Source organism: Ahaetulla prasina, chromosome 2 (assembly GCF_028640845.1).
Source record: "Ahaetulla prasina isolate Xishuangbanna chromosome 2, ASM2864084v1, whole genome shotgun sequence".
Taxonomy (NCBI): domain Eukaryota; kingdom Metazoa; phylum Chordata; class Lepidosauria; order Squamata; family Colubridae; genus Ahaetulla; species Ahaetulla prasina.
In genome coordinates this window covers 178,938,626-179,010,714 of record NC_080540.1, presented here as the reverse complement: position 1 = coordinate 179,010,714, position 72,089 = coordinate 178,938,626, and the positions used below count along the sequence as shown (strand labels likewise).

At 39.7% G+C, this 72,089-nt stretch overlaps 1 protein-coding gene across 2 annotated transcripts; it reads left to right on the top strand.

The window, feature by feature from the left end:
* Nucleotides 1–45,566: 45,566 nt before the first annotated feature.
* Nucleotides 45,567–70,842, top strand: CDC37 (cell division cycle 37, HSP90 cochaperone). Of its 2 annotated transcripts, XM_058166094.1 has the most exons (6): nt 45,567–45,757; nt 52,266–52,547; nt 67,567–67,672; nt 68,664–68,779; nt 70,239–70,361; nt 70,558–70,842. In XM_058166094.1, the coding sequence occupies exons 1-6, from the start codon at nt 45,656–45,658 to the stop codon at nt 70,825–70,827; spliced, it is 999 nt and encodes a 332-aa protein (XP_058022077.1). In that variant the 5' UTR covers nt 45,567–45,655; the 3' UTR covers nt 70,828–70,842. The 2 variants fall into 2 exon arrangements, with proteins under 2 accessions (XP_058022077.1, XP_058022076.1); XM_058166093.1 differs by lacking the exons at nt 45,567–45,757; nt 52,266–52,547 and adding an exon at nt 62,486–62,798.
* The last annotated feature ends 1,247 nt before the right edge of the window (nt 70,843–72,089 follow it).

The window sequence follows — 72,089 nt, the reverse complement described above, 5'->3', positions numbered from 1 at the left end:
AAAGAGAAAGATTGTATGTGATGGGTCAATGAACACATCAAACACCTCAGCACAATTGAGGCCGGGATGAAGCAAAAATTCATTGTACACTACTTGAATAGTTTGAAAAAATAAGGACAAAGGATTGAGGGCTTAAGCAATAATAGAAAATGACTAGAAGGATAAAGAATGAAGGGGGAGGGGTAGATATAAGGTTATGTGGTTTGTCTGATTTATATCCAACTTTTCTCCAGGAACTTGAGAGATTTACATGGGATCTTGTCCCGAGAATAATCCTTTGAGTAAGTAGATTGACCTGAGAGAAAGCAACGGACTTCAAAATAACCAGAGTATTTTTATGCTGTTTTATTACAGAAAACCAAGCAAAGCTATTTTTATTAGGACTGTGTGACTGACTTGAAGAACTAAAGTTTGCTTTGCTTATAATGCAGTCTACTTTCTTTCCCTAACATAGTTATACTGCAGTTGATGAATACCAAGGACTTGCTTGTGCCCAAGTGGTGGGAAATATGCTGAAATAATAACAAAGATCATAGAAGAACAGATTCTCCATAAGTCTCAGCATTGTAAGAAATGTTACACAGGGCCTATTCAAACTAAATTCAGTGAGGTTTATTCCTATATATAGGTAGTCTTTGACTTACAACCACAATGGTGCCCAACATTTTTGTTGCTAAGCAAAACAGTTGATAAATGAATTTTGACCCATTTTATGACCTTTCTTGCCATAGTTGTTAAGTGAATCACTGCAGTTGTTAAGTTAGTAACACCACTGTTAAGTGAATCTGGCTTTCCCACTGACTTTGCTTAGCAGAAGGTTGCAAAAGGTGATCATGTGACCCCAGGACCTGCAACTATCGTAACTATGAGTCACTCACCAAGCATCTGAATTTTGATCATGTGACCATGGGGATGCTGCAACAGTCATAAGTGTGAAAAATGATCATAAGTCACTTTTTTCAGTGCTGTTGTAACTTTGAACGGTCACTAAATGAACTGTTGTAAGTCGAAGACTAACTGTATGAGGATAGAAGTAAGGATTAAACAGCATTTCCCACTATTGCCCCTTTGCAGCAGTTTTTGAAAAAGAAACATTTGTTTTGACTCCCAGTTCTCTCTTCTGATCATTGGCTCAAATTATACAAACCAACCAATGAAAAGGGCCTCTGGTGGCGCAACAGGCTAATGCAGCCTATTATTAACAGCAACTGCTTGCAAGATTGCAGGTTCAAGTCCCACCAGGCCCAAGGTTGACTCAGCCTTCCATCCTTTATAAGGTAGGTAAAATGAGGACCCAGATTGTTGGGGGGCAATAAGTTGACTTTGTATATAGTATAAAAATGGATGAAGACTATTGCTTGACATAGTGTAAGCCGCCCTGAGTCTTCGGAGAAGGGCGGGATATAAATGCAAAAAAAAAATATGTATTTTTTATTTGTATCTCATTTTGGATGCATCAGAACTTTACCAGAAAGAGCTGTGTCCAATCCTTCTGTTTTTCTCCTAACCATGGCTCAGTAAATTATAAACTCTTTAAATTCCAAACATAAGGAAAACAGCCAACCCTTAACTAAAAGTAATTAGTTCAGGTTGTTCATTTACATGCCCGGGTTACCTTGCCCTTAATTGACAAAAAAATTTAAAAAAAAAAAGTTCCTCAAAACAAGAGGATGACAAAATTAGCCATCAAATGAAGATGTCTGGGAGTTCCTTGCAAGAGGGTATGGAGAAAATTGAAGATCTCTTCCCACTGCTGGGTTAAATTGCTATTTATCCATTTGAATCAGACAAAACTGTACTAGAATAAATTTTGCTGTCTTAATTGCCAATTCCTATCCTCTTCTAGGTTGCTTCTGAATAGTGATGTCCTCATTTGGCATGAGGGGGACGTGTTAAGCACCAGGATTGGCCAAATGATGTGGCTTTCCTGCTCTCCTCTACTTGTGAGCATTTCCATGCTCAACTACTAATCTGTCTAAGATTGCACATGGGTGGGGTGGCAATGGGATTTTATGCACAGTCACTCATGCTCTGGTTACGTCTCGGCTGGATTACTGCAATGCTCTCTACATGGGGCTGCCCTTGAGGTGCACCCGGAGGCTGCAGTTAGTCCAGAATGCAGCTGCGCGAGTAGTAATGGGAGCCACTTGAGGCTCCCACGTAACACCACTGCTCCGTAGTCTGCACTGGCTTCCTGTGGTCTTTCGGGTGCGCTTCAAGATTCTGGTTACCACCTTTAAAGCGCTCCATGGCTTAGGACCCGGGTACTTACGAGACCGCCTGCTGTTACCGTATGCCTCCCACCGACCCGTACGCTCTCACAGAGAGGGTCTCCTCAGGGTGCCGTCCGCCAAACAATGTCGGCTGGCGGCCCCCAGGAGTAGGGCCTTCTCTGTGGGAGCATCGACGCTCTGGAATGAACTCCCCCCTGGCCTACGTCAAGTGCCTGATCTTCGGACCTTCCGTCGTGAGCTAAAAACATATTTATTTACTCAAGCGGGACTGGCATAATAGTTTGATTTTATATTGGGGTTTTATTAATATTTTAAATTTTAAATTCATTTTTAACTATCAGCCGTTTAGTAATTGCTATATTTTAATTTCTTTTAATTGTATATATCTTGTATTTTATTTCTGGCTGTACACCGCCCTGAGTCCTTCGGGAGAAGGGCGGTATAAAAATTTAATAAAATAAAATAAAATAAATAAATAAGGAGGGTCACAGGATTTTGGCGAATGGCCTCATCCTCCTTTCTTGCTTTCTTTGTGTGTCAAAAGCAACAGAGGGCGAGCCTACTTGTCAATTTTGGAAGTGGTCTTGGGGAGAGGGATCCAGTTTTGGTAACTGGCTTGAACGGTGCCATCCTGGTTTACCACCAAGTTGTTCAGTAGGATGATGAAAAGTGCACTGTTTTGAAAGAGCCAGGCTCATGTTAGAGAGTGCTGCTTCCAAACCACACACCACAGGAAGCTTGCTGAGGTCAGGCAGTTGGAAAGAGACAAGTGCCGTATTGGGTTGTTTTGAAAATGCTGTGCTTTCCGGCCGTCAAGTAAAGTGTTTGTCTTTCAAAAACAAGCATCTCACCAGCTATCTCTATAGGAAAGGGGGGAGGGATGCCACTGGAGAAGAATGCCCAAGACTGGGGGGGGGGGGGGAGAACAGAAATGAACAAAAGGTATTGGGCTAATCCTGACATTGTGCAAGTCACATGGCAGAGCTGACAACAGTAGGTGGCAATGAGTATGTTCTAAACCCCTATAGTGCTAATAGCTGTCACTTTAACATTTGTATAGTTGAGGAAGATTTAAAGTTGGGCTGATAGCACTTAGACTTACTGTATACTTTACAGCACTAAGTGGTTTACAAAGTCACCACACTGACCCAACAATCTGGGTCCTCGTTTTCCTGACCTTGGAAGACTGAGTCAGACTTGAATTAGTCAGGATCAAACTGCTGGCAGTCGACAGAGTTAGCCTGCAGTACTGCATTCTAACCATTGCGCCACCATTGCTCTATAACTGCAATATGATGCCCTTATAGAGCCATGGTCAACAAAGATGTTGCCAAGAGATTTTTGTATGATTGTGTGTTTAGAGGCAAATGGTCCAGAATCTAAGGGGGAGACCACATTTGGGTCCTGAGGTTGGGTCTTGCTGCAGATGCTCATACTCCTAATGTATCCATTACCACCACACAGTGTTTGATTCAATCAGTGGTGGATTAAGGCTCACTGGTGCCCTAAGCACAAGATGTTTTAGTTTAGTTTTATCAAAAAAATTTTTACTAATCTTCATTGGGGTTTTTTTTCTTTCTCAACTTTGTGGTGCCCACTTTGGGCCTGGTGCCCTAAGCACGTGCTTAGTCTGTTTAATGGTTAATACACCACCGGATTCAATGTTAAATAGTACAGTAGCTTTGGAGGATGCCCAGTCATGAACATAATTAACACTTTAAACAGTTGCAAACAGTCACTGTGTTTGCACACCTTGCACTCCAAAAACAAATTTTAGGAACCAAATCCAAAGGGCTACACAGCTCCAGCTTCAAGATGGAGTAACAAGATGGAGGGCAGGCCATAATCTCTTGTGCGTCTTCACATCCTCCTCTTCCATTTTCTTTTCCATTATGTGCTTTTAATGTGATTTAGAGTTGGCAGTAGAAATATCCAGAGGAAAGGTATTTGTAGATGTGGAACCAAACAAGAAAAAGATACAGACTGCTTCTTTTTCTTAAGCATTAAGTACCAGGGGGATACTGTATAAGGCTATTCCATTTTCTCTTACGCACAAGGTTTAATGTGGCTTCTGTATCTCTCTCCTTTTCCTCTCTAAAATAGAATGGCCCGTGAATTCAGTTTGCAGTAAAGGATTTGAACCCCATAGAAAGACTGATCACTGTATATGTCTGATGAGTCACAAACAAGACAAAACTGATCATATACTGCCTCCTAGTGCTCAGTTTAACTTAGTCTGATTACTGTACCAATATTCCAAAAAGTTCTTGTGCTTGTACAGTCTAGCACTTTGCAAACTACAATCCTGGAAAAGAGATTCAGAAAATTCCTTCTGTCAATGTAAATCAGCAATCACAAAAACAACACCCACCTGCTTCTTCATTGTCAATCTTATCAAGATCTCTGCCATATCAACTCGTACTATGAGTAACTTCACTTACTCACTACCCAGACTACACTGAGTACGTTGCTACCTTTTAGCTAACCAAAGTGACATACTATGTTCTGTTTAAAAGGCAGCATGGTTTGTAGAACTTTAACCAGGAATAGCTTGGTTTGATTAGATAAGATATGCCTAAAGTTTAGCAATAACCGTTATTATTAAACCACAACCATCATTCCCCTCCTTTATCCATTTCCAATCATTTATGGTGGTCTTTACAGCGAAATGTTAACATCAATGTTTTAAATGGTTTGTTTTTTCTTATTTTTATCTAGTTCTAGTGTCTGTGTTAAATTATTTATAGGGAATTATATGCCAAAACAAATAGACACAGGGACAGTTTTTTCCCTCGTGCCATCACTCTACTGAACACCTAGCTCTGACAGTACTGTCTAATGTCCATGTATACTTACTCATGTTCTAAAGTCTGTAGTATTACTATCTTCTTTATTATACCCTCTTATTGGTATTATGTTTATTATTACTCTGTTGCTTTGGACGTACGCTGGGAGCTTCTGCACCAGAGACAAATTCCTTGTGTGCCTAATCACACTTGGCCAAATATATGTAGTCCTCAACTTAATTGAGCCCAAAATTTCTGTTGTTAAGTGAGACATTTGTTAAGTGGGTTTTGCCCCATTTTTCGACCTTTTCTGCCACAGCTGCTAAGTGAATCGCTGCAGTTGTCAAATTAGTCACACCATTGTTAAGTGAATCTGGCTTCCCCATTGACATGGCTTGTCAGAAGGTCACAAAGGTTGATGCATGACCAAGGGACACTGCAACTGTCATAAATGTGAGTCATCTGCCAAGCATTTGAAATTTGATCACGTGACCATGGGGATGCTGCAATGGTTATAAGTGTGAAAAATGGTCATAAATCTTTTTTTAGTACCGTTGTTAACTTTGACCGGTCACTAAACAAACAGTTGTAAATTGAAGACTACATGTAAAGTCAAGTCTTCTCTTCTCTTCTCGCCTGGTCAATGAATTCATCTTCTCATCTCAGTTCAAATTATCAGGTAGGAGATTATGAAAAAACCAGTTCCATTCAGAATAGGCCATAGAGAAATAAAAGGTCTATCACACTATAAAGTCACACTGTTGACTTACTTTGTCCTTTCATCCTTGCATGCAACAACTGCTGGTTATACAAAAGTGGATTCATAGATTTGGTTTACAGAAAAGATGTGAAGTTGGGATTTACATTTAGTCGGGTGAGATGAAGACATTTAAAATCATTGCACTTAGTGGTAACTGCTCGCTAGTAGCATCCAAAGCTGGCTGTCGGCCCAAGTCAATAGTAAACAGCACTGCATGTTATTGGCAGGAGACTACCAACAACCACAACTTTAGATGTCCTCAGATGATATAGAGAAGACAGTGTTTTTCCTAATGTGCCCCTTACGGTAAAATTTGGAGGAAACCTGCCTGTTAGCTCAGCGGAAGACATGTAATGTCAGCACAGCGGGTTGTATCCTAGGCTTGCTCAAATATCATTTGTTTAGTTAGTGTATTGTATGTGGCTCAGCTGGGCAAGAATCAATCATCTACACACTGTAAGTTCTGAAAGGAAATAGACCAACAGAGAATTTCTTAATGAAATCCACAAGCTTCATTCTCCTGAGGCTCTCATTTAATTTTCTAAAAATAAGAATAGGGAGAATGACACCAATGGCACCTTTGTGCACTGTGTTAACCCACAAGTTGTTTGCTTGGTTTTGATTTAACATAATAAGCCTATAATAAGTGACAAAGGAACAGAAAGGCTAGTTCCTAAACCTTACTATATTTCATCTCCAAAGAAATACTATTGTATGACTTCTGAAAGAATGATTTTATTTATCTGGATTATTGCAATGCTCTCTACATGGGGCTACCTCTGAAGTGCACTCGGAGGCTTCAGTTAGTCCAGAATGCAGCTGCGCGGGTGATTGAGGGAGCTACACGTTGCTCCCGGGTAACACCGCTCCTGCGCAGTCTGCACTGGCTACCTGTGGTCTTTCGGGTGCGCTTCAAGGTGTTGGTTATCACCTTTAAAGCGCTCCATGGCTTAGGGCCCGGGTACTTACGGGACCGCCTGCTGTTACCTTATGCCTCCCACCGACCCGTACACTCACACAGAGAGGGTCTTCTTAGGGTGCCGTCCGCCAAGTCATGTCGGCTGGCGGCCCCCAGGGGAAGGGCCTTCTCTGTTGGAGCACCTACCCTCTGGAACGAACTTCCCCCCTGGTTTGCGTCAATTACCTGACCTTCGGACCTTTCGCCGTGAATTGAAAACGTACCTGTTTATCCAAGCGGGACTGGCTTAATTTTTTAAATTTTTAAATTTTTTTGAATTTTAATAATTTTAACTGGGGTATTTTATTTATGGGTCAAATTTGACGGTTTTAATTTTCGGCCATTTATAGAATAGGTTATTTTAACTGTGGTTTTAATTTGTATATTGTACTGTTTTAATCTGGCTGTACACCGCCCTGAGTCCTTCGGGAGAAGGGCGGTATAAAAATCTAAATAATAAATAAAAATAATAAATAAATATTTACATGATGAATCATTGGATAAACTCGGAGGACTGATTCAGACTTCCAGAGAGTCAGTTGTCCAGCCTGTAATGAACCAAATAATAAGATAATGATCCTATAGGTAAGCATGCATTCATTTCTAAAGGAGATCATTGTCCTCCAAGACACCATTTGAGGGGGACTTCCTTCCTTCTGTCCTTTCTCTCTTTCTTCACTTATTTCTTTTCTTCCTGTTCTTTCCTGGCTTAATAATTTGTAACCTTGCTCTTAGAGGGTTTCATGAAAGATAAGGATGGACACAAGCATCGGTTTCATTGACGTACCAGGGTAAATTGTCATATCAAATTCTTATCTTATTTATGAAGAAATTTGCAACAGCTTGTAATTTATCTTGAGAATTTAGCCAGGACACCATCTGTCCTGGCTAAATGCAATAAATATAGCCATCCACAGCATGGAGAGTCCATGGTAGCTTAGCTATCATACAGTTATTAAAAAAGGAGAAGACAGGTAGGGGGAAATAATCGTAACTGTGATGAGAAATAGTAATTGTCTTTATTTATTACAACCAACCAAAATGAAACAAAATATAGTTTTAAGCTTTTGAGAACAGCTAAGTAGGCTCAAGAAAATTTTTGGTTTCGCACAAGGTAGAAAAATCAATTAAAACATTTTCACCCAAGCTTTTTAATTACTTTAATTATATTCTTTTAAAACAATGTTTTAATGGTTGTTTTCATAATATTTCTGTTGTTTTAATCTTTTTTTTGTAATCCACTCTGAAGTATTATAGGAATGGGTGAGAGGTGCTAGTACTTTAAATATATAGAAATATTATAATATACTGTATACACACAGACATATTTCTGTTGTTTTAATCTCTTTTTGTAATCCACTCTGAAGTATTATAGGAATGGGTGAGAGGTGCTAGTACTTTAAATATATAGAAATATTATAATATACTGTATACACACAGACACACTCAAATGTAATCATTAGAGGTATAATCCAAGCTGCTAACTTTGGATTCTTCCAAAGCTCATATAAAGAAACAATTGCCCTGTTGTCATTCTACGGGGAAGTAAATCCATATTCATAATTAGTCAATGTCCTTACGGGAATTGACTAGCAAAACAAACACAAAAGATCTGCAAACTTTCAATTTCTCCAAAAAAATTTATCTGACAAAAGGTTATACAAAAGAAGACGATAGAGTCAGATTCTGGAAAACCCAAACATTACATCTGATTTTTAATCTATTGAAGTTCTGCAACTGACCTATTAAACTGACTGGTTTTCAATATTTATAAACTGTTCCAGTCATACTGTCAGTCCCAAAGTGGTGGTTGTGAACGGAATAAAGATGCAAAGTTGGACACAATTTGTATCAGACTTTACTGGATCTTGATCTGGTTCTATATAAAGTTGGGAATCACACTCACGCTGTTTAAATTGAGCTGGGCGTTCACAGTCTTCTGCCTGAATGGACATTTGCTTCAGTACAAAGGTTTAACCTCAAACTCTTTAAATCCAGAAATTTGTGGTTTAGGGTGATATTGATCACAATTTTTGTTTGAAGTCAGTCCTCAAGAAGAGCTGCAACATGGTTATCTGAAAATGGACTTTGGGTCAGTCAGCCCAAGTTACTTCCCAGGGTTGTTGCTGTGGAGAAAATAGGAGGCAGAAAGAGTATGTTCACCACCTTGAGTTATTTATAAAAATAGTAACCCATATTTCTTTCACCCCACCCAGCTAGGTTTGTTGACTAGTTGTGGTAGTTTTTCAACTAATATAGCATTGATGGATATTCAACAAATTGGCAAACCGTTCCTTCTGAGTTACATATTCACCCAAAGAGCTGGCAAAAGCCAGACTCCCATTCTGGCAGACTTCCCCAAGCTACCTTTAAATTGATGTAGTTGGGCCTCTTTCCCAATGAGCAGCAAAAGACTATATCTGGCTCCTTATCAATCTTGCAGACATCTAAATATTTATTCTCTGAAAAAAATGTTAAGGACCGTCAGATTACAAAGTACAGCCATCCATTTTCTTGCAGATGACTGAGAAAAAGAGAACATGGCTTCTTTTTCAACAGTCCTTTAACATAATGGCCATTGTCCTTGGGAAAGTCTGACAAATGTACGCATTGCATATAAATTAAGGCTTGTTGTTGCAATTACCTGCTCAGTTCTTTAGCCCACTTGATGTGCATTATTAACTATACTTGTTTTTATCTCTGATTATTTTTGTGTTACACTATTTGAGTTGGATGGCCATTAAAAAAAAATGTATCTGCCTAGGACTTAGTAAAATCTGGGCTCCAAGATCACCGCAGATGGGGACTGCAGCCAAGAAATTAAAAGACACTTGCTCCTGGGGAGGAAAGCTATGGCAAATCTAGACAGCGTACTAAAAAGCAGAGACATCACCCTGCCAACAAAAGTGCGTATAGTCAAGGCTATGGTTTTCCCAGTTGCAATGTATGGCTGTGAAGGCTGGACCGTAAGAAAGGCTGAGCAACAAAGAATCGAGGCCTTTGAACTCTGGTACTGAAGAAGACTCCTGCGAGTCCCTTGGACTGCAAGGCGAACAAACCAGTCAGTCCTAGAGGAGATCAACCCTGACTGCTCTTTAGAAGGCCAGATCCTGAAGATGAAACTGAAATACTTTGGCCACCTAATGAGAAAGAAGGACTCACTGGAGAAGAGCCTAATGCTGGGAAAGATTGAGGGCAAAAGAAGAAGGGGACGACAGAGAACGAGGTGGCTGGATGGAGTCACTGACGCAGTAGGCATGAGTTTAAATGGACTCCAGAGGATGGTAGAGTACAGGAAGGCCTGGAGGAACGTTGTCCATGGGGTCGTGATGGGTTGGACATGACTTTGCAACTAACAATAACAAGGACTTAGTAAATAGGGCCCTGCCATGCACTGTGGGTAGAACCAGGATCTTCGGGGTATATTCCCTAGGTAGGAGGTTCTCTGGGAGAAAAGCCTTGTTTTCCAAAATGATATTACAGTACCTGAGAACATATGTGAGGCCTGCATTGGGGTTTGCAACAGTTCATGTGTGTTTCTGCTGTGAGCAGAAATTTATGGGCTGCAAAAAAAAAGGTATCCAAGACCATTTTCAACATGGGTGTTCAGAGTGCCTTCCCTTATACTACACTGTAATGTATCTTGTTTGTTTGTTCATGCTTAGTAGATTATATTAATGCAACTTTCTTATGTCTGTTTAACATGCAACAGTGATGGGAGCAAAAAGACCAACTATGGATTCCCACCCACAATCCATCGCCATATTGAATTGAACTGACATAAACAGATCAACAATTTTACATCTGTTGTAGCCCACTTCTGATTCTGACCCTGACATAAACCCATCCGGCATTGCACATTTTATACCCAAGATAATAGATGGCCTAATACTGACAATACTTACCATGGGCTAATATAACTACTGTAATGATCTTCATATTACATCTGTCAGGACTGGTTCTTATAGCACTGGCAATTTGCATGGGCTGGTTCAGTCAAGCAAGCCAGTCACTTTCTTTCTTTATAACAAGATAGTGGAAACAGCATGACGCTTATAAGCTCTGCAGTAACTTCTGTGACTGCAATTGCAATAAAAGTGGCTCCTTGTGCACTCTTAGAGTCCTCTGGAGTTCTATTTCGTCCAATTGCTCCCATATTCAAGAAGAATTACAGCAACTCTGGCACCTCACCAAAATTAACAGCATACACTGTTTCATCTCCAGGACATAAAAGGGAAGGAAGGCTACGTCAATGACTTTCAAAGTACACTGTAGGGAACTGAGGGGTTCCTTAGAAGTCTATCAGCATTTCCTCAACATGCAAAGATTACAGTGCCAGACCTGCTTTCCTTAAAGGCCATTTCACCACTATCCAATAACTCTTGTATTACTAGCCTCAGAAAGACAATCAAGCATGTTCAACCAGGCACAGTCATTTTATAGAAATATCCTCAAATTATCTTCAAGTCAAAGATAGAGGAAATGATTTTATGAGTGTATAAAAAATACATACCCCAATGTTCAGTCATTAAGGTAGACTAGCATTGTATCTAATGGAATTTATAGTTAGGCATAAGCCTGGTATTTATCATCTTCATAGTACATACTGAAAACCAAAATGCCTATGTCACAATCAGACTGGCATGGTTAACCCACACTACTTCACAGTTAGACGAAGATGGTCCCATATTCTACAGTCCTCTAGAGAGGACTGCATGCTCGCAAGGAATGCTGGGAGTTGCAATCCATCTACTGTACATTTAGAGGGCAGCAGGTTTGTTGAAGCTGTTGTGAGACTAAAAACATAAACTGTTTGGAAATTAAGTGGATGATCCACCAAATCATATTTTATCACGGGCGAGTGGTAAATATTCATAAGTCATTTGAAGGAAGCTGGGTGTTTTGGAAGGGTGGCTTGTACGGATGGATGCTTCCTTTCTCTTAGCACCTAGGCCCAAGGTGGCTAATATCCTCCGATGATGTAATCTAGTTTGGGTAATGAAATATAAAGCTCCAGAATGGCAGTTCATCTCAACTGTGGAGTACCTGGAACATCTAAACCAGATTCAAGTTCCCTTTTCTCCAAGTTGATAGAATTATTCCATTTCAAGCGGAAAGTGCAAATCTTCTCTCTTTGAGAAATAACCCTCTATATTTAAAAAAAATGCTTGTCAAGCAAAAAAGCAAATTTCTATAAAAAGGGAATTTTGGAGGTTTGGGGACTAGTTTTATTTTAATGGAAGCATGTAATGCCCTTCAGTTCAAAGGGGTTTAACCCATGTTTCTTTCAGACTAAAAATTATTCGCCTGTCCAATTTCTGTGGGAGAGCTCATCAAGGTACATGTAGCAGATCTTGCAACTAGTTGGGACTAGATGCTATCTTCTGAGAGGTCTACAAATTATAATCCATTTAGGCAGGCATGGTTGTCATCCATGCAGGACCTTACAAATCCATTTCCAAAAACTTCCCTCCTTCTCTTCAACTGTGGGGGAAATGATACGCCTCATGACCTGAGCAGGATTTGGAAGTCAGTTTTCCGAAGGCCTCCAACACTCAAACCAGGAACACACACTTTTCTCAATCCAAGCTCAATTTTAATAATTTTTAAAGTGTTCACCGGATCACTTTGCATACTTTTCCTCACTCTCCAGCACTTCTCCCCCACAGACAGAAAAGTCAGAAGCTAGTGGTTGCCTAGCAACACACACCTTTCCAAAATGACATTTAATTCAACCATTGTCCTCCTCAAATCCAGAAAAATTCAGGGATGAGAGATTTGCTTTAGGGACCTCCCGGCAAGGCTGCTGCTCATAAAAAAAACTCCTGGAGATCAAGTTTGACCCCCATCCTGATGGCCATTTGTAAGGCCCTAAAAACCTGGCTTCTTCCCAGATCCGGGGCCCCAAGTGTGTGAAACAACCTGTCTCCTGGTTGTATTAGTGATTGCCAGATTTCTCTCAGCTGGAATGTATTTTCATTGTTATAGTTGTCATTGCAATTTTAAGTATTGTTCACCACTCTGAGTCATTTGCTGAGGATGGGTGGCCAAGTAACTTGACCAAATAAATAGGTGCAAGTCAGGCAGGGAAAACAAGAGACTTCTGCACCTACTGGATTTCCATCAGCCACTTGGTTGTTTAAGATCCAAAAACTTTCCAGTAAACTGATGCCAAGTACCTCTGCCTCTGCATTCTTTACAGATGCATTTTTGCTATGTTATTTGTGGGGAGAAAGGTGTGGGCAGAACCTCCTTATGGATTAGAAACGCAAGGGGACTAAAGTATCAGCAGTCCTGTTTGTTCCCTCCTGAGCCCCATGTTTTCTCTTTCTTCGCTTCATAAAATTGAGCTCAATATTCTAGGGCAATCTTTCTCAAACTCTGCATTTGAGAAATGCAGGTCTTGGCACTTTCTCACTCTCCCCACACCCTTGATCCCTCTTGGATAACGTGAAAGGAGTCATAGGGAAAGCATCTCAATGAATGTAGAAGAAGCCAAAAACAATGTTGATGCTTATAATGAATTAGTTTTTCATACACTTGAATTTTTAAAGGATTTTTTTTTTCTGTGATAACAATGCTCCGGATGTTTGTACCTGCCATGGTTTTTTGAAAGTAATGAAAGCTGTCAGTGATTTGCCAGTGGACCGCAGTCATACAGACAGAAAATAGAGTGACCTTTCTCTGTGACACAGCAACCTGGGTTGGTCTTGCAGACAGTCTATGTCAGATCATTCACCTGTATTTGACAACACATTTCCCTCTGTTTGACAGTAACCAATCATTTTTTGTTGCAATAGTCATTGCAAATCTCTTAACATTCTTCAAAAGATACTAAGAAAGCAGTAATGACCATATAAAGGCTTTGGCAGCTGTGCCCTTTGAAGACTATTCAAAAATGTGATTCTGGAATCCCGATTTGGGAATCCAGCATCAGAAGTAATTTCAGAACACTCCCAATATCTGATCTTGTTCGGCTTGGGAGCAAGAAAGGATAAAAAGAAGGACCTATTCTACCCTGTGATTGAAGAAGAAGAAGAAGAAAAACTATCAGAGACCATTTCAGCCACTTGCTGTCACCCTGCCAATTGGAAATGCATTCTCATCATCATTATTATTGATCAGAGAAACAAATTAGGACACTGTGTAGTTGTTCAGCTGATGACCCCCTTAAAAAAACTTAACTTTATTGAAGTTTAATTATTGTACTCTGTGTTTTATTTGTCTTCCTTGGATGCTATATGTAGAAAAAAGTAAGACCATACAATAAAAGTTACATAGGATCAGAACAATGCTTTATGTTTCCTTTCTTCCAAACCATGCAGACCTGACCCCCGCAGAACTAAAAAATTGATTAATTTATTGCCTTGGAGAAATTCAGGCTCTGTAGAACCTTGCAGGTTCTATAACAAATCTTTCTGTAAGCAATTTCAGACAGGAACTTCTTTATCAAATTATATAAATTTGCAGATTGTCCATGTACAGTATAAATATTAAATCTATTTATAGTAGTTAGTAATTTCACTAGAAATTTATTTCAATTGCATGCGGCATTAAAAGCTACACTCCTGTTTACCTAAAAGAGAGACATCTTTGTTGTGGAATTCCCTTTTCATCAATAGAGCTAGACCTGCATTTTATGCAAATGTCAACAAAGAGAGGGAAGCAGGAAATACAATGGAATAGGAAAAGTAAATAAAACACCAAATAAAATGCTGCCATATACAGTAGATAAGTAATTTTCATGTTTGCATGACATGACTGGTTAAGACGTTTCCCTTCCACTTCCTAAATTTCTTTTCACATAAAGGAAATAAAAATATAAAACAAAAATAAAGAAAAATGTTCACATAAAGAAAATCATTCATAAGTGCACCAGCGTGCCTACCATCCCTGTCCTAATGTTTTCTTTTATTCGTATCCTTTTCATGTATTTATAATTATGTTTACACTTGTATCTGTCATAAATACATGCCTGACAAAATAAATAAATAAAATAAATAAACTTTGCGCACCAGTAGCACATGCTTAAGGGTGTTCCAATTGGTTGCTAAATTTACAGTTCTCTCAGCTGAGATAGATAAATAAATAATTACACCAAGTAAGTAAGTAAAATATCTGGGGTGGAAAGATCAGGTCAGCATGACTCTGTAATGGGTCACTGCCGCCCCCTTTCAGTCTATGCTTCTAATTGGCTAGACTGGTATTCTCAGGGTTGTCATTACTTCCAGTTTCTGCTCTTTGTCCTCACAATTTCTCTTTATCTCCTCGGACAATGGAGTAAACACCATACTAGACTACATATCACCTAGGAAATTGCATGACTTTTCATTCTTTTACTCAGAAGACAGGTAAATCAGATAGTCATGTTTTCTATCAAAATGTAATTTTCTAATACAAGTTGTTTTTTTTAAAGACCAGCTTCCTTTATGAATTGCTTTATTATTTTAGTTTTCTACTCACAATATATATCCACAATGTTTTTTCCACCCAGAGATATGGTAAAACCAAAACAGTCAGAAAAATGGACTGCCTAGAGAGACCAAATGTTCACTGAGCCACTCTAGGATGTTATCTTAGTTGCAGATGGGGAAAGAGTTACTTGCAGCCCCCCCGCCCCCCCCCCCAAAAAAACTAGTTTGGATGAACTTTATCCTTGGCCCAATTCTAGTCAAGAGTCATGCAAAAAGAGCAATTGTTTCATTGCAGGAAAAAGACTGAGGAGTACGGTAAGCAAAACAGCATGCTTAATAATCTCTCTGACTTTCTTTGAAAAGACATGTCAATCAACAGCAAGAATTTGTTTGGATTCACTTATACAGAGTTCTTTATCATGAACTTGTATCAGTAAGCACAGTATATGTTCTCAAGTGACTGCATCGTTTAAAACACTGTTTCATACTTTATGGATCAACATTAAGGGCTAAAAGTATATAATGGTTCTAGTTAAAAGCAGTTTTCTATCCCACAGCACTATCCAAATGTTTATTTTAACTTCTATCACTGTCAGCCAGCAAGACAATGTAAACTGGAGTACAATGGAGCTGGAAGGGATCAGATTGGGAAAGGCTATCTCTTTGGGAGATGGTTACGAATTTTGCAAATCCTGCTATCACAAAAATTACATGGTATGCTAGGTGATGGAACATACAGAGCTTCTGAAATTAGGCAGTTTATAAAGCTAATAAAGAAATGCATACATGCATAAATACACATGTACAAATAATGAAATTTATTGGCAAGTCTCCAATGAATACAAGCAAAATAGGCCAGCTGAATGTGAACTGATTGCATACAATTGGAACACTATGCTTATGTCAGGCAACTTCATAGAACCACAGCACAAGTGAACACTGGCTGCACTGATGTTGCTGTTTCTATACTACAGTATCAAGAGCCCCTAAAAATTAAAACAGTCTGTATGCATTGTAAATGAACAAACAAAATTTTCTAATATTAATTAGCTAAACATTTGGAGTACTTCATTAGCCATAGAATTATTATTTTTTTGTCTTCTTCCAAACATGGGGGGGGGGGGTAATTTTGCTCCACAGTACAGTTTACACATTTTACTGCAAAAACAGACTTCAAAATAACACATTACCACAAAGGAAACTAAAAGACATCAGGGAATATCCTTGAAAGTGCTCTGATAAATAAATGCAAATGACTCTTATGATTTGGGCCTGTCCTAATCATCACAATACAGATTTATGACAGCCAGGTAGCCTTTCACTCTCTTAATCTACAATGATTTCTACAGATGCATCAGAAATGTCAATTTGCAAATAACACATTTATTTATATCCTATTATTTTTATAAATAACACAAGGCAGCAAGCATACCTAATATTTCTTCCTCCTATTTTCCTCACAACAACAATCTTTTGAGGTCAGTTGGGCTGAAAGAGAGTGACTGGCCCCAGGTCACAAACCCGGCTGTCATAGCTACCATAAGGCCAGACTAGAACTCAGTGTTTCCCAGTTTGTAGCCTGGTGCTTTAATCAAGCCAAAGTGGCTCATTGACAATTGGCAAACTATAGCAATTGCGTAACACATGGTTATGCAATTTGAGATCAGGTGAATTTCTCTTACAATTAGGTTCCAATTCTCTCTTATTAAAGAGCTGCAAATATCTCTGAGTTGTTGTGAAAATATCAGATGAATCTGAGGAACCTATAAAGTATTTTATTTTTATTAATTTATTTATTATTTATTAATAAATACTTATTAATTTATTAATTAATATTTATTTTATTGACAAAATGAAATAAAAAAACACCTCACCACACCTGGCAACTCATCCCCCCAGGATCCATATCTAAATTCCTACTTGACTATAAAGTGCATTGCATAGTTATGGCAGTAGCTACCACACCAGGGGGTCATCAGCACAGACCCTTCACCTTCCACCCTAGACATACATTAAAGGCCATATGTGTGATCTTTTGTCCTTGTAAAGGTTTCCAAAACAAGTTGTTGAGAAGAACATTCAAATTGTTGTGGCCTGATGCTGGCAAAGCTCGCTTTTTCTTTTTTTCTTCTTCTTTTCTTCTCTTTCCTGCCTCTTTCTCTCTCACAAAACACACAAACTCACAGAATTAGCTTGAATTTGTACCACCAAAGCTGAAAGAAAATAATGGAAAGAATGCTGGAACTCGCTTTCCCTTGGCTTGTTGTACAAGATACACTGCTTGGTTTCTACTGTTTGGGATGCAGCACACGCTCTCCTCTTGTATTCTAGGCAAGCAGGGTAGCCCTGCTTTGCCAATGATGTTCCTCTGTTTCCAACAGCGGGTTATCAACTGCTAGGAAGAGAAACAAGTGAATTTTCCCTAATCCTCCCTCCCCAAACACAGCAGCTGCATGGTAAGCAAGACTATTGCTGCTGATAGCCCTGGGCAAGTAAAAAGCATAGCTGGTCCAAGACTCTGAGGTGTCAGAGGTAAAATAAACTACACCACAACATCCCACTCCCAGCCAATCATTAATGAAGAGTATAATCCATCAAAAGTTCATGTGTTTAGAAATAATGCTCTCCAGTCATTTCAGCAGCACTGGCACAGCCTCAGGGGGGAAAAAATCCACAGGATTTTATGAATTAGACGTGACCAGACTTTTACTCTAGTGCTATGAATGTGGTTTCCTAAAGTGCCACCCGGAAGCATACTTTCCTTTGCTCCAGGTTAAGCCTGGATTAAACTTCTCCGGCACTACACAATAGGGAACTTATGCACCTGTCATTCAGGGATGGATGCACAGATGTTCCATTTATATTCCTGCAAATGTTAATGTTCCGCCTAGAGGACGCTCAAACAGCAAAGCACAGATCAGGAAGTGGATCAATCAATCAGCACATAGGATGCACTTCTCCATACAAGGCACAGTTGGGATTTGGGAAGTGTGCGCGCTGGCCCATCTGCAATCTCCTCTTACCCATAACCCCCTTTGCAGCATAGGTATGCAGTGATGTCTATGTGCAGTTGTGGGCAACTTTAAATCAAGCTTTAGACTGCCATTACTATCACCTGACATGACTTCCAGGTTCTCTGAACTATAACCCTCATAAAGCTTTACTACTGGGCCAAACTTCTAGTGAGTTGCCCTGCTGGAAAAAGCATGTTCGAAATTTTATGAGACTGAAGTTCATCAGCCAACCACAACTCTCGGACCAGCAGCATTGTTAACAACAAGTCCAGGAGCATGAAATGGACATAATAAGGGCCCTTGGTACAGACTTCCTTGGGGACAGAGGTAGGCTAACCTGTAATGAATGTCTAGCTGTGATTCAGAACCCTATAAAGCCAGGTTACTTGGGGTTCTTCCAGTTGAAGGATTCTTTAACATATTTTGTACTGAAAGAAAAGGTGAGCGAGAAGCAGGTGGAAAAGCACAAATGAGTTGCAAACATCAAGTGACTTTGTGGCTTGAACCTTTTGAAAAATGCTGTGAGTGAGCTGTATAGTGAGTTGGCATAATAAAAGTCTTGCCTGGAACCCACCCAGGATTCAACACCAATGTGGAGTTGCCTCCGCCTCCTGGCTCAAAGGACACAACTTTCAGCCTTTGGCTGGAAAGGACACAACTAAAGAAAGGGTAGGATACTGTAAAAGAGAAGGAAAGGAACCTCTGAAAGAAGCTTGGTCCTAGTCAAACTGGTAGCCTGAGTAGTCAGAAATAATGGCCATCCATGGAATAATCTGGAGCCAAGAGTTTCTACACTCTTTGCAGACTCATCCATGCAAATACCCTGACAGAGAAATGATGCACATCAACCAGCAGCACTTAAGATTTTTTTTTATTTGCTTCAATAATGTTCTTTTATGCCTTTAAGTCAACCTCATGGACAACTGGCACTAGCTCTAGGCACCATCCCAACACAGCTGGACTTCTCCAAGGCTTACTGGAAACTGGTTTTGAGTCTACCAATTCACACCAGCCCGCATCCCCTTCTGTTATACCCGTAGATGGGCTACTGCACATAGGATGATTCCACAGCAAGGTTGAAGGCAGCCCTGCATACGCAAATCGGTCCAGATTTCTCAATCTATTCTGGGATTCCCATACAAAATCTATCTGAGGAAACTACAAAGTGATGTAAACACGACGGATGGATGGGGTGGGGGCGGGGAGTTGTGTTCTTCCAAATCCATCTGTAAGGTCCCTAAAAGAATCCAAACGAATTCTGGACTAAACCTTTTGAGTTTCACTGCACGGGAGACCAAGCGAACCCAAAAGGCGCGTGGCAGCGCTGAGCAGACCCTCGCGCGGAGAGAAGCCGATACTCCACGAAGAGTCCAGTCAGTTCCGCCCAACTCGGCATCCTTGAGGTAAATCTATTAACATTTGTAACCCATCTCTCGGGGAAAGTCGCCGCAGTGTAGAGGGACGGTCAACGGAACAGCCCTGCACGCGAAAACACGACCAAATAAACACACGCGGAGGGGAGAGGAGGCATCGCCTCTCCTCCGGCACCGAAGCGAGCCCGCAGAGGCCGGAGTCCCTGCAGCAATTTGCCGCCCTGAGTGGATTCAACGCACCCTCCTGAAACCGCCTGCAGAAAAATCAATCTCTTCTCGTCGAGTTGGCATTTTGGCGCAGCAACGGACAGAGTCCGTTGGAGCCTCGAGTGGGTTTCTCGCCTCTTTCCCGCTGCCGGAGTAAAGCGAAGAAGCGTGGACGGGCAAAGCCAGAGCAGGAAAACCAAACCTCCAAGACCGAACGCATCAGAGCAGATGCTCTGCAGCAAGCCCGGATCATCCGACAGAAGGAGGCAGCTGCCTGCGCAGCCCAGAAGGACGGAGAGAAAGAAAGAGGCGGGAGAGGCAGAGGCGCTTCCCGTTGCCTTACCTTGCAGTGGGTCCCTGGAGGCGATCGGCGCAAATAAGGGAGGTGCAGCAGTCGGTCGAGTTCTGTTTTCCGCCCGTCTTGGGTTTCTGCAGGGTGCCAGCAACCTCATCCGTTGGCGAGGCCAATGCCTTTTGTTTTTCTGGCGTGGTGTGGACGCGACTCCAAGTAGCGCGCGAAGGAAAGCTTACCGCCGCCCCCCCCCCACCCGCCCAGCGGGACTAGCAAACTGGGGGAACCCCGCCTCGGCCAGGCGCCTTCTACTTAAAGTCCGTCAGCGGACAGGCTAGCGGGGTGGGGAGCGAAGGAGGCAGTCGGGAAGGCTAATTATGGCAAGTGGGAAGCGGCTCGTGGGCGCGCGTACGTGTGTGTGTGTGTGTGTTCGCTTTCACGAGGCAAGCTGGGGTTCGCGTAAGCAGAGTGTACTGTACATTTGGGCGATGCAGGAGAAGAGAGCTTGGCCTCGCAGCTCCGGCAGGCAGAAAAAAAAATACGAAGGAGTAGACTGGTACAAGTAGTAAGCGTCCGAGTATGAACCTTTAGAAAACCCAGGGCAGTTCAGGATCACGTGAATAAAGCATAAACTGTTTCCCTGTGAGCATGTGCAGAGCTTCTCAACTCTGTCCGGATGGTAGTCGGGTGTCGATTTAACACGAACCAAGCAACCAGAAACTCTTAAGGTCAAATCGCTTTAATGAAAAGTGACTTTCCATTATGAAAGGAGCCAGATGTTGATTTTGGGCTTTTTCCTGACCAAGTACACATCTTCCTTTACTGCTGTTTCAGGAAGCATTGGGTCAAAGGATTTGGATTTGAAAATGCTGCCCACTTAATTCCTAGCACCATTATTCCCTTGGGAGCTAAAAGGCCAATGGAGCTCCTTCTGACAAAACTCATAGGCTGGGGATACAGAAGTTGGCTACGATTAACACAGGCCAATGGCTGGACTGGAAACAATTTTGGTATTTGTTAACTGAGGTGAAAATAAAATCTGTGGCTAACCCAGAGTTCAGGCTATCAAGACTGGCTGGAGGATTTCATCAGCATATTTAAAACTTTTTCTATTTTTTTTATTCCAGGAAAAGAATAAGATTGTTGCACATTTTAAAATAATGTAATGAATACAACATGCCTTAAATAGGTAAGCCGTGTATTTTGAATTCATAGATACATACTTGATGCTTTTAGTAAATGCTTCCAGAATAGGATTTAAGATTATAGCTCTTTGAAGGTGGAGGATGCTTCCCTCTGAAAGTGAAGATTGAGTTAATCCTCTCTTTACCGGATTTTAAAATTTAATATTTTTACATTTTTCTACATGGTTTATTTTTGGAGATGCAAAGAAAGCTGTGAAGACATCATTCTTTAATGCTGTTAGCCAAAGAAAATGTGTCATTAAGCCTGGGATTGATCCTTCCCTATTTGTTATTGCTTAATAAAAACATCATTGTTTATCTCCAAATTGTAAAGGTTTTTTGGGGGGGATGGACTCCTATTAGAATGCATTTTTGCTTTACATGGTCTGAAGTTCAGGGAAGGGGGTGTTTGACTCTTTCAGTCTGTGTCCTGCCAAGGAACATACTGAGGTAAGAGCTCCTCCAATCTTTCTCAGAACTAATGGAAGATAAATAATGCAATAATAGTTTGCTAATGTAACAAAGCTGCCTTAAAAAGATGGTACAGTGGCAAATCCAAAAGCAACAAATATGTCAGATTAAAAGAAGTAGCCAGATGTTTGATCCCTAAGCAGTCATATACTGTGCTCCAGAATTCAGAGCTTGGACAATCTTAAGTTTGAATCAGATCCATATTGGTTATCCATCCAAGGAATATGAAATAGCTACTTTTCTAAAACAATGATATATGCCAAATACCTTATTTTAACATTTTAAAAGATGCTGGACAGGGTGCAATAATTTTAAAACAGGAGTAAACCATGGAATACTATATATAAGTCATAAAAATCAACAATACAATAGAATTTTTATTGGCCAAGTGTGATTGGACACACAAGGAATTTGTCTTGGTGCAATACAATACACCATTCAGTTAAACTAGCCTAAGGGCCAAATGCCAGCTGTAATCATACTGCTTTTGGTAGTAATTGAAATTATTCATGGTTCCAATAGAAAAGAATATCTGTAGTTCATGATTAAATAAGAGTTCTTGGTACTGTCTGAGCTTGGTTGTTGTCTTGCAGTTGTTGCATACTGATGATGTTACCTAGTTGGATAGTGAAATTGCAAGCAAAGACCCAGCCCAGAGAGCACCGGAGCACCAAGCCCAGAGAACACCATATCCAGAACCCATATTTATTTATTCTTTAAAAATTATGAATAAGTTAACTAGTATAGAGGTATAAAAACCAACTAATAAAAATAAATTACAATTGAATATATTCTTGTAACTCATTAAACCAGCCACTTATGGTTTAGCATGATGTGTGAATTAATCTCTTACATTAATTACTGGAACAGGGTCACCTTCCAAAATAAGAAAATTTCTGCAGGCATCGTATGAAAGACAACAGCAGTTGCCATTTAATTATGTTGTGGAAACAACAAATTACAAAATTGTATGATAAAATGGTTGCAAAATTCTAGAGGCAATAATGATGGATCAATGGGAAGACTTATGAAGAAAAAAATCAAATATAGATCAAACTACAAATGAAGGAAAATTGGTACAAAATGTTTTAAAGGTGATATATATAACTCCATCTACGATTATAAAATGGATAAATCATACAATAATTGGAAATGCAGTAACAAAGAAGGAACATTTTATCAGTTGTGGTTAGCATAATATCCCCCAAAGTACTGGAAAGTAATAAACAAAATATCCAAAAAGTTCTGAAAATAATAAAAAGTATTAAGTATAACCTCAGAGAGTGTAAGTGATAAGCATCTTATTTTAAGACATAAGGTGACAGTGGCAAGAATCAATCTGATTCTAATACAATATTGGAAAAGAGAACCCTTACCAATGCAGAACTGGGAGAGTAAAATTTAAAGAATATGTGGTAATGTAGCTCCTGCCCTGTTAAACAGTCTGCCACTGGAGCTAAAAACAGCTCCCACCTTTTTGGCCTTCCAGAAATATATTAAAACCTGGTTTTGCCACTAGAGATGTTTGTACTGTTTGTAAACTGTTCAGAGTCACCCTATTGGTGAGATAGGTGCATATAAATTTAATAAATAAATAATGTGGGGGGACTGATAGTATACATTCACAGCAAAAGACTGAGCAAATTCAAACAGAAATGGTTCCCTTATATATTAAGGAAAGGAAAGGCAACCTAAGACACAGGATATGGTTTTTGAAGAAAAAGATACTCTGTTTTTAGAAATAATAATAATAATCCCCCAACGATGCATTACCTTGATGTGGTTGTGAGGCTTGTGCTCTGGGACTTTAGAATTCAAACATAAGCACCAGGATAGTGGATGTGGCAGTACTGGAAACAGCAGAAGAGAAGACAAAGTACTAGAGAAAATAACAAAATACAAAGACCTGCAAATAGAAATAGAATTACTGTGGCAAGAGAAAATAAAGGTCGTACCAATAGCAATAAGCACCTTCGGGAGAACCCCAAAACAACTGGAGCATACTTGAACACCATTAGCATTGACAAAACCATTGTCAGTCAGTTGCAAAAGGCAGCTTACATTCTGTAACAATACTTTTAATACCATGAAACAACTACATCTACCTGTCCCAAGTCCTTGGGAATGAGTCGACAGTGGACTGTCAAGTCCAGTCTAAACATCTGGCTGATTGTATGAAGAACTATAATAATAATAGTAATTAAAATGATTCAAACAGAAATGAGTACAGTAATACTACTCAAAGTATAGAAAAATATCCAAACAGCAATTAGTAGCTAAGGAAAAAAGGAGGTGGAGGAGAAAAAGAGAAAAAGCTATCCGAATGTATATATGTATGTACAGTGCATGTGTTCGTATAGATACGTACACATATGTACAGTACAGGCACAAACACACATTGTATATCATTACTGACTGGACTGCAAGGAAGAGATCCCTGCAGTTTTCCTGCAAAGATATTTGGAAGTGGTTTGCCCTTGCCTTCTTCTAGGGCTGAGGAGAGAGTGACTGGCCCAAAGTCACCCAGCTGGCTTTATGCCCAAAGCAGGACTAGAACTTGTGGTCTCCCAGACACCTCTCTGTCTCTGATATGTTTTGCTTTTTAAATCTTTTCCTCAAATCCTTCTATCTATGCCTTACATTTTTGCTTGAATGTTTTATTGAACTAATAAAAAAATTAAAGAAAAAAATAATAATTTCAGTCGATTTTTAGATCATTTCCTTTTCAACAATATTTCACAAATGACCATTTTGTTTTTATGTTGTTGGAGATATATTGAACCTACCGTTTATCTGAATATATTGTTCCATTTCAGTAAGAAGCAATTACATGTATAATTCAACTTGAGATTTATTTCAATCACATGAGAAAGCTAACAATATTGTCAAACGATTTATTGTTCAGCATTGGAAACACAAATATATGGCTACAATTATTCAGTGGTTTGCAGAATTGATTAATATAGATCAACTATGGATAATTGTAATGAATCACAACTTCAATTTATCAGTATATACATGCTTGCAAATATATGTTTTATATATTGTTTCCTTTTATACTTTATTTTACAATTGTGTGTATTTTTTTCTCACTTTTTGTATTTGGTTAATTAAAAGACAAGTTCTCAGCCATCTTCAAAGTGTGCCTTAAAACTGATATAGGATATATAATGCAGTTTATCTACCTGATTAATACATTTTTTTAGCTTGCAGGTATATAGACCTAGTTCATTCACAGTATCTATATTTTTGTGAATTAGATGGTAAAATACCAATGATAGTTTAAATCACAAAAGTTCACAGTACATTTTGCACCCCCCAATGTATCGCCATACAGACATTTTATATTTATCAGAATTTTGCTCTTTACAGAACTCAAGAATTTTAACTTTTGCCAAATAAAGTGAAGTTTTGCTGGACAATTATTAGCAATACAGATGAACCAAGAAGGTCATGATTGAAGATAGCAAAGCAAATGAGATAACCTTTAGAAAACTGAGAAGGTATAGTAGATAGGTAGCAATTAAAGCTAAAAAGCAGACCAGGTTTCAGTTGACTAGTTTGCTGTTGTCATAAATCAAACTTAAATAAATAACCTTCCAATGTATAAAAACCAGCCATTTGTAGTAAACATGATTAAACAAAAACAAACATGGTCTTAGACTGATGCATGTAACTGGTCAAAATGCTGTTAGAGGCTAGGCTCCTGCTCAGGGCTTTTTAAAAATCCCTGCTCTTGCTCAAGATACTTGATTCAACTCATTCCTTTTTCCTAATTATTTTCTAATAGTTTGTATTGAACCTTGATTTGGCAAAGGTTCTGATTCTTCTCATTTGAGTACGGATGGTGATATTCTGGCAATATTATAGCAGGAGCCCACTCAGACAATAATTTTATTATTACTATAAACTTAATGCAGAAGTACGCCTACAACACTGAAACAATAAGTCATTGCTCTAAGCTTCAATGTAGCCTAGATTTTTAGAAAAGCATATATGAAACTATGTTATGCTATGTTAAACTATACACCGTCATTTGTAAAGCATAGTTTATACCTCCATGTATTATGCAAATCCAGTTGTTTATATACTGTATTATGCGGTAAAATATACCAGTAATTAAATAAAGTTTTGAACAATATGGGAACTGGGTCACTGCTTGCCCACAGGCTTATAATGTGATGGACATTATTTTTAACAAAACCCATAAGAAGGGTCAGGAAGAAAACAGGAAAATGAGGTAATTGAGTATAAAGTGACAACAATAAATACTGTATGCATTTTCTAGAAGCAGAGCTGAGCCTCAAAGAAAGGTGAACTGCACTACATTTCTACAACAATCTGTTTCAATCCTATAGATCAGCCTTCCGGTCCCCAGTCTCATTCCCTCAGATAATTTTCTCAATACCATATTGAAGTTTTTGGTTCAAGATTCAAAGGTGCCTGAGTGGGGAAAGCTGACACAACCCAGATTGATATGCTTACAGTTTCTTTTTGCAGTGCTGTTGTGGACAAAAGTTAAGAGATTAAGTGGTTTAAAGCCCCAAGCTAGAAAGCAGGAGACCATGTGTTCAAGTCCCACCTTGCTATGAAAGCCAGCTGGGTGACTTGGGCCAATCACACTCCCCCAGCCTAACTCATCTCATAGGGTTGAGAGAAATATGTGAGAAAAATAGAAGGAAGGTGTACTGGATATGTTTGCCACCTGAATAGAATAGAATAGAATAGAATAGAATAGAATAGAATAGAATAGAATAGAATAGAATAGAATAGAATAGATTTTTTATTGGCCAAGTGTGATTGGACACACAAGGAATTTGTCTTGGTGCATATGCTCTCAGTGTACGTAAAAGAAAAGATACATCCATTAAGGTACAACATTTACAACACAAATGATGGTCAATATATCAATATAAATCATAAGGATTGCCAGCAACAAAGTTACAGTCATACAGTCGTAAGTGGAAAGAGATTGGTGATGGGAACGATGAGAAGATTAATAGTAGTGCAGATTTAGTAAATAGTTTGATAGTGCTGAGGGAATTATTTGTTTAGCAGAGTGATGGCCTTCGGGAAAAAACTGTTCTTGTGTCTTGTTGTTCTGGTGTGCAGTGCTCTATAGCGTCGTTTTGAGGGTAGGAGTTGAAACAGTTTATGTCCAGGATGTGAGGGATCTGTAAATATTTTCATGGCCCTCTTCTTGATTCATGCAGTATACAGGTCCTCAATGGAAGGCAGATTGGTAGCAATTATTTTTTCTGCAGTTCTAATTATCCTCTGAAGTCTGTGTCTTTCTTGTTGGGTTGCAGAACCAAACCAGACAGTTATAGAGGTGCAAATGACAGACTCAATAATTCCTCTGTAGAACTGAATCAGCAGCTCCTTGGGCAGTTTGAGCTTACTGAGTTGGTGCAGAAAGAACATTCTTTGTTGTCCTTTTTTGATGATGTTTTTGATGTTAGCTGTCCATTTTAGATCTTGCGATATGATAGAACCTAGAAATTTGAAGGTTTCTACTGTTGATACTGTGTTGTCTAGTATTGTGAGAGGTGGAAGTATGGAAGTATTTCTCCTAAAGTCTACCACCATTTCTACAGTTTTGAGCGTGTTCAGTTCCAAATTGTTTTGGTTGCACCACAAGGCTAGTCATTCGACCTCTCGTCTATATGCGGATTCGCCATTGTCTCGAATGAGACCAATCACTGTTGTGTCATCTGCGAACTTCAGTAGTTTAACAGATGGATCGTTGGAGATGCAGTCATTGATATACAGAGAGAAGAGAAGTGGGGAGAGCACACAGCCTTGGGGGGCTCCTGTGCTAATTGTACAGGTATCTGAAATGATCCTGCTTAGCTTCACCTGCAGCTTCCTGTTTGTTTGTTTATTTATTTATTTATTATTTATTTATTTATTTACATTTATATCCCGCCCTTCTCTGAAGACTCAGGGCGGCTTACAGTGTGTAAGGCAATAGTCTCATTCTATTTGTATATTTACAAAGTCAACTCATTGCCCCCCCCAACAATCTGGGTCCTCATTTTACCTACCTTATAAAGGATGGAAGGCTGAGTCAACCTTGGACCTGGTGGGACTAGAACCTGCAGTAATTGCAGGCAGCTGTGTTTTAATAACAGGCTTCTTACAGCCTGAGCCACACCATGGCCCTTGTTAGGAAGCTTGTGATCCACTTACAAGTCTGTTCAAGTACCTGTAGCTGGTTTAGCTTAGTTAGAAGAATGTCTGGAATGATGGTATTGAATGCTGAACTAAAGTCTACAAAGAGGACCCTTGCATAGGTCTTTGGAGACTCAAGATGTTGTAGGATGAAGTGCAGAGCCATAATAACAGCATCATCTGTTGATCTATTTGCTCGGTATGCAAATTGCAAGGGGTCTAACAGCGGATCCGTGATGGTTTTCAAGTAGGAAAGCACTAGCTTTTCAAAGGTTTTAATGGCTATAGATGTTAAAGCAACTGGTCTGTAGTCATTCAGTTCCTTGATGGTGGGCTTTTTCAGCACTGGAATGATGGTAGAGCGTTTGAAGCAAGAAGGAACCTAGCACATCTCTAGTGATTTATTGAAAATATGGGTGAAGATTGGGGCCAATTGGTCAGCACAGACTTTTAAGCAAGAAGGAGTTATCTTGTCTGGGCCTGGAGCTTTTCCTGGCTTTTGTCTGTGAAATAGGTCCTGCACTTCCTTTTCTGAGATCACTAGGGGTTGTGAACCTAATGAAATGGGGTCAGTTGTAGGAGGTTTGGCTGTTGTTGGTGTGTCTGAGATGGGGGTTGTGGAGATAGGTGGCTGTAGTTTCCTTTCAAACCTGCAGTAAAACTCATTCAGGTCATCTGCCAGATGTTGATTACCTTCAGCCTGGAAGGAGGTTTGCCATAGCCGGTGATATTTTTAAGAGTTTTCCACATGTTTGCTGGTTCATTTGCTGAAAACTGATTCTTTAGCTTTTCAGAGTAGCTTCTTTTTGCTGCTCTGATCTCCCTTGTTAGTGCATTTCTGGCCTGATTGTACAGCATTTTATCACCTTTTCTGTAGGCTTCCTCTTTGGAATGTCGTAGCTGCTTAAGTTTAGGTGTGAACCAAGGTTTGTTGTTACTGTATATTCGCAAGTTCCTTGTAGGTACACATAGGTCTTCACAGAAGCTGACATATGATGTTACAATATCTGTGAGTTCATCCAGGTCTGCAGAGGTATCTTCAAAAATATTCCAATCAGTGCAGTCAAAACATGCCTGTAGCTTTAATTTTGATTCCTCCGTCCAGGTCTTCACTGATTTAATTGTTGGTTTTGTGGTTTTAAGTCTTTGCCTGTAAGCAGGTACAAGGTGAATCATGCAATGATTAGAGTGTCCTACAGCTGCACATGGTAAAGACTGATAAGCATCTTTTAGTGTTGTGTAGCAATGGTCTAGAGTATTCTTGCCTCTGGTGGGACAATTGACATACTGAAAGTATTTTGGTAGCTCTTTCCTTAAGTTTGCTTTGTTTAGATCTCCCAAAACAATGGCCAGTGAATCAGGGTGTTTGGCTTCAGCCTCCATGATTTGGTCAGCTAGAGTTCCTAATGCCTTGTTTACACAGGCTTGTGGTGGGACATAAACAGCAATTAGAAGAAATGAGGAAAATTCACGAGGCGAATAGTATGGTTTGCAGTTGATAATTAAAGTCTCTAAATTGTTGTCACAGAATTTGTAAATTATTTTAAAATCTTGACACCAGTTGCTATTAATATATAGGCATAAGCCTCCTCCTTTCTTTTTACCAGATGTTTCTGGAATCCTGTCTGATTGTTCAATCTGAAACCCTGGAATGTTCAGGCTGCTATCTTCAATTGATTCATTTAACCAGGTTTCAGAGAAGCATAGGACTGCTGAATTGCGAAAATCAGAATAGTATTTGTTTAAGAGGAGTATTTCATCCATCTTATTTGCAAGTGAGCGTATATTTGTTAGGAAAATTGAAGGCAGAGGAGTCAAGTTACTTGTAAAAACAATAAAGAGAAACAAACAAACAAATACTGCTCACAACAGGATGCTTTGCAGGGAAGGAGGAGGAAGGAAAAAAATAAGGAGATGATGGTATGATTTAAAACTTTTGGTGTTTAGCCTCTGCTCTGGACAACCTGTTGTACAAATACAATCCATGTACTCCAAGACAGATATTTCTCTTTTCTGCTTCCAAAGTTTCCCCTGTTGGGAATGAAGAAATATGATGATTAATTTAAAGATATGACACTCTCCCGCCACAAGAACTGTAACCATCTGTGTGAATCACCATGACCATTGGTGTCTTTCTCCATGCTGGTAATTAGCAATTTGTGCAAGGAATCTGACTAGAAACCTGCTTAGTGTCAGAAAGGTGAGAGGATATATTGGTGGGGCCAGGAAAAACCAAACTGTTATAATGTAGTGAATTACAGGTTTTATTAAATTTACTTGGTACAATAAGGTTAAGCAAGCTAAAGCAATTTTTAGACAAAGTATTTAGATCATATTAGGACACTATACAGATAGTTTACATTGCAGAAAAACCTGTGTGAATAAGGAAACTTCCTTGGCTACACCATGCTGTTAGGCAACATATATATACAGAGCAGTTAATTAGATATGTGACTTGAGCTATCTTTAGCAAAGTGGTCCTTTTCCTTGAGTTTAGTTCTATGCATCAAGCACAATGTAGTACTGTTGGGTAAGGCAAAATTAATCATGTGATAATTGGGCATTATTGAAGTGCTGTTTCAGGAGACTTGGATTAAGTGTAGACCCTGGACAATGACTAAAATTACAGAGGATTAAGTTCCAAATGACCATGTAAAGCTAATCCATAATGTAATTTGAATGTTTTTGATACATGCATTCTTTCCAATCACCAGTGCTTATGGCTTTTTTTCACTTAGCCTGGATATACTGCACAAGCCAAAAAGAGGGAATTAAAAAATATCTACCGACTTCTTACATCCTGGACATAAACTGTCTCAACTTCTCCTCTCAGGATGCTGCTATAGGGCATTGCATGCCAAAACAACTAGACACAAAGATAGTTTTTCCCCCATGCCATCACTCTGCTAAACACCTAATTCTTATGCCTAAAGATATTTACCCATGTAATAGAGCTGTATTGTTATTATCCTTTTCATCTTCTCAACATTTTCATCTTTTCAACTACTTTCTCCTATTGGTACTTGATATGGTACTTATATCACATTGTTTGTATCTTATGATTTATGATCTATGGCTTATTATTTTGTTATTTGCATGTACACTGAGAGCTTATGCACTGGAGACAAATTCCTTGTGTGTCCAATCATAGTTGGCCCATAATGAATATTCTATGTTAATATTTTTGACTTAGCTCCCTACCTTATGATGATATCTCTCACCATAGTTGCTGAAAACTAGTAGCATTATTTCTACCATTTTATGTTCTGGGTGTGCAAATAAGAGCCAAAGAACCAAAATCACTTGCCCAAGCTCCTTGTTTAACTAAAATGTGATTCATCCATTTGAAAAAAATTACAATACAGCCCCAAAGTGTAGTTTACAAACTGCATCAACTGACTTCACATAATATATCAAGATGGTATCAAATACAGAACTTTTGGGCGTGAGACAATATGTGAATCTGAACCTCCTTTCATCTGAGTTTACTGATGTGGGTATCTTAGGGAAAATGTTGGTCTTGTATAAAAAAACAGGACTACAATGATATCATCATATTGAATTCAAAAGCAGAATTATGACACACTGCAGTTCAGAATGTGCACTAAGTCCCAGCACCTTGGACAGCACCATGTGAATGTTTGGGAGGGGTTACATAATTTCAACCAATTTGAGTCTAAATCATAAGGTAATACATAAAGGTAAGTCTTCTTACCATGAGAACCCTTTCCTAATTGAAATGGTACAGTAAGAAGTTTAAAGGGACTGTGCTCTGGCATATAGATTCACCTCATAGTCCCAAATTGTATAAATTTTTAGAGTCATCTTCTCAAACCCAATCTTTTACACTTTTTACTGCAGTATTAGATTGGCTGCCTTTTCCTCCTCAACAAATTTGTGCCCTCTTTTTTCAAGCATCTAATTAGTAGGAGGAGGAAAAAAGAAGAAGATTGTAATAATTATGTACAGGGATCTTTTCATGAAAAATGGAAAAAGCTATCTAATAGTTTTGTTTTTTTTAAAAAAATCCTTTTACACATCCCTATTCTTAATTTCAAGTAGCCCTTTCTTGCTATTCTCCACATTTTCCCTTCTTTTAAAAATAAAGACCTGGTTATGAGGTTAAAATGGAGGAATTCACAGGGCATCTTCAGCCCCCGAGTCGACATTTGACAATATCCATTTATAAAGCTAAACCAAGATTCAGAAACCTAAGCTTCTGGGTCACATGTTTAAAGAAGCTATTGAGGAAGTAATTCTCTGTTTCTTCTGGTTCATTCATTTCTTCACATTTGTGTGCATCAGTAGAAAGAAGTCTATTTAGAGTATCTCAAGAGAGATGGTTAAGGTCCAAAGACAAGAAAAGTTTATGAAGGAAAATCTATGTTTTTATAAAACACATGCATGTTTGAGCTTTCTGGCCTTATGTTGAGAGAAAGGGGAAGTCAGGATATATTATTCCTATAGGAAGCATGCCAAAACTAATATATATAGTCCCCAAACCTGACAATTTTAGCTTTTTTTTCTAGAGAATTGTATTTATGTGTGAGAATCATTCAGAAGCTTTGTGATGGAATTGCTTTGGGGACTCACTCAGACAGTATTTTTCTCATTTGCTGCAAGCTAGTTCTTTGAAGATCTGATTTATTTATTTTTTGGTTGGCTTGAACATTTACCAAATTGTCTGTCTGTCTGCTTGTCTGTGGAATAGCTCTCTACATTTACAGTTAAGTAAAGAATTAAGAGTGAACCAAAACAGAAAAAAACTGCACTTGATCCAATTATCACTGGAAGAAAGTCACTATACAGAGAATGAGCTTTTAATAAGATAGGTTATTGCCTCAACTAAAAATCAATTCAATTAAAGGATTACTAAACATAATTACAGATTTTCTGAAGCGTGCAGGAAGCAGAAGGATAGTGAATCTCCAACAAGCTTCCTGTAATTATTCATTTACACCTTTCAGAACTCAGGGACTCTTTCCCTTTGATTATTCATCATGCAGTAACTGTAACATATCTGCCCAGATCTGAGTAATGGTAAAGACCAGTCCCTCCAGACTGAGAGAGTTAAGAATGCAGGATAGAGATATCACAAGGCATTGCTGGAAGCATGGAAAAACTATCTTTTAACTGCCATGAAAACCAGCGATTTAGACTAGAGTAGCTAGATGTAGATAGAGGCATCTACTATAGCAGAGAATGCCATGCTAGACACAAATATTTCACAGTTCAGGCCACCATGATACAATATTCATTTTTTGTCTTCACATGATGCTTCTTTTTTGCATCACCCTGGGATCTCTATTTTTATTTTACTACTAAACCATTGGGTCATTATTTCAAAGATTTCTTTATGTAAATAGAATGACCATGTAGTGGGAAAAAAGCAATGGGAGCAGGAACAACTTCCAACTTTCTGCTGGCTTTCCCATTGACTTTGCTTGTGGAAAACTGGCAGGGAGCATCAGAAATCACTTATTCTCTTTCTTGGCTAATCCAGAGAACTGCCTGCCAATTTGTTGAGGGGAGGGGAAACAAAGGGAGCTGTGGACAGCAAGGAAAATTGTATCCTCACTCCTTATCCTGATGTGTTCCAAAGGACCCCTTCCCTGAAAAGAGAAAGAGGCCTCGCCTATCGACTGCTAGTACCCTACAGCCAACCCTACCACACCAGGCAGCTTAGTCACTCCCTCATCCTTCCCTCCATTATTAAGAGATTTCAGATTTCAGCCTTGGTTCAAAATATCAAATTGCTACTCACTCATAGGACCGTGCTGCCAACCATTTGAGTGCAGGGGCCAGAGGGAGGGAGGAAAGAGGACAGAGGGCTATGGCTGTTTCATCTATCCATGTGCCATGCAACCTACGGGGTTTTTGGCAAATGTAGTCAACAAGTGGAATGTAAGGGTCTGTACAAGAATGAATGTACAAGAGGTCTGTAAGGGCATGCATAAGAGCACAAACGTGCCTACAGTTCCTGTCCTATTGTTTTCCTTTGTTATATCCTATTAATATCGTTATTACATACTCATACTCATATATATGCTTATGTGTTGTATGGTTGTTTCATGCTTATGCTTATATATACTGTGCGACAAAAAATAAATTAAAAAAATAAAAATAAATGGTGCTGAAGTGGCCACAATTTAGCCAAATTTCAATCCCACAGGAGTAATGGATTCTAGATGTTGGACACATTCTGTAAATTAGCTCATTTGAGGTATCTTGGTTCAAGAATTGTTGCCATACAATTCACCATTTCTCCAAATTGAAGACACAAGAGTTTTAGTAATATATATATACTGTATATTATATGACTAGATTCAGCAAGAGCTAAGTCAAAGTTTTAGAAAAGTCACCTTAATGCTATGTATTATGTTAATACATAATACATAAACTTAATGCTATGTATATGGCCATCACTCTGCTAAACAAATAATTCCCTCAACACTGTCAGATTATTTACTGAATCTGCACTACTATTAATCTTCTCATAGTTCCCATCACCAATCTCTTTCCACTTATGACTGTATGACTATAACTTGTTGCTGGCAATCCTTATGATTTATATTGATATATTGACCATCAATTGTTTTGTAAATGTTGTACCTTGATGAACGTATCTTTTCTTTTATGTACACTGAGAGCATATGCACCAAGACAAATTCCTTGTGTGTCCAATCACACTTGGCCAATAAAATTCTATTCTATTCTATTCTATTCTATTCTATTCTATTCTATTCTATTCTATTCTATGTATGAACCTGGCCACTCCCTTTTTCCATTCCCCTTTTACATATTATCTCTCCCTCCACTTTCCCTTTCTTTTTCAAAATAATAACAGCCTTCAAAAACAGTTTAAAAACTGATGACAATGTTCTACTTAGGATCAAGACATAACCAGCTGTGGAGCCTTGTCATATATGCCCCATTGGCATTTCCCCATATGCCCATCAGTACTAATGTTATTTTACAGATGTGCATTGTTTTTCCATGACGCTTCCTTATGGATAGGCACTGAATAAAATTCATGTATTTTCAGCAGAGGATTTTCAAATAATGCCATTTTAGATTGTAGAAATTAAACAAGAATACATCTTTTTTCAATCATCATCCCATTCCTGTTTTGTTTCACATGTGTCTGCAATATTAAATTAAACCATCAAATACAAGATATAACCCTTCTTGCCCCTCTCCAGGATCTTAAATCATCTTGCTATTCCCTTGTTTCAGCATTCAGCTTTTTCTGTGCTAAATAGATTAAATGATTTGTCAAAAGGCCAGTCATGTCCTTAACCGAGATAGAATGGAGATGTTTCTGTACCAGACAGACCTTCTTATCCAGCGTCTCCAGCATCTCAATTAGGAGTCAAACTAAAAAAAGAACCATAAAAAACTGAAGTGGGTCTCACTTCAATTTTCTCCTACCCTGTTTCCTTTGGCCAGATTGGGAAAAAATACCTTATGAAAGAGTTCAGCATACAGTGAAGAAATTTGGTTAAGAAAATTGTCTATTGTTATATGAAATGTGGCTGCCAAATGTCTGACAAATATAGCGTAACATTTATTTATGCCAAGCATTTTTAACTAATCTGGTCTTGACAACTTGATTCTGCATATTCTGAGTTAGCCTCCTTAATTCAAAGGTTTTGGGGTTTTTTTTAATGAAAAATATAACTTGTTTGATTAACATTGTTTTCATCTTCTACTGATCTATTACAATAGCAAAAGCTGCTGGACCAGTGGTGGGTTTCAAATTTTTTTACTACCGGTTCATTGGTTGTGGCTTCTTGATGGGCGTGGCTTGGTGGTCATGTAATTGAGTGGGCATGGCCAACTTCACATCACTCATGGCCACAGCCACTCAGTCATATGACCACCCCACCTAGCCACGCCCACAGAAAAAGGTAGGAAATTTTTTTGAATTTCTACCTATCTACTTATTTTCTGCCCAAGCCTGGCCTAATCTATCAAAGGCATCCTCCTGCATGCTATCCCACCCTCCCTTTGCCAGTTGCACGTGTTACCCCATTTTCCCTCCTTCAGCAGCCCTGGCCCTAGCCCCACTTCCTCCTCCACCACCACCTCCTCCTTCAGGCTGCTTACCTTCCTCTTGCAGTGGCTGATCTGGAGTCTGGAAGGCAAGCTGAGCTCTGGTAGCTTTTGGTGGCCTCCAGCCAGCCGCCGCTGCTGCAAAGCAGCTAGCAAAGAGGCAGCAGCTGGGAGGCTTCTTGCAGTTGCATCGAAAAAGAAAAAGCCTCAGGCCGCCGAAAACTACCAGAGGTCGCCAAAAAGCCGCTGCTGTCACCAGCCTCTTTTTGCGCTGGCCGTGCACGTGCATCCCATTGCTTGCTGCGTTGTACTCGGACTGATGCAGCAGGCAATGAGATGTGTCAGTCCAAGTGTGACGCAGCAGGCAATGGGATGCGATGGCAGTAGCTTTTTCCACGACCTCAAGTAGTTTTCAGCAGCCTGCACCTAGCTACCACAGCCACAAAACAGCTCTCAAAGAGGCGGCGGCTGGGAGGCTTTTTCTTTTTCGATGCAACTGCAAGAAGCCTCCCAGCCACCACCAATTTGCCATAACTTCCTGGAAGTTATGCGGGCAGGAAGGGCAAGCGAGCAACGACTGGGCTACCAGTTTGGGGGCGTGACCCAGAGGTCGCTACAGGTTCAGCGACCCAGGCCAAATTACCGCTACCAGTTCACCCAAACCGGTGCAAACCGGTAGAAACCCACCAATGGGCTGGACATAAATGACCCCAGTCTGAGTTTAAAATCTTGTTCTTAATGTTGCACTAAAATCAGTCCACAGACCCTCAGGGGAGCCAAAGATAGGTCCCGCTGTCCCTTCAGCCATTCCTCCCTCCAGGTCTCCTACCTTTCAACTGAAAGCAGCAGGGAAAAATTTGGGGAAAAAGAAAAAAGCAGCCCTGACCTCCTCTCAAAGAGACTTACTATCACAATTTTGCTAGCATGTATAGCCCAGCCATAAAATCCTCAAAACTCAAGCTCAACTTAAAGACTTTACTGTTTCATTGTGAATAATGTGATGTAACTATATGGCTCTGAAATTGTGGAGAAAATGCTACTTTTCTGTAGGTACATATTTAGCAAAATCCTAGCCTTCCTTATCTTGCTCAAACAATGGGTCATGGTGCACCAGAAATGTTATCAGACAATGGATACAGCAGGGGTCCTGCTGCTGAGCACTAGTTCACAGCATGCAAGAAACCAGGCTACACAAACAAGCAGATGCAGGCAGCTCATGATGCCATGTCCCCTCCACCGTAAAACCATGGAACCCATCCTTGTGCTTATAAGGTTGGGGGCCTCTGGGAAAGAGGGCTACTAGAGTCGTCCTTGCAAATTCTTTCTGAGCAAGCTTGTTGCAAAACTATATGGAATGGAACTGCTCTATGAAAGCTGAGTGCTCTTTTTTACTTCCTCCCCCCAACACCATGAGTACTACATTTCAGAGAAGTATTTATGCCCCAAAGGCACAAGGCTTCTATGCAAAACTCTATAATCATCATTCTGCAGAAAGAATTATGAGGAGAGTAAGGGAGAAGAGCTGCCAGGCAGCACTGAGGAGGAAATTGCAAACGGTAGGGGAGGGATTTATAAGTACCAAATACAAGGCTGGAAGAAAAGAAGATAACTGGTTATCTCAGTGTAGCTGCCTTGGGAAAGCACCAGCAGCAATCAATGGCAGAAGCTAGCCAATTTTGGCACATCCTTTGAAATTAATCAGGATTAGGTCTGTTTAGCTCTTGGATGGGGCAATACCAAGAAATCCCAAGACTACAGGGAAGTCTACAGATTAAAGTATTCCAAGAAAAAGGAAGTTATTTTCTAGCTCTTGTCTAGAAAACCACATGCATGTATCAATATGTCATCAGGAGCTGAGCCCCTACAGTGAGTTTTACCTTTTTAGAACTATGGTTTAGAATTTAGCACTCTTAAGCTCGAACTGGAGGAAGAATTCTACTGAACTCTCAACGCTACTGCCTGTGAACCGCCCTGAGTCCCTAGGGAGATAGGGCGGTATACAAATTTGAATAAACTAAACTAAACTAAACTAAACTAGGTCTCTTCCAATTCTGTTATTCTGTGCTGTGCTGTGCTGTGCTATGCGTATGCTATTTTTTTTTTACTCTTTTTGATTTGTACAGTACAGTTAGTCCTCAACTTATGACCATTCATTCAGTGACCATTCAAAGTTACAATGATTATGGAATGAAAGGACTTACAACCCAGGCCTAAAGTTAATTCAAGGTGTTAGTGCTCACCTTTAAAGCGCTCCATGGCTTAGGACCGGGCTATTTACGAGACCGCCTTCTGCCACCGATAGCCTCCCAATGACCTGTGCGCTCCCACAGAGCGGGCCTGCTCAGGGTGCCATCAGCCAAACAGTGCCGGCTGGTGACCCCCAGGGGGAGAGCCTTCTCTGTGGCAGCACCGACCCTACGGAATGAATTACCTCCTGGGTTACACCAACTTCCTGATCTCCGTACCTTCAAGCGGGAACTGAAGACTCTGCTATTCAATCGGGCGGGACTAGCCTAAATATTATTTTAATTTTGATATTTTAGTTTAACTTAGTTTTAATTGATTTTAAATTGTATTAATCTATTTATGATTTTATAGTTTAGGGTTTTATATCGGTCGTTTGACCGTTTTTAATTTTAAATTGGCCGGTTAAATATTTCATTTTAAATGTATTTTAAATTTATTGTGTATCTATGTGTTTTAATAAGGCTGTACACCACCCTGAGTCCTTCGGGAGAAGGGCGGTCTAGAAATCTAATAAATAAATAAATAAATAAATAAATAAATAAATAAGTTACAGCTATTTTTTTTAAATTTACATTTATATCCCGCCCTTCTCTGAAGACTCAGGGCGGCTTAACAGTGTGTAAGGCAATAGTCTCATTCTATTTGTATATTTACAAAGTCAACTTATTGCCCCCCCAACAATCTGGGTCCTCATTTTACCTACCTTATAAAGGATGGAAGGCTGAGTCAACCTTGGGCCTGGTGGGGCTTGAACCTGCAGTAATTGCAGACTGCTGTGCTTTAATAACAGGCTTCTTACAGCCTGAGCCACCACGGCCCTATGCTATGGCAGTGCCGCTGGTCACATGATCAAAATTTGGTCACTTGGCAGTCTGCTGGCACATGACTGCAGGGGTGTTTCAGCTACTCCACCTGCACCTTCACATCTATGCTCTTTTGGCCTCCTGCTCTCTGTTGACCCAGCTATTTTTTTTGCTTACCCTGCTAATGAGGTATGCCAGGCTTGGCTGTTGGACCATGCTTGGGCTGGCTTTGCATTGTGAAAAAGAAAAGAAAAAGCAGCCCAAGCCGCAGTATGCCAACAATACTTCACAAAGAGTTTTTGGGCTGGGCTGGGCTGGCTTTACACTGTAAAAAAAGGGGGGGGGGAAGAGAGGAAATCACAATCCCTGAGCCTCAGCCCTCCTGGGAACTCTTTGCAAAGGAGCATTTTGGTGTGTTGTGGCTCAGGGTCTGCTTTTTCCTCTCCCTCCCCCAGCATGAAACCAACCCCAACCCTACCCAGAAGCCAGATTGGGCATGCCTTGTCAGCAGCAGAAGCAAGAATACGGTTAAGGTCACCTGGGAAGGGGTGAAATCAAAAAATTTTCCCTACCAGTTCTGTGGGCGTGGCTTAATTGGTGGGCGTGGCTTGGTGGTCAGATGACTGGGTGGGTGTGGCCAATAACAATAAATAATAAAAATAATAAACAAAAGACAAAACAATAAGAGGTACCAAAAACCAACTTTCACACTTTACACACACACAGCACAACACAACTGACTTACACACAATGTAAAAGCAGCTGCACTTCATCCAAAATGGCCCCTGCAACAAGCAGGAACCTCACACTTTCACACTTTACACACACACAGCACAATTGACTCTCTCTCACACACACACACAAAAATGCCACATACAGCTTTGTGAGATTTTGTGTGTTTGTGTAGTTATTTATTTATTTATTTATTAAACTTTTATACCGCCCTTCTCCCGAAGGACTCAGGGCGGTGTACAGCCAAGATAAAAAGCAATAAGTATACAAAGTTAAAAATCAATTTAAAATACCTATTCAATAGTGGCCGAATTAAAACCGTCAAACTGACCAACCTAAAATACCCCATATAAAATTACAGAAGATTTAAAAATTTAAAATTTAAAATTTAGAAATTTAAAAATCTAAAAAATCAGTCCAGTCCCGCTTGAATGAATAAATGAGTTTTTAATTCCCGACGAAAGGTCCGAAGGTCAGATATTTGGCGCAAACCGGGGGGAAGGTTGTTCCAGAGAGTAGGTGCTCCAACAGAGAAGGCCCTTCCCCTGGGGGCCGCCAGCCGGCATTGCTTGGCGGACGGCACCCTGAGAAGACCCTCTCTGTGAGAGCGTACGGGTCGATGGGAGGCATAAGGTAACAGCAGGCGGTCCCGTAAGTACCCGGGCCCTAAGCCATGGAGCGCTTTAAAGTTAGAGTGAAACACTACAGAAACACACCAAATCTCAGAAAGCTGCACAAATATTTTATTTTATTTTATTTTTTAGATCAGGGGTCTCCAACCTTAGTAACTTTAAGGTTTGTGGACTTCAATTCCCAGAGTTCCTCAGCCAGCAAAGCAGGTAGATTGAGTTGCTCATGAGGAGGTGGATTTTAGGCAGGCAGCGTCAGTTGATTACAATAGCTGAAGTAAAGCATGAAAGGAGCAACAATTATAAGTAAGTGAGGAGGGGGCATTGGGTAGGCATGGGTGGGGGCTCTTGTAAGTGGGGGCTGTTAAAAAATGATTTTAAAAGCCTGTGAGGATCAGGAAACTCATCTGGGATCGCCAGAGGAAAAAAAGATTTTAAAAGCTCCTCTGACGATCTCAGCTGAAGTTCCCTCATAGCAGCCCAGAACCTCTTAAAATAATTGCTTTAACAAGCTCTTCGGCTTGTAGAAAACATGTTTTTAAAGGTTCTGGTGATGAGGAACTCATCTGGGATCGCCAGAGGAGCCTTTTAAAGCCTTTTTTTCCCAACCTCTTCGGCCGAAGAGCTTGTTAAAAAAAAAGGCTTTAAAAGCTCTGACGATCTCAGCTGAGCCGCTGGATCCTCAACAGCTTTTTTTTTTACTTTTAAAGGCATGTTTTCGGCTGAAGAAAAACTGCTTTTAAAAGTTAAAAAAACAAAAACCTCTGCTGATGGTGCAGCTCAGTAGAGGCAGGGGGCGGGGCCAGGGTTTTTTGCCACCGGTTCTCCGAACCACTAGCTGCCATCGTTACTGGATTGGGCGAGCCAGTCCGAACCGGGAGCATTTCACCCTTGCACCTGGGGCCACAGAGTGCAGGGCGGCAGGGGTCTTGGAGTGCAAACTTGCAAGGGCGACTAGGACTGGATTTGGGCTGCTGCAGTTTTCTGGCGCATGGCAAATAGCCAGAGTCACACAGTTCTGGGCTCTTTGCTGCCCCACAAGGAAGGGTGCAGGGTGGCCAAAAGGGTAGAGATAGGGGAGGGAGATAGATGGGCGGGGGGGGGGGAGAATTGGAGGCAGTCCTTTATCTTACTAAGGCTCAAGTCAGGGAGGGGAAATTGGCTTTGATTATGATGGATAGTTGGGTAATAACTAGTAAAATTAACAATAGCAACTGGGATTGCTAGAATTGTGGATCCTAAATGATGTGGCTACATGATGTCTTGCTTTATAACCATATTGCTTAGCAACCAAAATTCCAATTGCAATTGTGGTCATAGGTAGAGGACTACCTATATAACAAACATAATAATAAAGAGGTGAACTAAAGAAGAACCCCGAAAGAATAAAGAGTAAAAAGCATTCACATAATGAGCATACTTATACTAAACTATATTGTGACTTATTTTATGTTTTAGCACACAGTATTGTATTAAACCATTCAACGTCATTTGTAAACCATATTTAATAGCTATACTAGCTGTCTGGCTTACTCAATACATCCTGGTAAAACAAACTATAGTAGGCAGACCTGTTGATAGACTCTATTCAGTCTCATTATTCAAGAATTCTGTGTGAAACCAAGTTATGTAGCTTGTAAATTAACAAAGGCATCTTGTGGATTATTGTGTATGGAACTGCCACTTTGGAATAAGGCCAAGTGATTTCCTCAAGAGTCATCGTGGATGTCTAGGCTTTTACCCTCAGTCATTGTGGAGCAGGATGTCTTAGCACCTGGTACAAACAGCTTTCAAAATGATCTGACAGATGTGTTGTGATTTTCATTTTCATCAGCACCTATTTTACAACATGTATTACTTCAATTCATCAACCACAAAGTATATTAATAAAAGATAATTCATTGCTAACTTGCCTCCAGCGATTTGTTCCTATTCCCATGAAGCTTTAAAGCGCTGGTACTTTCAATTTAAGTAGTATAACACATTATTTTGAATAAAGTTTTAAAAAAATCTAAAACTTTGGTAATTGAATGTTTCAGGGGAACAACAAATTTATAATGTTCCTTTGTAAATAGACCTTGCACTGAAATTACACAAGAAACTACAGTCAAGAAGCACAATCCTAAACCTACATTTCACTGAGTTCAAGGGCAGTTGCTTTTAGGGAACTAATGGCAAGAATACAACCCAAGACTGTAACTCCTTGGATGTGGCTTACATAGGTTACACAGTGGACGTTAAGCAATTTCCTATTTACAGAAGTATGTTTAGGGTTTTTAGAGCACCATTTTGTATAGGTTTTCCATTTGTCTGAATATCAATTATCCAAAGCCTGGCAATGATAATGGGGCTCAAAATGACGTGAGTTAAAAATCTATTAAATATTAAATAATATGGCTTATTTTTTTGCAAAAAGAAGGTTAGCACTTGGTGAAAGGGATGTATGAAATGAGTGGTGAATAAGATGCAATATGTACTGCCCTATTAACTGGGCTTTTGATAACATCATTGTGCACCCCTTAATTTAATGAGGCAATAATAAACAATAAAATTCTGCTTGGAACAGTAGAATAGTTTCTTATTGCTTCAGCAACAAAATTTTTAGGGCAAAAAATTACGCCATGGATGGAATTAACAGTTTAAACACACCAACTTATCAGTTGCATTTCAACATAAAATTGGTAGGATTCACAAAATACATGAAACCATATAAATCCTGGTTTCCAATTTATATTTGGAATCATAGTACACTAAGTCATAAACACACCAAAAATTGCGTAGTATTTCGTGGGAACTGAATGGATACCGTTTGTGTACGAACTTGTGTAAGACAGCCTAGATGTGGGACAAACAAGACTCTGTGTTAAATTAAAACTGCCTGAGAATTTTCTCTTACGATTTTCAAGAATGATTTTTTTTAATACAGTTCTCATTTCTTTGGTTTGTCAGCAACGTGTTATTTGAAATCAAGGCATATGGCTTAATCCATTGTACAAACCCCAACCATGATGTTTTCAATAAACCATGGCTACAAAACTGCAGCTTAATGCAATGTACATGTCCAGCCATCCACCACTCTTATTTGTAAGCAAACTAAACACGTGCAATAAATGTAACTCTTAACTACTTGCTTCTTTCTTAAACTTTCAGAACTTTCAGCTATTCCAAAGGTGCTTTTTTCAAGAGGCAACTGGACTTCCTTGTTTTTCTTTGAAGATGTTTCACTTCTCACCCAAGAAGCTATATATGCATTCATATACATATATAATTATATATATAATTATGTATATATATATTATATATATAATATATTATATTATATATATAATTATATATATATAATTATATTATATATAATTATGTATTCATACTATACATAAATGATCTCTGTGACCTCATCTCAAGTTATTGTGTTCTCTTTGCTGATGATGTCAAACTATTTAATACCACTAATAATACTTCTACCCTTCAAGAAGACCTCGACTTAATTTCCGATTGGTCTAAAACTTGGCAACTCCAAATCTCAACCAGCAAATGCTCAGTCTTACATATTGGAAAAAAGAACCCTAACATCAAGTACAAACTTGATGGACATTACCTAACTGACGACCCCCACCCTGTCAAAGATCTTGGAGTTCTCATATCAAATGACCTTAATGCCAAAGCCCACTGCAACTACATAGCAAAAAAGGCCCTAAGAGTTGTAAACCTAATTTTACGCAGCTTCTTTTCTAAAAACTCTACACTACTAACTAGAGCATACAAAACATTTGCCAGACCTATTCTTGAATACAGCTCATCCGTCTGGAACCCATACCACATCTCTGACATAAATACAATAGAACGAGTCCAGAAATATTTTACTAGAAGAGTTCTTCACTCCTCCGAAAACAACAAAATACCTTATACCAACAGACTTGAAATCCTGGGATTAGAAAACTTACAACTCCGTCGACTTCGACATGACCTGTGTTTAACACACAAAATCATCTATTGCAATATCCTTCCTATAAAAGACTACTTCAGCTTCAATCGCAATATTACAAGAGCAAAAAATAGATTCAAGCTAAATGTCAACCGCTTCAAACTTGATTGCAGAAAATATGACTTCTGTAACAGAGTTGTTAATGCTTGGAACTCATTACCTGACTCCATAGTCTCTACTCAAAATCCCAAAATCTTCAACCAAAACTGTCTACTATTGACCTCACCCCATTCCTAAGAGGACTATAAGGCGTGCATAAGAGCACAAAAGTGCCTACCGTTCCTGTCCTATTGTTCCTTCATTATATCAAATTAATATAGTTGATGCATATTTTTTATATATATATATATATATATATATATATATATATATATATATATATATATATATATATATATATATATATATATATTCTTCAAGATATGTTGTTTTATCTATGACAATTGTTTGTGTATACTGTTGTGACAAAAAGAAATTTAAAAAAAGCTTCTTCAGCTCTGGCTGGCTGGTAGGGAATGGAAGGATTTATACTGCTTGCAGACAGCTGGCCATTTGCGTTCTTTTACAGAGCTGTTGAGGCCACTTGGAGGCTTGTTTGTATCCTCAATGTCATCTGAGCAGTGCAAATGGGCGTGGAGCCTTCTTGGAACTGCTGAAAGGACTCCACTATTGTGGAACTGTGCTTTCTGCAGGATGTTTTCTGCCGTGTCCCTTCAGTGTTTTTGAACATAGGACACAGGGTGTTGAGGATGAGACTGTATTGTTTGCATCTCATACTGAAGCGCAAATGGTTCTTGAACTTCCAGCTACTTTTCCTTTAGAACAGGGGTGTCCAACCTGGGCAACCTTAAGCCTGGCGGACTTCAACTCCCAGAATTCCCCAGCCAGCTTTAGAAAACTGGAAATCCACCGTTCTGCTTCGACGCCCAATCAGGGGCGGGATAGCCTAACTCCCAAAAGAACTATTATTATTATTCTGCGAGGGGATCGCGATTGTCACCGAGGAATCTTCCCAAAGAAGGGGAAAGCAACGGCACAATCTCCCGACTCCATTCGGTTTCCTTGAAAGTGAAGCCTTTCCCTTCGGACACTGCTTCCCTTCCCCTCCGAATGAGGATCCGAGGAAGCGCCCCTTCAACCACAGCCCGCGCGCTTTCGCCGTTAGGCGAAGGGAGGGGGAAGGGGGGGAGAGAAGCCACGCCCCCGCCGCGCTCGTGAAGGCCGGTGATTCCGGTAGTGACGTAAGAGAGGAAGCGGATCTCCGAGCTGGAGAGGCGGCACCCACCCCCAGCACAGAAAGTCGTGGGAGCGGCGGCAGCAGCAGCAGCGGCGGCGCCATGGTGGATTACAGCGTCTGGGATCACATCGAGGTGTCCGACGATGAAGACGAGACTCACCCCAATATCGACACCCCCAGTCTTTTCCGATGGCGGCACCAAGTAAGGGAACGGAGCTCCCTCCTCCTCCTCCCCCCCCGCCCCTTGCCGCGGGCGTGGGGTTGGGGAATAGGGAAACAGTGGAGAAGATCCCAAAGAGGTCTGGGCGGTTGGAGGGTCTTCTGAAGGATTGGGCCGCGGCGGGGGAAGGGAGGGTTTCGCTGCCTCCCCCGCAGACGACGCGCTATAGGGTGCGGGGCCTTCCTCTCGGCCTCCCGTAGCTTTGGGGCAAGCCCAAACGCCTGGAGGGTGCGGGGAGCGCCACGACGAAGCCGAGCGCTGCTCCCAGTCTTCGCCTGTGAAATTTGCTCTTCGACTGGTTAGCCGAGGAAGGCCTTCCGTTGCTTCCAGAGGCGCCACCCTGCTTCGCTGCTACTGGCGTGCGGGAAGCTCTTTTTTAGAGGAGCTTCTACGGAAGGAGCTTTCTCCGCTTTCCTTTCAGCGACCGCCTTTCCTTGCCACAAGTTCTTCCACCCCACCCCCACTCCAAATCATGCGTAGCTTTTAACTTTCGTTTCAAAAGGGCTCAAGGAGCGAGTGGACCAAATACTGTACCACTTTTTCTCCCCCTCTTACATTTCCCGCGTTCCCCAAAAACAGTCAATTTGTTGCAAGCCGCCTGGAGCAGGTGTCTCCAACCTTGGCAACTTTAAGCCTGACGGACTTCAACTCCCAGAATTCCGGCTGGGGGGTTCTGGGAGTTGAAGTCCGCCAGGCTTAAAGTTGCCAAGGTTGGAGATCCCTGGCCTAGAGTAGCTCTCCCCCCCACCTCCCCGGTGAGATACATTTAACAAATAAACAACATTTTAGATTTTCTGTGAGGAGGAGGAGGATTGTCACCAATCCCTGGGCATCTACTTTATTATATTACCGTTATTAGTTCCATCAGTAGCTTGCTATCATTTCCAGTATATAAAGCCCTAAACAATCATACTTATGTTGCCAATATTCTGCATTATGACCTTTTTGCAGCGGTGGTGAGGTGAATGCTGTAGTTGTGAAGCGAACAAATGGTTTGCTATGGGCCCAGTTTTGGCACTAGCCAGAAGTAAAATGAAGTCACATGACCTCAGGACACTGCAAATGGCCATAAATGCAACCATTTGCCAAGACCCCAAAGTGTAATCATGTGAGGGGGGGAGGTGACAGTCAGAACTTTAAATCCAAGTTGTAAGTACCCCCAAGGCAGGATTCCTATTTTTCCATATGAGAGGGACTATATAGTACTTAGAAATTGTTCAGTAAGTGGCATGTAATGGTACCTTGGTATACAATTGCTTGGAATCTCATCGAATTTGGTATTTGGTGCATTTTGTTCTGGTATTCGTTTGTTTGGTGCTCAATGCACAAGCTAGAACCTGTTGTCGATTGCCCTGTTACTCACTACGTTATTCTTTATAGGAAAAATGTGTTTGGTACTTATTGTTCTTAGTAGCCATTGCAACTCCTGGAACCAATTAACAGTGAGTTAATTGGTTAATCGAGGTAGCACTGTATTTTCACACATAACAAAAAAACCCTTCTAAAAGATAGGTTGAAAAAAAATTAAACAGCAAGAGTAAACAGTTTTCAGATCAACATGATCTCTAAAATGCTTATATCTAGCATAAATTGCATAAACTATTCATAGTCCATGAGCTAAGAAGAGATATAATCTATTCTGATCTTGTATGTAGGCTGTGGCTTAGCCTAAATTGTATTAGGGTATGGAAGGTAAGAACCTGTATTAAAAATCTTATAAGGATGAACTCTAAAAGCCAGTGATTCTGCAAGGTTAAATCATAGAAAATTATGATAAAAAGATGTTGCTTTTCACATAGCAAATACTTTATTTCCTTTATCAGAATGATTCCCATCTCCTGCTGTTGAATTTAGTTTGACTAATAAGTTATAATATTGTTTCTCCTATACCTAGGAATAATAGTCTTCTTATCTTGCAGATAGACAGTGATAACAGATCCTTTAGAAGTAATTGTAATCGTCAACTATTATTCGAGCTTGATCTGACTCCTTTTAATAGAGAGGATCTGTTTCATGTAAGTCGGCGGTGTCAAACTCTAGGTCACCCTGGAAACAGTGAAGGACTGACCCGCAGTGCCTCTGCCAGTGAAAATGGAGCTGGAGAGGGCTGCATGCAGTTCTCCCATGCTCCATTTTCACTGACAGAGGGTTGCAGGAGGCTGTTGCAGCCCCAAACTAAACTTATGAGGGCTCGTTTTCACTGGCAGAGCACTTGGCCCACCACAGATGCCACCAACACAAGTGACATTGAGCTGGCTACGTCCACCCCGCCATGGCCCTCCTGGCCCCCCAAGGTCAAACACAACCCTGATGCGGCCCTTAATGAAATCAAGTTTGATACCCCTGATTTCAGTAGTTGAGTATATTGAGCCATCTTCAGTGGCTTGGTTGGAAAAAAGTATATGAAACTTTAGTTACTAAATGTCATTTCCTTTAGCAGCAGTGACCTCAACTAAATATTTTCTCAGCCTGAGCAATACAACATATAATAAGTTTGTAGATTGGGGGCCATTCCTCTTTACAGAATTGCTTCATTTCATTGATATTTTGCTGCTGTTTTGCACAAAATCTTACTTCAAAACAGATCACAACATTTTTAATAGATTAAGCTCAGAGCTTAGGGTAGGCCTTTCCAAAATATAAAATTTCTTTTATTTAGGCTAACCTGTTATAAATTTAATAGTATTTTTAGGATCATTGTGTTGAAATAATTCATTTAAGCTTCAAACAAGATGGGTTCTTTGATAGACTGCTGTAGAATTTCCCACAACCCAGAATCTATTATTCTGTCAGTGATTTTAAATGTCTCAGGTCTTGGGGACTGCATACTTCCATTGCCATGCTTCTCAGATGGGATTAGATTGTTTTGTTTCAATGTAATGTTTCATTTTCTGCAATTTTAACATTTTTTATCAGTGACAGAAAGTTCCACTTTCATCTTATCTGTTTTTAGAACTTCAGTCCAATAGCAGTTAGATCAGGGGTCTCCAACCTTGGTCCCTCAGCCAGCTTTGCTGGCTGAGGGACTCTGGGAGTTGAAGTCCACAAGTCTTAAAGGGACCAAGGTTGGAGACCCCTGAGTTAGATAATCCCCTGGCAAACCTCAGGAGAGCAGCAGGTTGCATTCTGGAGGACAGTGGTTTCTCATACTTAGTAGTATCTTCCCATACATACATACCACTCTTGTTCAATATTTTTCTTATGATGGATGCATGAGCACTGATATTAGAAAATGCAAGTGCCTAGCCGGTCCTCTATTATTACTGTACTTGAGTTTTTAACCTCCTACAATATGGTGCAGCTTACTGTTGTGGTGACACTTGGTCAATCATTCCTGAAGAGAGTAATAATACTGCATTTTCTCCACCATTGATGATGGCCAAACTCTTTGCAAATGATTTTATTTCTTTCCAACTTGATGAACTTCCACTCCCATTCTTCTTAAAGCTACAAAAATCTCTCTTTAATCTGGAAATAACTCACTTCTAAGAACTGTATTTCAACCCAATAGAGGCAAACTTTCTCTCTCTGTGTGTTTTATGGGGAAGGACTCCTCAAACTTAGACGTAGTTGTCATTTGAGAGATTGGGACATCCAACTCAACTAAAAGAGTTGATTAATCAATGTATTCATATAACATTTTCTTTTTTTATATATAAAAAGTTTTTTACTTTTTATTTTCTTATATACATGTTGTAAATGTACATTCTCTTATCCATACATAATCATACATATTTTTTCTAAAGAAAGCATAAAGATCAAACACTTTAATTCTGTTTGGGGTTGCTCTTCTACCCTTTCTTTTCTTTTGTTTCACAACAAACCTTCTCCTCTTTTCCCTCCCTCCCTCCTCACCTTCCCTCCCTTCTTCCTCCTCCTCTCCTTCCTCTTTCCTACTTCCCCTTTCTTTTCCCCACTCCTTTCTTCTTTCCTTCCTTTCTTACCTTCTCCCCTACTCTTATCCCCTATCCTATCCTCCTCTCCTTCCCCTTTCTTCCATCCCTCTCTCTCCCTCACCTCCTCTATCTTACCTTCTGTTCCTCTCTTCTTTCTTTCTTCTTTGTTGTATAATATTTCCCTTATTTGGTAACCAAGCAACTCCAATTTTCTAATATTATATACTTTCTTTTTTTCCATAACATTTTCTAACAAAGTAGTGAATGTTGGCTTAGTATGTTCAGTGAAGACATGACATATTACACTGTTTTATGTGCTGTTTAACCAGAAGTTCTTTTTCTTTAGTAAAAACTAAGATGGAAGTTCAAGTTGCATTGCAGGATTACAGATAGTTCTTTTCTTTCACTGGTCCAAAAGGAATTTGTCAAATAGCATTTATTAAATGTGTAACTTGCCTTTCCACCAACTGATGGCCATAAATAAAATATAATGAAAATCAACTTGCAACCATTCATTCAGCAACCTTTCAATTAAGGCAGTATTGAATGAAGGCATTTACAACCAGTGCCCAAAGCTATGGTGGATTGCAGTGGCTCCACAGTGGTTAAATTTGGCCACTTGGCAGCCTGCTTGCACTTATATAACCACAGAGGCTGTCGTGTCCCACTCCTCCGCTGACGGCTGGGTCAGGGAAATCCGAATCAGGCTTGCCTCTGCAGCTCTGCCCAAAGTCCTAGCAAAGTCCTCAGAGCAGGCAGGAGACCAGTAAGTGACTTCAGCAAGATAAGTTCGACTTTTGCCTGACTCAGAGACTGCCAGAAAGTAGTTCCTTTATATAGGCCATGGGGTGTGGCTCCATGACTCAGCACTCATTAAGGCCTGCCCCTCCCTTCCTTCTGTTGCCTCCGCCTCTCCAATCTTCTGATGCGAGGGTCACTCCAATCAGCTGTTGTTGGGAGTAAACCCTCCTCAGGCTCACCTGCTGTGGAGGAGGGGGAGGGGTCTAGCTGCTCCATTTGCCTGGGCATGGAGTCAGGGCTGGGGCAGGGAGATGCTCCTTCTTCTGCAGTTTGTGTGGGCATGGAGCCAGGACTGGGGCCGGGAGGCATACATTCCTCAGTGTTCGGGAGCAGGTAAGAAGGCCCCGGCTGCTCTGAGGGCGGGCAAGACACAACAGAGGCGCTTGAACTCCCACCACTCACCTATATCACTCTCATCTATGATCCTTCAGCTTCTTGCATTCCCTGTTGCCTAGCTGACATTCAACATGTTTTTGCTCCTGTTGCTGACCAAGCACACTCAATCTGGTCCTTCACAAAGAAACTACCAGCAGTGTGAGGCTTTCTTCCTGAGATCGTGTATAGTGGTTTCCCCTCAAGACCTAGGGAGATGGCCTCAGGGGGCCAGTAACTGCTTCAAAAGGAGCCAGGGCAGGTACATCTTGTCAATAGCAGAAGCAAGAAGACAGCAAAGGTCAGCTGGGATTACAGAGGACAGAGTGACAAGAGCCTTGGAGTGCAGGATGATAACTATAGTTGGGGTAGCTGAGGTTTCCTAGGAGCTTCAGGTTTCCATGATACAACTGAGGCGCCGCACTGCTAGGGCAGCTGCAGTTTTGTGCTATAGCTCGGAGGCTTCTTATAGCTCGGAGGCTTCAGTATAGCAAGTAGCCCCAGAGCTGTGTGGTTCTAGGACTACTTGCCACAGCACCCAGGGCAGAGAAAGGTACAGGGCAGTCAAACTAAGACATGAGGCATAAAACATAGCTTGAACTAACATCCGATATATTAGTAAGAATAGAATAGAATAGAATTTTATTGGCCAAGTGTGATTGGACACACAAGGAATTTGTCTTGGTGCATATGCTCTCAGTGTACATAAAAGAAAAGATATATTCATCAAGGTACAACATTTACAACACAATTGATGGAGAACAAATTCAATATTTTAGACTGACCCAAGTAGATATCTAGATTTAGTCCCATAAAGATTTCATGACAGAACCTAAAGCTAGCTGGTCTTGCTAGAAAATACATTGCCTTGGTGGGATGTTCTCAAACAGGGGTCCCCTAACCCCTGGGCTGCAACCCACTACCAGGCCATGGCCTGTTTGAAACCGGGCTGTACAAGTGGTTGGCCAGTGCATGTGTATGCAGCTCGACTTGTGTGAACAGCGGGCCAGCACACACATGCACAGCTTGACTTGCACAAGTGATGGGCTGATGCATACGTGCATGTGCCAGGCCACCACTTGCATGAGCCAGTTCCCCTTCCCCCTCACCATTCCACCAAGCCATGAAGGCTGGTCTAAAATTCATATATGGAGTTGTGAAAGACCAGTTCCAAGAAATATCTGGTTTTAGTTATTAAAGATTAATGTGTGTAAACAGTTACTCAATCTAAGAGGGTGATTACCTCTGTGTGTTTGTGTGTGCAAGTGTGTCTGTGTCACATAGTGTTTCTATTTGTCTTCATATTGTGCTACAATTTGTGGACTGGTACATCCATTGTACTTCCATTATACTCACAATATGAATTTCAAAGTAAAGACTTTGGATTTTAGCAAGATCTATTTAAACAACCTGTTTTCTAGGCCCGAGTTGAACGGATGGAACAGTTCCACAAGGAGAAAGAGGAAATGGACAAAGGATCCCGGGATTGCAAACGCAAGTTATCCGAGTGCCAGAAGAAAATAAAAGAACTTGCGTTGACCAACGTAGAGAGTAGCAAAAATGAGCTGCTGAAGTTACAGGCTGAGATGCAGCAACTCAAGAAAGAAGAAAAGAGCTGGGACAATAAGATAGAAGAACTCAGGAAGAAGGAAAAGAACATGCCCTGGAATGTTGACACTCTTAGCAAAGATGGCTTCAGTAAGGTGGGTCTTCTTAGTTAGATTCTTTTTCTGCCTTGTTTCTGAACCTTAAAATGGAACTGAGAGGACTTGGTGTGGCTGTCCTGTAAGCAAAGCTGTATGGATCATACAGCCGTATTGCTTTCTATAATAGTAAAATAAGGATTGCTTTCCAGGGGTCCACATTCCCTAAAATCTAGGGTATATCGATGGGTAATTTCAAAAGTAAGTGTACTATTAAAGCAACAATGATGTTATTTTATGGAAAATGAATGTAGCCATTTTATTAAAAAAGTTCTCCAGCAAAAGATATAGATCAAATGGAAGGATTTTGAAAACAGTCAAAGTTTGCTGAAATTCTTTCGGATTAGTGGGCTGGAGTTTATTTTTTTCTGCTTACAAATTCATTTGTTTTTATAACAAACACAGTCTCTTGTAATTTGATGGAAACAAAAATGAACTGTAGAACAAATAGCTGAAGAAGCCTCAAGAGCAGGAGTGAAATCTAAAAATTTTCCCTACCAGTTCTGTGGGCATGGCTTAATTGGTGGGCGTGGCTTGGTGGTCAGATGACTGGATGGCGTGGCCAATAATAAATAATAAAAATAAAGTATAAAAACAATAAGCGGTATCTAAAACCAACTTTCACACTTTACACACACACATACAGCTTTCTGAGATTTTGTGTGCTTGTGTAGTTAGAGTGAAACACTACAGAAACACACCAAATCTCAGAAAGCTGCACAAATATTTTATTTTATTGTGGACTTCAAATCCCAGAGTTCCTCAGCCAGCAAAACCAGCCAGTTGATCACCGAGGAAATAGATTAGCTAAGCGATTGATTCTGTCTGGCTGAAAATGAAACTGCTTTCGGGCTGGAAAAGTTGCAAATCATTTCTAAAGTTTTGGGTCTCCATGATTTGCAATTGGCGACTTAGTCTTGAAATGGAGAATATTTGGAAAAATAATAGTAGCTGTCCCATTAAAGTCACCAAGAGTGGTTGTCCTGTCAAAATCCAAGAGGGCAAATACAAGATGAATTTGCACCAAGGCAATGTACCAAACAAACAAGTGTACAAGAGAATAGATGGAGAACAAATTCAATATTTTAGACTGACCCAAGTAGATATCTAGATTTAGTCCCATAAAGATTTCATGACAGAACCTAAAGCTAGCTGGTCTTGCTAGAAAATACATTGCCTTGGTGGGATGTTCTCAAACAGGGGTCCCCTAACCCCTGGGCTGCAACCCACTACCAGGCCATGGCCTGTTTGAAACCGGGCTGTACAAGTGGTTGGCCAGTGCATGTGTATGCAGCTCGACTTGTGTGAACAGCGGGCCAGCACACACATGCACAGCTTGACTTGCACAAGTGATGGGCTGATGCATACGTGCATGTGCCAGGCCACCACTTGCATGAGCCAGTTCCCCTTCCCCCTCACCATTCCACCAAGCCATGAAGGCTGGTCTAAAATTCATATATGGAGTTGTGAAAGACCAGTTCCAAGAAATATCTGAAGACCTTAATTAGAAGCTATTAATACTTCCCAGGCTGGAAAAAGAACCATGTGTTCATCAGTAATCAGGTAAGTGCCTTAGAATCTCTACTGTTACTTGTAGAAAACATGTTTTCTATAAGTAAGAGTACAAGTAAGGTTCTGCTGATGAGGAACTCAGGTGAGATCGCCAGAGGAGACTTTAAATTTTTTTTTTTAAAGTTTAAAGTCTGCCGATCTCAGCTGAGGGGCGGGATCCTCAAAGGCTTTTTTTTATTTTTAAAGGCATGTTTCGGCTGAAGCAAAACCGGCTTTTATAAATAAATAAATAAATAAATAAATAAATAAATAAATAAATAAATAAATAAATAAATAAATAAATAAATAAATAAATAAATAAATAAATAAATAAATAAATAAATAAATAAATAAAAAACCTCTGCAGATGGTGCGGCTCAGCAGAGGCAGGGGGGCGGGGCCAGGGATTTTTGCTACCGGTTCTCCGAACCAGCAGCTGCCATCGCTACCGGATTGCGCGAGTCGGTCCGATCCGGGAGTATTTCACCCCAGCTCAAGAGGTTTTCCAAAGAAAAGTTGGCTCTAAATCTAACAAATCAGTAACATGGATTATGGCCGGGAATGTTCATATTACATGGCAACAGTTTGATCAGGGTAGCAGTAGGATATAAGGTTAGCCATTTGCTAAATACTTTATAGCAGGGGTGTCTCGATTTCATTGAGGGACACATCAGAGTTATGTTTTTGTTTTTTTTTTGTTTTTTTGCAAAAAAAATTTATTTTTCCATAATAATTCCCACAATTTGACCAGTGTACAATACAATCACTTATCCAACAATCAGTCCTATACTCAAATTATACTCAGTCAGGGCTGCTCGACTGCCACTCCCCTTTAATCCTTTCTTCCTTCTTTACTCCTCTTTCCTTACCCTTTCCCTTCGGGAGTGTTTGCCGAGCAGTCCCGACATTACACCATTCCAACTTGTTTAATTCTACCATTATTCCTGTACAATGGCAACCAATCAATTTATAGTCTTCCCTTCCCGCCTCCTTCCCCGAGACTTCCCAGAACAGAATACAGGGTATTGTAACTAACAAACATAATCTAAAATATAACATAAAACATATTCCATTTCACACCATCACACTATCAATTCCTTCTTTCTTAAACTAATACATAATAATTCCCACAATTTGACCAGTGTACAATACAATCACTTATCCAACAATCAGTCCTATACTCGAATTATACTCAGTCAGGGCTGCTCGACTGCCACTCCCCTTTAATCCTTTCTTCCTTCTTTACTCCTCTTTCCCACTTCTCACTACCATCCTTTCTAACCCTCTATCTTCTCCTTCTTCTCCTCCTCCTATCCTTTCTTCCTTCTTTACTCCTCTTTCCTTACCCTTTCCCTTCGGGAGTGTTTGCCGAGCAGTCCCGACATTACACCATTCAACTTGTTTAATTCTACCATTATTCCTGTACAATGGCAACCAATCAATTTATAGTCTTCCCTTCCCGCCTCCTTCCCCGAGACTTCCCAGAACAGAATACAGGGTATTGTAACTAACAAACATAATCTAAAATATAACATAAAACATATTCCATTTCACACCATCACACTATCAATTCCTTCTTTCTTAAACTAATACATAATAATTCCCACAATTTGACCAGTGTACAATACAATCACTTATCCAACAATCAGTCCTATACTCAAATTATACTCAGTCAGGGCTGCTCGACTGCCACTCCCCTTTAATCCTTTCTTCCTTCTTTACTCCTCTTTCCTTACCCTTTCCCTTCGGGAGTGTTTGCCGAGCAGTCCCGACATTACACCATTCAACTTGTTTAATTCTACCATTATTCCTGTACAATGGCAACCAATCAATTTATAGTCTTCCCTTCCCGCCTCCTTCCCCGAGACTTCCCAGAACAGAATACAGGGTATTGTAACTAACAAACATAATCTAAAATATAACATAAAACATATTCCATTTCACACCATCACACTATCAATTCCTTCTTTCTTAAACTAATACATAATAATTCCCACAATTTGACCAGTGTACAATACAATCACTTATCCAACAATCAGTCCTATACTCAAATTATACTCAGTCAGGGCTGCTCGACTGCCACTCCCCTTTAATCCTTTCTTCCCTTCTCATCCTTCTTAAACTTCCCCACCACCTTCTCCTCGCTTTCCTACTTCCCTCCTCTTTCCCACTTCTCACTACCATCCTTTCTAACCCTCTATCTTCTCCTTCTTCTCCTCCTCCTATCCTTTCTTCCTTCTTTACTCCTCTTTCCTTACCCTTTCCCTTCGGGAGTGTTTGCCGAGCAGTCCCGACATTACACCATTCAACTTGTTTAATTCTACCATTATTCCTGTACAATGGCAACCAATCAATTTATAGTCTTCCCTTCCCGCCTCCTTCCCCGAGACTTCCCAGAACAGAATACAGGGTATTGTAACTAACAAACATAATCTAAAATATAACATAAAACATATTCCATTTCACACCATCACACTATCAATTCCTTCTTTCTTAAACTAATACATAATAATTCCCACAATTTGACCAGTGTACAATACAATCACTTATCCAACAATCAGTCCTATACTCAAATTATACTCAGTCAGGGCTGCTCGACTGCCACTCCCCTTTAATCCTTTCTTCCTTCTCATCCTTCTTAAACTTCCCCACCACCTTCTCCTCGCTTTCCTACTTCCCTCCTCTTTCCTTACCCTTTCCCTTCGGGAGTGTTTGCCGAGCAGTCCCGACATTACACCATTCAACTTGTTTAATTCTACCATTATTCCTGTACAATGGCAACCAATCAATTTATAGTCTTCCCTTCCCGCCTCCTTCCCCGAGACTTCCCAGAACAGAATACAGGGTATTGTAACTAACAAACATAATCTAAAATATAACATAAAACATATTCCATTTCACACCATCACACTATCAATTCCTTCTTTCTTAAACTAATACATAATAATTCCCACAATTTGACCAGTGTACAATACAATCACTTATCCAACAATCAGTCCTATACTCAAATTATACTCAGTCAGGGCTGCTCGACTGCCACTCCCCTTTAATCCTTTCTTCTCCCTCCTTCTTTCCTACCTACCTACTTTCTTCCTTCTTTACTCCTCTTTCCCACTTCTCACTACCATCCTTTCTAACCCTCTATCTTCTCCTTCTTCTCCTCCTCCTATCCTTTCTTCTCCCTCCCTTCTTTCCTACCTACCTACTTTCTTCCTTCTCATCCTTCTTAAACTTCCCCACCACCTTCTCCTCGCTTTCCTACTTCCCTCCTCTTTCCCACTTCTCACTACCATCCTTTCTAACCCTCTATCTTCTCCTTCTTCTCCTCCTCCTATCCTTTCTTCTCCCTCCTTCTTTCCTACCTACCTACTTTCTTCCTTCTTTACTCCTCTTTCCTTACCCTTTCCTTCGGGAGTGTTTGCCGAGCAGTCCCGACATTACACCATTCAACTTGTTTAATTCTACCATTATTCCTGTACAATGGCAACCAATCAATTTATAGTCTTCCCTTCCCGCCTCCTTCCCCGAGACTTCCCAGAACAGAATACGCAAGTTATCCGAGTGCCAGAAGAAAATAAAAGAACTGTGGAACAAACTTGATCTTCTTTTTCAAAATGTTCTGCATAATCCACCATATTTTAATCCAAAAGGCTTTAACTTTTTTGCAAGTCCACCATATATGATAATAGGTAGCATCCTCACAATCACATCTCCAACATTTTGCTTTCACATTTGGATACATACATGACAGTTTTTTAGGATCTAAATGCCATCTATAAAACATTTTATAAAAATTTTCTCTTAAATTTTGTGCTTGCGTGAATTTAACATTCAGAGTTATGTTTGACCACAGAGGGCCGGGGTGGATGTGGCCAGCCTGATATCACTCATGTTGGAGGATGCCTGTGGTGGCCCGAGTGCTCTGCCAGTGAAGTAATTTTTATTATTATTATATTTATATTTATATTTATATTTATATTTATATTTATATTTATATTTATATTTATATTTATATTTATATTTATATTTATATTTATATTTATATTTATATTTATATTTATATTTATATTTATATTTATATATATATTTATATTTATATTATTTATATTTATATTTATATTTATATTTATATTTATATTTATATTTATATTTATATTTATATTTATATTTATATTTATATAATATGCTCCTAAAGCAGCTGCACTTCACACTTCACATAGCCACAAAAGCTCAAAACCAACTTTCACACTTTACACACACACAACTGACACACACACACAACACAACTGACTCATACACAATGTAAAAGCAGCTGCACTTCACACTTCACATAGCCACAAAAGCTCAAAACCAACTTTCACACTTTACACACACACAACTGACTCATACACAATGTAAAAGCAGCTGCACTTCACACTTCACATAGCCACAAAAGCTCAAAACCAACTTTCACACTTTACACACACACATACAGCTTTCTGAGATTTTGTGCTTGCGTGAATTTAACATTCAGAGTTATGTTTTTGTTTTTGCAAAAAATTTATTTTTCCATAATAATTCCCACAATTTGACCAGTGTACAATACAATCACTTATCCAACAATCAGTCCTATACTCAAATTATACTCAGTCAGGGCTGCTCGACTGCCACTCCCCTTTAATCCTTTCTTCCTTCTTTACTCCTCTTTCCTTACCCTTTCCCTTCGGGAGTGTTTGCCGAGCAGTCCCGACATTACACCATTCAACTTGTTTAATTCTACCATTATTCCTGTACAATGGCAACCAATCAATTTATAGTCTTCCCTTCCCGCCTCCTTCCCCGAGACTTCCCAGAACAGAATACAGGGTATTGTAACTAACAAACATAATCTAAAATATAACATAAAACATATTCCATTTCACACCATCACACTATCAATTCCTTCTTTCTTAAACTAATACATAATAATTCCTAACTTCACTCAAAAACTAATTGATATTTTAATCTGATACTTATTTTGAATATAATCAATCCACTTCCTCCATTCCAATATATATTTTTCTTGTGTACAGTCTTTCAAGTAGGCAGAAATTTTTGCCATTTCTGCTAAATTTGATACTTTACTAATCCATTCTCCAATTGTAGGTAAGTCTTCTTTCTTCCAATATTGTGCAATCAATAATCTTGCAGCAGTTATTAAATTCAGAATCAGTTTTGTCTCTATAACAGTGCAATCTAAGATTATTCCTAATAAAAAGAACTGTGGAACAAACTTGATCTTCTTTTTCAAAATGTTCTGCATAATCCACCATATTTTAATCCAAAAGGCTTTAACTTTTTTGCAAGTCCACCATATATGATAATAGGTAGCATCCTCACAATCACATCTCCAACATTTTGCTTTCACATTTGGATACATACATGACAGTTTTTTAGGATCTAAATGCCATCTATAAAACATTTTATAAAAATTTTCTCTTAAATTTTGTGCTTGCGTGAATTTAACATTCAGAGTTATGTTTGACCTCAGAGGGCCGGGGTGGATGTGGCCAGCCTGATATCACTCATGTTGGAGGATGCCTGTGGTGGCCCGAGTGCTCTGCCAGTGAAGTAATTTTTATTATTATTATTATATTTATATTTATATAATATGCTCCTAGAAGCACGAAGCTGTAAACACCAGCCTGAAGATGATGACTTCGTCAAAAAGTCGCTAAGACACTTCCAATTTTATGCGGGAGAAAACCCGAATAACCAAAGACCTACATACAAACACCCGCGAAAACCTCAGAAAACATATATATGTAGGTCTTTGGTTATTCGGGTTTTCTCCCATGTAAAATTGGAAGTGTCTTGGCAACGTTTCGACGAAATCTCATTCGTCATCTTCAGGCTGGTGTTTTCAGCTTCGTGCTTCTAGGAGCAATGTGTGATCGCAGCTGTTTCTTGTACAATTCACCATGGAAACAGAAGCTAACAATCAGCTTCCCTTCCTGGATGTCTTAGTCTACAGGAAATCTTATGGCTCCCTAGGATACACCATCTACCAGAAGAAAACACACACAAACCGCTATCTGCACGCACTCTCACACTGTCAGGCTACCCCCGACGGCAAATAGGAAAGAACACACACCATCGCCCATCACAGATCAACTTCGTAGGAAAGACACTCATCTCCAGAACAAAAGGCTTAGCTGACAAACAACACCTAAAAACCGAACTACACACTCTCACTAACGTACTTATATCCAATAGATTCCAAAGAAATAAGATTACCAAACTAATCCAAAAGAACCCCCACTAAAATCCAAGAGAGAGAACAAGAAAACGGCAAAGCCCTCCTCCCATATATAAAAGGCACCAAAGACAGAATCAGCAAGATCCTCCACAAACACAACATCAAGACAGCGTTCTGCACAAACTGAAAAATATCCACCATCCTAAGAAACCCCAAAGACAAAATTGAGTTAGAAAATCAAGGAGTATATGAAATCCCATGCACCGCCTGCACCGCCACATACATTGGACAAACCAACAGAAGAATAAGTGCACGCATTGAAGAACACAAGAACTCATTCAAAAAAGAGAACCAACTTCTTCCCTGGTCCAACACCTTAAAGCCACAGGACACTATATTGACTTTAAATGGAGCCAGGGCAGGTACATCTTGTCAATAGCAGAAGCAAGAAGACAGCAAAGGTCAGCTGGGATTACAGAGGACAGAGTGACAAGAGCCTTGGAGTGCAGGATGATAACTATAGTTGGGGTAGCTGAGGTTTCCTAGGAGCTTCAGGTTTCCATGATACAACTGAGGCGCCGCACTGCTAGGGCAGCTGCAGTTTTGTGCTATAGCTCGGAGGCTTCTTATAGCTCGGAGGCTTCAGTATAGCAAGTAGCCCCAGAGCTGTGTGGTTCTAGGACTACTTGCCACAGCACCCAGGGCAGAGAAAGGTACAGGGCAGTCAAACTAAGACATGAGGCATAAAACATAGCTTGAACTAACATCCGATATATTAGTAAGAATAGAATAGAATAGAATTTTATTGGCCAAGTGTGATTGGACACACAAGGAATTTGTCTTGGTGCATATGCTCTCAGTGTACATAAAAGAAAAGATATATTCATCAAGGTACAACATTTACAACACAATTGATGATCAATATATCAATATAAATCATAAGGATTGCCAGCAACAAGTTATAGTCATACAGTCATAAGTGGAAAGAGATTGGTGATGGGAACTATGAAACGATTAATAGTAGTGCAGATTCAGTAAATAGTCTGACAGTGTTGATGGAATTATTTGTTTAGCAGAGTAATGGCCTTCGGGGAAAAACTGTTCTTGTGTCTAGTTGTTCTGGTGTGCAGTGCTCTATAGCGTCGTTTTGAGGGTAGGAGTTGAAACAGTTTATGTCCAGGATGCGAGGGACACATACTTTTGGCCAGCCTTGCCTTATCAACTTTCATCATATCCTTACCACAGAAATGATAAAAACAATTACTCCCTGTTCAATTGAATTTTCTGAAGACCTTAATTAGAAGCTATTAATACTTCCCAGGCTGGAAAAGTTGCAAATCATTTCTAAAGTTTTGGGTCTCCATGATTTGCAATTGGCGACTTAGTCTTGAAATGGAGAATATTTGGAAAAATAATAGTAGCTGTCCCATTAAAGTCACCAAGAGTGGTTGTCCTGTCAAAATCCAAGAGGGCAAATACAAGATGAATTTGCACCAAGGCAATGTACCAAACAAACAAGTGTACAAGAGAATAGATGGAGAACAAATTCAATATTTTAGACTGACCCAAGTAGATATCTAGATTTAGTCCCATAAAGATTTCATGACAGAACCTAAAGCTAGCTGGTCTTGCTAGAAAATACATTGCCTTGGTGGGATGTTCTCAAACAGGGGTCCCCTAACCCCTGGGCTGCAACCCACTACCAGGCCATGGCCTGTTTGAAACCGGGCTGTACAAGTGGTTGGCCAGTGCATGTGTATGCAGCTCGACTTGTGTGAACAGCGGGCCAGCACACACATGCACAGCTTGACTTGCACAAGTGATGGGCTGATGCATACGTGCATGTGCCAGGCCACCACTTGCATGAGCCAGTTCCCCTTCCCCCTCACCATTCCACCAAGCCATGAAGGCTGGTCTAAAATTCATATATGGAGTTGTGAAAGACCAGTTCCAAGAAATATCTGGTTTTAGTTATTAAAGATTAATGTGTGTAAACAGTTACTCAATCTAAGAGGGTGATTACCTCTGTGTGTTTGTGTGTGCAAGTGTGTCTGTGTCACATAGTGTTTCTATTTGTCTTCATATTGTGCTACAATTTGTGGACTGGTACATCCATTGTACTTCCATTATACTCACAATATGAATTTCAAAGTAAAGACTTTGGATTTTAGCAAGATCTATTTAAACAACCTGTTTTCTAGGCCCGAGTTGAACGGATGGAACAGTTCCACAAGGAGAAAGAGGAAATGGACAAAGGATCCCGGGATTGCAAACGCAAGTTATCCGAGTGCCAGAAGAAAATAAAAGAACTTGCGTTGACCAACGTAGAGAGTAGCAAAAATGAGCTGCTGAAGTTACAGGCTGAGATGCAGCAACTCAAGAAAGAAGAAAAGAGCTGGGACAATAAGATAGAAGAACTCAGGAAGAAGGAAAAGAACATGCCCTGGAATGTTGACACTCTTAGCAAAGATGGCTTCAGTAAGGTGGGTCTTCTTAGTTAGATTCTTTTTCTGCCTTGTTTCTGAACCTTAAAATGGAACTGAGAGGACTTGGTGTGGCTGTCCTGTAAGCAAAGCTGTATGGATCATACAGCCGTATTGCTTTCTATAATAGTAAAATAAGGATTGCTTTCCAGGGGTCCACATTCCCTAAAATCTAGGGTATATCGATGGGTAATTTCAAAAGTAAGTGTACTATTAAAGCAACAATGATGTTATTTTATGGAAAATGAATGTAGCCATTTTATTAAAAAAGTTCTCCAGCAAAAGATATAGATCAAATGGAAGGATTTTGAAAACAGTCAAAGTTTGCTGAAATTCTTTCGGATTAGTGGGCTGGAGTTTATTTTTTTCTGCTTACAAATTCATTTGTTTTTATAACAAACACAGTCTCTTGTAATTTGATGGAAACAAAAATGAACTGTAGAACAAATAGCTGAAGAAGCCTCAAGAGCAGGAGTGAAATCTAAAAATTTTCCCTACCAGTTCTGTGGGCATGGCTTAATTGGTGGGCGTGGCTTGGTGGTCAGATGACTGGATGGCCGTGGCCAATAATAAATAATAAAAATAAAGTATAAAAAACAATAAGCGGTATCTAAAACCAACTTTCACACTTTACACACACACAACACAACACAACTGACTCATACACAATGTAAAAGCAGCTGCACTTCACACTTCACATAGCCACAAAAAGCTCAAAAACCAACTTTCACACTTTACACACACACAACTGACACACACACACACACACAATGCCACATACAGCTTTCTGAGATTTTGTGTGCTTGTGTAGTTAGAGTGAAACACTACAGAAACACACCAAATCTCAGAAAGCTGCACAAATATTTTATTTTATTTTATTTTATTGTGGACTTCAAATCCCAGAGTTCCTCAGCCAGCAAAACCAGCCAGTTGATCACCGAGGAAATAGATTAGCTAAGCGATTGATTCTGTCTGGCTGAAAATGAAACTGCTTTCGGGCTGGAAAAAGAACCATGTGTTCATCAGTAATCAGGTAAGTGCCTTAGAATCTCTACTGTTACTTGTAGAAAACATGTTTTCTATAAGTAAGAGTACAAGTAAGGTTCTGCTGATGAGGAACTCAGGTGAGATCGCCAGAGGAGACTTTAAATTTTTTTTTTAAAGTTTAAAGTCTGCCGATCTCAGCTGAGGGGCGGGATCCTCAAAGGCTTTTTTTTATTTTTAAAGGCATGTTTCGGCTGAAGCAAAACCGGCTTTTATAAATAAATAAATAAAAAAAACCTCTGCAGATGGTGCGGCTCAGCAGAGGCAGGGGGGCGGGGCCAGGGATTTTTGCTACCGGTTCTCCGAACCAGCAGCTGCCATCGCTACCGGATTGCGCGAGTCGGTCCGATCCGGGAGTATTTCACCCCAGCTCAAGAGGTTTTCCAAAGAAAAGTTGGCTCTAAATCTAACAAATCAGTAACATGGATTATGGCCGGGAATGTTCATATTACATGGCAACAGTTTGATCAGGGTAGCAGTAGGATATAAGGTTAGCCATTTGCTAAATACTTTATAGCAGGGGTGTCTCGATTTCATTGAGGGACACATCAGAGTTATGTTTTTGTTTTTTTTTTGTTTTTTTGCAAAAAAAATTTATTTTTCCATAATAATTCCCACAATTTGACCAGTGTACAATACAATCACTTATCCAACAATCAGTCCTATACTCAAATTATACTCAGTCAGGGCTGCTCGACTGCCACTCCCCCCTTTAATCCTTTCTTCCCTTCTCATCCTTCTTAAACTTCCCCCACCACCTTCTCCTCGCTTTCCTACTTCCCCTCCTCTTTCCCACTTCTCACTACCATCCTTTCTAACCCTCTATCTTCTCCTTCTTCTCCTCCTCCTATCCTTTCTTCTCCCTCCCTTCTTTCCTACCTACCTACTTTCTTCCTTCTTTACTCCTCTTTCCTTACCCTTTCCCTTCGGGAGTGTTTGCCGAGCAGTCCCGACATTACACCATTCCAACTTGTTTAATTCTACCATTATTCCTGTACAATGGCAACCAATCAATTTATAGTCTTCCCTTCCCGCCTCCTTCCCCGAGACTTCCCAGAACAGAATACAGGGTATTGTAACTAACAAACATAATCTAAAATATAACATAAAACATATTCCATTTCACACCATCACACTATCAATTCCCTTCTTTCTTAAACTAATACATAATAATTCCTAACTTCACTCAAAAACTAATTGATATTTTTTAATCTGATACTTATTTTGAATATAATCAATCCACTTCCTCCATTCCAATATATATTTTTCTTGTGTACAGTCTTTCAAGTAGGCAGAAATTTTTGCCATTTCTGCTAAATTTGATACTTTACTAATCCATTCTCCAATTGTAGGTAAGTCTTCTTTCTTCCAATATTGTGCAATCAATAATCTTGCAGCAGTTATTAAATTCAGAATCAGTTTTGTCTCTATAACAGTGCAATCTAAGATTATTCCTAATAAAAAGAACTGTGGAACAAACTTGATCTTCTTTTTCAAAATGTTCTGCATAATCCACCATATTTTAATCCAAAAGGCTTTAACTTTTTTGCAAGTCCACCATATATGATAATAGGTAGCATCCTCACAATCACATCTCCAACATTTTGCTTTCACATTTGGATACATACATGACAGTTTTTTAGGATCTAAATGCCATCTATAAAACATTTTATAAAAATTTTCTCTTAAATTTTGTGCTTGCGTGAATTTAACATTCAGAGTTATGTTTGACCTCAGAGGGCCGGGGTGGATGTGGCCAGCCTGATATCACTCATGTTGGAGGATGCCTGTGGTGGCCCGAGTGCTCTGCCAGTGAAGTAATTTTTATTATTATTATTATATTTATATTTATATAATATGCTCCTAGAAGCACGAGCTGTAAACACCAGCCTGAAGATGATGACTTGTCAAAAAGTCGCTAAGACACTTCCAATTTTATGCGGGAGAAAACCCGAATAACCAAAGACCTACATACAAACACCCGCGAAAACCTCAGAAAACATATATATGTAGGTCTTTGGTTATTCGGGTTTTCTCCCATGTAAAATTGGAAGTGTCTTGGCAACGTTTCGACGAAATCTCATTCGTCATCTTCAGGCTGGTGTTTTCAGCTTCGTGCTTCTAGGAGCAATGTGTGATCGCAGCTGTTTCTTGTACAATTCACCATGGAAACAGAAGCTAACAATCAGCTTCCCTTCCTGGATGTCTTAGTCTACAGGAAATCTTATGGCTCCCTAGGATACACCATCTACCAGAAGAAAACACACACAAACCGCTATCTGCACGCACTCTCACACTGTCAGGCTACCCCCGACGGCAAATAGGAAAGAACACACACCATCGCCCATCACAGATCAACTTCGTAGGAAAGACACTCATCTCCAGAACAAAAGGCTTAGCTGACAAACAACACCTAAAAACCGAACTACACACTCTCACTAACGTACTTATATCCAATAGATTCCAAAGAAATAAGATTACCAAACTAATCCATAAAGAAACCCCCATTAAAATCCAAGAGAGAGAACAAGAAAACGGCAAAGCCCTCCTCCCATATATAAAAGGCACCAAAGACAGAATCAGCAAGATCCTCCACAAACACAACATCAAGACAGCGTTCTGCACAAACCGAAAAATATCCAGCATCCTAAGAAACCCCAAAGACAAAATTGAGTTAGAAAATCAAGGAGTATATGAAATCCCATGCACCGCCTGCACCACCACATACATTGGACAACCAACAGAAGAATAAGTGCACGCATTGAAGAACATAAGAACTCAGTCAGAAAAGAGGAACCAACTTCTTCCCTGGTCCAACACCTTAAAGCCACAGGACATAAAATTGACTTTAAAAAGACCAGAACTATCAGAGAAGCCATCGAGATAGAAAAACCACACAGCATGAATAAACGAGATGATACCTCCCGCCTACCAGCCATTTGGAAACCCACCCTTATCGACAAACGAGTCCCTAACATGAGGAATGACGCCAGACCCACACTCACGAGGGCCACATAGGATGTCACCACCTCACATCCACGCGGAAAGCAGACTCAAACCCACACCGATGATGAAGCACGACCACGGACCAGAAGCCAGACCGCAGCTGCATCATTAGCCATTTCAAACCCCTCCAATCCATACATGCAGCAGACTGGCACCCACCATGGAGATGTGGCACGACCATGAACGCGAAGCCAAACAACAGCAATGCAGCTCACCAACTCAAATCTCCCTGCAACTCAGACTAACCTGAGTACAACCAAGCCCCCCACCCAAACAGAACACACCCCCATCCAATCAGAGCACAGTCAACCCCACCATCCAATCAGAGCACAGCCAAGCCCCCACCCAATCAGAACACAGCCAAACTCCCAACCAATCAGTTCAAACCCCCACTAGCAGTTAAAAGGAAGAAACAGCTGCGATCACACATTGCTGCTAGAAGCATGAAGCTGAAAACACCAGCCTGAAGATGACGAATGAGACTTTGTCGAAACGTCACCAAGACACTTCCAATTTTACGTGGGAGAAAACCCGAATAACCAAAGACCTACATACAAACACCCGCGAAAACTTCAGAAAACATATATATACATATATATATATATATATACACACACATACATATATACATACACACACATATACACACACACATATATATCATATGCTTCCCAGTTAAACAGTTGTGTCATTAACATGACTTCCTTTATTATTGTAGAGTGTCTTCAATGTCAAAACTGAACAAGATGAGGAATCTGAAGAACAAAAAGAGAAGAAGCACAAAACATTTGTAGAAAAATATGAGAAACAAATCAAGCACTTCGGTAAATCCAAAATTATCTTTTCCAAAAATATATTTGGGTTGTGGTCTATAGGGATGTTTATATACACCAGCAAAGAAGCCTGTAGGAGAAAAATGCAGTAGTCATTTTTTTTCCTGGATTACAATCTTGTCTAAGAGCATTTGGAACATATGTATTCAATTGTACTTGGTTGGGGAAAAAAAGCAATACACATTTTTGGGGGGGAAATACACATTTTGCAGAAAAAGGTTTTGCAAATTAGACAACCTAATATATTCAGACTGCATTGAACAATTAAAGGGAATAAACTGAATCAGATATTCCAGTCAGGGAGATGACATCTACCCTTAAAAGCGAAATACAATCATAACACAATAACCACTGTAGGATTTGGTTGTACACGACATAGGTTTATGGATCATGCCAAGATTAAGAGAATTGTCTTATTCTTAGGAAAAAAGTTATTGAAGCTCATGATGCTGGAAAGGGCTCCAAAACCTATGCCAGAGACTTTTGCCTCCATCAGTCCACAGTCAGGCACATAGTGTAAAAATGAGAAAATATAACATCATTGTTACTTACTGGAACATACAAGCCACTCAAATCCATTCAGCAACACTGTGAGCAGCTTACAATCCCTTCTACAGTATAATAAAATGAAATAATACTATAAAATAACAAAAAATGCTTGCTCTTTAAATGGTGTTATTGTTTCTTTGAATGTTTCTGTTCATATGGTATTCGTTCCTGCTTATTTAGTTGCGGATAAATAGATATGTAAAGAATGTACTTAGGGTTGTTTGCCCATTTTCTTAACCTCTGCTTGCTATAACAAACAGCCCTAAGTGCACCCTTCCCCATCTAGCTCAGAGAATACCAAGAACCATATAAGCTACATATATTCTCCACTATTGCATGTCACATTTTGGTATAAGCTCTGGCTGGGAAAATAATTTTCTTTTTAGGATGTGGAAAGAATTTGCTTTGACATTGCTATTTTTCTGTTCTAAAGGAATGTTGCGGCACTGGGATGATAGTCAGAAATACCTGTCTGATAATGCACATCTTGTTTGTGAAGAGACAGCCAATTATTTGGTCATCTGGTGTATTGATTTGGAAGTAGAAGAGGTGAGTATGAAGCCTATGGAACTTGTCCAGGAATTTTGGATGATAATGATAGGCTTTGTCTATCAAACTTGACAAACGGATCTGGATCACTGAAGTGTACGAAAGGCAATTTGTTCTTCTAGTGCCAGAGGATTCTCTCTGGGCACCAGATAATTTTTATGTAGTGGCTACAAAATTCTATGAAATTACTTATTACTTACTTATATGAATCAATAGCTTTTATGACTTACTGTTTCAAAATAAATTAGGAAGAAACACTGAAAATCTTGGTTACTGAAAGGCAAGCTTTTAACATCCTTGACCTAATCTGTTCTTTAACTTGTGTCCAAATAGCACACTTAATATTATTTGGATAACATTAATTGCCAGCATTCCTTTTTCTTGAATCTGTGACTATTGTTTATAGTTACCTAATGACTAGTGCACTGTACATTAAAAATCTGATTCTGCTTCAAAAGATTAGCTTCCCCTGGCAGTAGAATTATTTCAATTTTCAGTTTGTGTCTGGTAGTATAGTAATTGAACCTTGCTGAGTCACTTGTTGCTACCTGGCAGCCAGATTACATGCCCAGAAGAAAATGTTTGCTTCATAGATGTTCTCACTGATTTGTTGAAGTTACAAACTGACAAATGAAAATAGTTTGGTGCTAAAAATTAGAAGGAAACATAACCAAGAAGACAATATGCCATGAGTTTGATAATCAAAAATTTTGGATTGGCTGATGTCCTTTGCCTGGAGTCTAAAAGGAGAGAGATTTGAAACTATTTTGTTGTAGTTACTTAATAATGTTTTACTCTAACTGGAATGAAATCTAGGACTATCTTCCAGTGTGGGTGACATAATTCCCTTTCCATTCCTACATATAGTGTCAAAATTTACTTTAGAAGATTAGATCTTTTGGAGCAGATTTTAGGTGCTGATAATACAGGAGGCTGCCGTTGCACTGTAAGAATGGATTTTACCTGAGTTCTTAGAGCAGTGAATAAGAAGAGAAAACGCTAAAAATTCAAAACCATGAACATTTCAGGGAGAATTAACTCTATTTAAAAACAGAATAGAGTTAAAATGTGTTTACCAACAGCATAAGGGTGAAGATATGGCCAATATTGATTGCTTTGAAATGCTTTTCTGTTGTCATGTTCCTAACAATTTTAGTCGTAACGTAGTGTAAATATGATTATATGCTAGGCTAATACAAATCTGATTTTTAAGATTATAGATGTTTTTAAATACCAATCTTATAAATAAAATGAGAAACAAAGATCTTTCCTTTTCCTGAAGTCAATTCTATGATGCTTGGACATCCTTCTAAAAAATCATAGAATGCCACCCACAAATATTTTTGTTATACTTGTATATCTTATAAGCTGCCTAGAACAACTCATTTGGGAAAAATATATAAATGTACATTTGTTCTGAATCATTAAAACTGAAATATATCTTCGTTATTTTTCTCAGAAACATGCCCTGATGCAACAGGTAGCCCATCAGACCATAGTGATGCAGTTCATTCTAGAGCTGTCTAAGAGCCTGAAGGTTGACCCTAGAGCTTGCTTCAGACAATTTTTTGCTAAAATCAAGGTGAGTTTTACGCAGGTGAGAGAAAGCATACTGTCATAAATGCAAAGGGAATAAAGAAGAACCAAACATCCTTTCTTTCATAGCAAAACCTTGCTCACAGGAAGTCTTTTGATTATGGAAGTCCAAAAGTCTTATTGTTCAATATGTGCAGTCTTGCTGAAATGAATCACCTGTTCTTTTTCTAATCTCCATTCAGACAGCTGACCAGCAGTACATGGAAGGTTTTAATGATGAACTGGAATCCTTCAAGGTCCGAGTACAGGAGCGGGCTAAGGCACGCATTGAAAGAGCTATGAAAGAATATGAAGAAGAAGAGCGGCAGAAACGGCTGGGGCCAGGGGGCCTTGATCCAGTAGAAGTGTATGAATCTCTCCCACAAGTGAGTAATGCAAGGAAACTTTTGCATCTTTCAGAATTACATGATCCTTTTGTTTCACCATGTGTTTATATCTGCATATTTGAGTAACTAACAAATATAAAACATTTAGAACAAATTGCTTTATCTTTTGCTTTAGCTGCTGTGATATGAAATAAAAATATAATTTGTGTTGCAGTTGCAAAACGGTGGTTTTCATTTACTCATATACCTGGGGCAAAGTTAGTTCCATGTCATTGTTAAAATTGGGTGCTTTTTTTTTTTGGAGCACTCTTCATCATTTTAAAATGAAACTAAAATAGCGATTACAAGTGCACAACCTACAATAAAAGCAAAAATAGTACAGAAATAGATAAAAAGCAATAACACGAAGATAAGTATCTTGGGAGAATGAAAATACGTTTGTCTGATATATGAAGCTAATAAAAAGGCCCTCCCAGCTGAATGGGAGGAACTTTCCACTGAATAGGCCCATTCTCAGGTAGTCTTTATTGTACTCCACCATGAGAGGGCACCTGAAACAGGATTTCTAGGGATGAATTTAGAGTATTAGCAAAAGCATGAAAGAAAAAAACTATTTTTAGACGCTATTGTCTCATCAAGAGAGGCAATTAGTATATCATCTTGATTTATGATTGGAAATGTTTTTCCTTCAAAAGCAGTACATGCCACATGTGCAAACAATTCCATTTCATTTAAAATATTCAGACAAAATCCATAAAAATAATCCAATCCTACATATTGCCTGTAATGTCCAAAGGTTAATTTATCCCCAAAATATTCAGGTAGGGAAAAATAGGAACATATGTGATTTGAATTGTTAACTGAATTTTAACAGACTTGAGAATCAGTCATAATTCCTTGTTGAAGAATGTCATAAGTGTTGCCACTCACCTGTAAGAAGACTCTCACAGAAAATTTCAGATTGACTAGTATTGCAGGCTCTTAATTTAAAGCACCTTTTTTATGTTTAAAGATTTATATGGCTTCCCAACTCATAAAGCTGCAACTCTGGGCAGCATACAACCATAAAAACAACATTTTCCCCAACAAAACCTTAGCAAGAACAAAAGAGATATTTGGGCAACCAATATCAACCACCTATTACCTAAGTTGTTGTTGTTAGTTGCGAAGTCATGTCCGACCCATCGCGACCCCATGGACAACATTCCTCCAGGCCTTCCTGTCCTCTACCATCTTCTGGAGTCCATTTAAACTCATGCCTACTGCTTCAGTGACTCCATCCAGCCACCTCGTTCTCTGTTGTCCCTTTCTTCTTTTGCCCTCGATCTTTCCCAGCTAAGACCTAAGACCTTGGCCCAAATGCCTAAGGAAAGATCCAGAGGTTTAAA

Bases quoted from the DNA above. Each gene is read 5' to 3' on its own strand.
- CDC37 (XM_058166094.1), top strand. From the start codon at position 45,656: ATGGTGGATTACAGCGTCTGGGATCACATCGAGGTGTCCGACGATGAA. The intron at 67,673-68,663 runs GTAAATCCAAAA...TCTGTTCTAAAG, and splicing joins GAAACAAATCAAGCACTTCG to GAATGTTGCGGCACTGGGAT. The intron at 68,780-70,238 runs GTGAGTATGAAG...TATTTTTCTCAG, and splicing joins TTGATTTGGAAGTAGAAGAG to AAACATGCCCTGATGCAACA.